General features: G+C 42.0%; 1 protein-coding gene across 2 annotated transcripts; it reads right to left on the reverse strand.

The window, feature by feature from the left end:
* Positions 1 to 12366: 12366 nt before the first annotated feature.
* Positions 12367 to 31175, reverse strand: MMADHC (metabolism of cobalamin associated D). Of its 2 annotated transcripts, none has more exons than XM_077829530.1 (8): positions 31038 to 31175; positions 30355 to 30400; positions 26381 to 26525; positions 25906 to 26123; positions 22553 to 22658; positions 20367 to 20497; positions 17413 to 17499; positions 12367 to 13873 (listed from the first exon to the last, which is right to left on the reverse strand). In XM_077829530.1, the coding sequence occupies exons 2-8, from the start codon at positions 30361 to 30363 to the stop codon at positions 13679 to 13681; spliced, it is 891 nt and encodes a 296-aa protein (XP_077685656.1). In that variant the 5' UTR covers positions 30364 to 30400; positions 31038 to 31175; the 3' UTR covers positions 12367 to 13678. The 2 variants fall into 2 exon arrangements, with proteins under 2 accessions (XP_077685656.1, XP_077685657.1); XM_077829531.1 differs by lacking the exon at positions 31038 to 31175 and adding an exon at positions 30484 to 31013.
* Between the last annotated feature and the right edge of the window lie 40914 nt (positions 31176 to 72089).

Here is a 72089-nt window from a genome sequence, read left to right on the forward strand (position 1 = left end):
CAATCTTACAACAGATCCTGCTAGCGTGTCAGAGAGGATGGCAGCACTTTGGGGCAGGGGCTGTCTTTTTGCTCTGTGTTTGTATAGCACCTAGCACAATGAGGAGGGCTCATAAACTCTACCACACTACAAATAAATACGAATAAAGGAGACTTCCTTTTGAGTGGTCTGGCAGAAGTACTGCCATTAAGGGTAAGTCTACACAGAGAGCAATAGCCTATGGTTGGCCTGGGTCAGCTGACTCAGGATCGCAGGGCCCAGGCTCTGGGTCTGAAAAATAGATGTGAAGATGTTCAGGCTTGGGCTGGAGCCTGAGCTCTGGGACCCTGTGAGGGTGGAGGTTACCAAAGCTTGGGCTCCAGCCCGAGTGCAAACATCTACACAGTGATTTTTTAGCCCCACAAGCCCCATTCAGCTGACCCAGGCCAGCTGCAGCCACTCCACAAGTTTTTCATCCCTGTGTAGACATACCCTAATTCATAATAGATGTTAGTTTCAGTCTTGGCTGATTTCAAAGTGCCATGTTCAGAAAAAAAAAATCTCTTGAGAAAAATCTGTTCTAGTAAATTGCAAACACCAAGTGTGGAGATGACTGATGGCCGTGTTGGATCTGTTGTGCTGGCCAAATCGGGGTGGGCAAAGGGAGAACTAAAGTGCCCCTTTCAACACTGACCTGTGCTGGAGTGAGAAAAGTGGCTCCATAAAGGATAAAGTGGCTCCACTTGCCCCCTCACATTGTAACCCGCAATATGGGTAGTCTGCAGAGAGGAGAAAGGAACACCTTATACCTTTGGGGGGAGGGAGGGATAACTCAGTGGTTTGAGCTATTGGCCTGCTAAACCCAGGGTTGTGAGCTCAATCCTTGAGGGGGGCCATTTCGGGATCTGGGGCAAAAACTGGGGATTGGTCCTGCTTTGAGCATGGAGTTGGACTAGATGACTTCCTGAGGTCCCTTCCAACCCTGATGTCCTATGATTCTATACCACCTTATGCTTCTGTACAGGCATGTCAATTCAGGCACAAGCTAGCCTAGGTGAGCCTAAAGGGTCTGTTGCGTTTACCCAGCCTTATACATCACCTCTGAATTTTGCCCATTACATTAATTCTTACGGCGAGGATTCTTCTCTAAACTGACAATCAAATGACCATCCTTATTTGGAAGCCTAGCACTGCTGGCTCAGCCACAGAATGCTAATTCCTTTTCTCACTTGCACTCAAATCGAACGAAAATGTTTCCAAAGATGGTGAATGGCTTCATCTGTTGCACAGTATGGAGAAATGTGTCAGGAAGTTTCACTTTGACCACACCCTATAGACAAGTGGAGGCCGAACCTGTCTTTCCTCACAAGCTTAATTTTACGATTTGAAAAAGAGCCACAAAACCCTAACTACAGTGTCTGTGTGTGGGTGAGTCTATGTAATAGTTACATTAATTGGAGCTCGTCACAAAACATATTAAAAATAATTTTAAAATTCCCAATATTCTTTTCTGTCCAAATTTTGAAATGTTCTGATACTCTTTTGCTCTCTCTCACATACACTTTCTTCTTCTATGGCTTTCCCCAATTCAGCTTCCTTTTACCTCTCTGCAGTGGTGCCAATGAGGGCATGCTCCCCCCCACCAAGGTTTTTCCACCTGCGCAAAGTTCCATAGGCTGTGGATCCGGGAGGTAGACGGGTGGTGGTGGTGGGGGGTGGGTGGGTGGGTGGGTGGGTGTGGGTGTGTGTGTGTGTGTGTGTGTGTGAGAGAGAGAGAGAGAGAGAGAGCCTGACACAATGGCCTCCTACTAATCAGTACAGCTGCCACTAGAATGGTCCATAGCATTGCACTGGGCGTTTGGTCACAATGCCATTGAACTTTGACCTGGCCGCCCCTCCATGTAGGCAGGTGGCTGGGCCAAATGGTGTTGTGAGTCTGTTCCCATATGGTAGAGGTCAGGGAGTTTGCTAAGAACTTGACTCCTGGTGGCACTGGCCCATGGGCTGTGTGGGTAGGAGAGAGGTAGAGCCAGGGTTCATGCAGGAGGAGGGAGCAGAGCCGGGGACAAGTGGGCACTTGAACAGAGTCCTTGATGGCAGCGCAGGGACTGGAATTTGTCCCTCCTCTAACGAAATATCTGAAATGGCACCATTGCTCTCTGCTTGTCTCATTTTACTACCTAGTGCCCTTTTTGCTCAGTTCAAGTTGCTCATTGCTCCCTCTCTTTATATGCAGAGTTGCTGTAGCCGTGTTGTTCCCCGTGGCGTAGCTAGAAGTGGCGATTTGGGTGGGCCCTGACTTTCGGGTGGATGGGCAATGACAGCCTGTGCTAGCTCAGCGTCTCCACCGACGCCACACCCTCTTCCTAGCCCTGGTGCCCCCAGGCACAGGGCTTCACCTGCTGAGCTGGGCACGTGCATGGGGTAGCTCAGAAAATGGCAAGGCAGAGCTGCTGGAGTGTAGCTTTTTGAAGGGTGAGTGCATCGCTTCAGCCTGGATTTCAGGTGCCCGCGTGATGCTCCGGGCTGCTGTGGCAGCACTCCTCCCCTGCTGAGATTTGGGAGGGCCTGTATGTTAAGTGGGTGGGTCGTGGCCTACCCATGTCTATGCCCCTCTTTGGTCCCAGGATGTTAGAGAGACAAAGTGAGTGAGGTAATATTTTTTTATTGGACTCACTTCTGTTGGTGAAAGAGCGAAGCTCTCAAGCTTAAACAGAGCTCTTTTTCTGGTCTGGGAAACATACTCAGAGTGTCACAGCTAAAATACAAGATGGAACCGGTTGTTTAGCCTGAGTAGTTAACACATATTTCAAGGGGCTATTCAAGATGAAGGGGCTTGTTAACCATCCTCCAGTCATAGGGAGGAAAGGAAGAGAGTGGAGGGCAAAATGCCGTTTTGGGTGTGTCTGTGTGTGTCTGGGGTGGGAAGGGGGGATGTTATTGGGTTATAGATTGTTGTGATAAGCCATAGATCCAGTTTCTCTATTCAGTCCCTGATTTTTAGTATCTAGCAAAATTATGAATTTTAAACTCTCAAGCTCATCTTTTGACAGTGTTATGCAGATTTCCTTAGAGAATGAGGTCTGAGAGTTCTGATACAGAGTGATCGTTTTGTGAAAAGTGTTTACCCTAGATCTGTGGTTCCCAAACTTGTTCCACCACTTGTGCAGGGAAAGCCCCTGCGGGCCGGTCTGATTGGTTTACCAGCTGCATCTGCAGGTTTGGCCTATTGCGGCTCCCAGTGGACGCGGTTCGCTGCTCCAGGCCAATGGGAGCTGCTGGAAGCGGCGCGGGCCGAGGGACGTACTGGCTGCCACTTCCAGCAGCTCCCATTGGCCTAGAGCAGTGAACCGCGGCCACTGGGAGCCACGACCGGCTGAACCTACAGACGCAGCAGTAAAGAAACCGGCCCAGCCCACCAGGGGCTTTCCCTGCACAAGTGGAGGAACAAGTTTGGGAACCACTGCCCTAGATGATATGCGGTACATCTACACAAGGATAAAAGACCCGCAGCATGGCAAAGGCTGGCTTGGGTCAGCTAACTCAGGCTTACAAGGCTTGGGCTGCAGGGCTAAAAATCACCATGTAGATGTTTGGGATTAGGCTGGAGCCCAAGCCCTGGGACTCTCCACTCTCACAGGATTCCAGAGCTCAGGCTCCAGCCCAAGCCTGAATTTCTACACAACAATTTTTCAGTCCTGGAGCCTGAGCCCCATGAGCCCAAGTCAGCAGACCTGGGCCAGAGGCGGGTTTTTAATCCCTGGATAGACATAGCCATTGGGAGGGGGGCATGAATCACTTCTTAGTTCAGTCGAGAGCGTAGTGATTGTCTGGTTTCACCCACATAGTTGTTTTGGGGGCATTTGATGCACTGGATGAGGTTACACCACATGTTGTGACAGGCATGTGTAGGACCCATGGATCTTTGTCTCTGTCCCATACTTACTTCCAAGCCTTCTTTCTTGTGATCCTGTACACCTAGAAGCCCCCTCCTGACAGCAACCAGAATCCCGACCCCTTCTCTTACTATGGTTGTACGTAAACTAAACTAAAACTAAAACTATGTAACCGTCAGAGACATGTTTATCTTGGGTCCATTATCTCCACCCTATCTTTTCCATCAGCTCATCTTAACTTACATTGTCAACTGTCCTGGGCAAGGACTCCATTTTTGTTTTGTAAGAAACCGTGAGGTCTGACTTGTCTTCAGCAAAGCAGTTTTTCATGGGCATGCAACTGTCAGCCTTCAGAAACTACAACTAGTATAAAACACAGCAGTGTGCCTCTTTAGCAACATGGGCTGCCATTGACTGCATCAAGCCTTTCCTTCACTCACTTCACTGGCTCCCCATTGAATAGTGTAATATACAAGATCTCAGTTTTTGTCTTCAAGACTCATAATGACCTGTGCCTGAGATAGTAAAAACTGTCTTAAAGCTCTGGGATGGGGACCATGATTGACAACTGTTGCAGAATGGAACTGCCCTCCATACAGGTAATGTCTATCTGTGCGGGGAACAATGCTTTTACAGGCGGGATGGGGAGGGGTAGTCTAAGAGTGGAACAAACCCCGGCAGGATCTAAGAACAAACACAAACCTCACTACCTTGCATTTCAAGGACAAGGCACATTTCATTGATCTGGCCTTCACTAAAAAACAAACAAACCATGCAGCATTATATATTTTTAAAATCCACATGGGGTTTGCCCCCTGGGGAGAGGAAGAGAGGCAACCACACATGCTATGTTGTTCACTGTGCTTAATGCACCTCTAGAAGGTGTTCAGACACCACATACTGGATACAATATCAGAATCTGAACAGCATTTATGGCACAATATATATATGACACTTTGATTCAATGGACCTGCATTTAAAAACAATAGCCGTGTACCTATGGTATAAAAGCATCTTAATGTCTACCTCACATATGGGTTGAAGCTTAATTCATGTTTTAAAATTGCTTTGACATCCTTGGTTCCTTGCTATGTAAGTGCAATATATTCTTATTATTCTTATGTTCCTAAAGACTATGAGCAATATTATATAGAGGAACACTTGAAAGTACAGTGATATATATCATGCCTCAATTGTAAAACATTGGATCTACTCCAAAGTCCATTAAAATCAACGGCCATCTTTCCCCAGACTGCAGTGGGCTTTGGAGCAGCCCCGCTATTCGCTTAGAACCCAGCACTTGTTTTTCAGCCACACAGACAGGAATTCTGCCTGCAGTGATACTGTCCCAAGCTGTACTCCTGAACATGTAATTGATGCCATGGGCTGAAGGAAATCTCCAGAGAAAGAGAAGGCGGTTCTTGCAGCACCACCGCTAGAGAATGTGTCACAGTTACGATCATTCTTAGGACTGTTTAATTACTATGGTAAATTTCTGCCTGAGCTGGTGAAGTATTGGCACCATTAGATGACATGTTACAAGCAAATTAAAAATGGACAGGGACTAAAGAGTGTGAATGTGCATTTAAAGAAGCAAAGAAACTGTTGATATCAGCTTCGCTGTTACCGGAATGGTTTGTGCTGCTTCACCGCAAGCTTCCATGCTTTCCTACATTTTTCCTAATGGCATGGAGAAACCAATTGCCTTTTTATCGTGAAAACTCACTACACCTGAGCAGAACTATGCACAAACAGAGTGAGAAGCTCTCAGCATTCTATTTGGAATTTGCAAGTACCATACCGAGCTGTATGGTAGACATTTTACTTCACTGATGGGTCATCACCCATTCATTTCAGTTTTTGAACTCAAACATGGAATTCCATCATTAGCTGCTGCGCATATAAAACGATGGGCATTTCTACATTAAGCTCATTCAATTCCATAAAGTGACTTAGCATTGACAATGCTGATGGGCTGTTGTGCCTGCCATGCCCAAGCTTTCGTTAACCCAAAGAAAGTTTAGACTAAGTGTTTGATCTCCATTTGATAGCTAGGTTACCCATCACTAGCACAGATACCGCTAAGGATTACGCGCTTTCCCTTATGAAGGCAATGGTACTACAGAGTACAGTGTTGGATCATAAGAATCCCCATTTACACAATTTGTGTAGCATGCCTTAAAAGCTAACAAATCTATTTTGCGTCATCCACAGAAATGGGACAATTTGTTGCTTGTCTACAGGAATATACCACATGCCACTACCCAGGAGTTACCTGCAACTCTTTTCTTGAAGCAATCTTTGCATAGCTCTTGGGACTTACTACATCCTGATATTGCCTCAAGTGTAGCCAAATCCCAAGCTATGCAAATTGATTGACAACATGAGACGCATTATCGTTCTTGTTAAGTCAGGGACTTTGTATGGACTCACAACTATGGTTGTGGAGTGAAGTAGGTACCTGGAGAACCTGTAAAATGCTTGGGACCTGTTTTATTTGTTACAACTATCTGACAGTATTTTGTGGAAACTGAATATGGACCATTACTGGAGTCAAGGGATGCTCCAGTTGGACTTTCTGTTCCTCCAGTCAAACTTCCTCCCATCACAACTCCTAATTTCAAAGACTTGTTGAGAGAAACTTTGGTACCAGATCCATTTGATTCCATACTAGATCCAGTTGATGCCTTGCCACTGATAGTTCCTGTTGTTCAGGATGTTGCTGCACTGCCATCACCATGTTATCCCAAGAGAGTGCAAAAACCAGTGGTGCACCTGAATTTATAAATTGTTTAGTTCATGAATTGTTATTCCAGAGCAGAATAATCCCTTGCAATTTAAGCATCCATAGTAGCCCACCTACAATTTTTGCTGGGTTATATAGTGTTTTATGTTAGCTATATAATAGAGAAGGAGAGAGAGCATGCAAGCGTGCTTTTTAAAGTAGGGAGGAGGAATGTGATACCCTCTCCCTTTAAATGGTTGAATACCTCCCCCTCCTCAGTGAAATGCTTTATTTTCATGTTGCTTTCAGGCTTGCTGGCTAAACAATAAAGCAAGCACAGAGGACAGCTGTGTTTCTATCAGCTCCCTCTGAATCTGTACCTCCTTTTCTGTTAGGTCCAAGTATAACAATGCCTCCTTCTGCATGGAACCCAAGGCCTTCTGCAAAGGAGGAGGACCCAAGAGTCCAAGCTACAGCCTGAGCCCAAATGTCTCTACACAGCAATTATACACCCCTACAGCCTGAGCCCCACAAACCTGAATCAGCTGACATGAGCCAGTCACGGGTGTTAACAGTAATGTAGACGTAGCTTGACAGGCCTCAGTTAGGTCAGGGTTCCATTGTGCTGCATGCTGTACAACCATATAATCAATGACAATCCTTGCGCCATATTGCTTAGTTTAATTTTACAATCTTGGAATGAATTAAAAAAATAAACATCCAACTCTGTGCTCACACAGATTTTGAATCACCAAAACTTTCATGTTTCTCTGGTGGACAAAACCCATGTGTACCAGCCCTATCATGGTCCATCTGTACTGCTGGGAAAAGGGAGTGGGGAAAACATATGCACTAAAATATTTTAATTGTCCATGTTGAAAATTTCTCCCAATAAAAACTCCCCATAAACTAGAGTACCAAAGTGGCTTCCTGACTTAAATCAATATAATTTGAATGTGAAACATATTTTACGGGATGCCATATTATTTGCATGACAATATGAATTAAAAATATATTGTTCAGCTAATTAACGCATACACTTTTCACTATAAATTGCAGCAATTAGTTTAGCTTGACTGACTAAAAACCTTTAGATAAGACATGTTCACAGTCCTAGTTTTACACAAGTTACAGGGAAAGTAGTTAATTTTAGAGAGGCTGCCTCTAAAGCCTTACCTGCTTCGGGTCAGCTACTTGGAGTAGTCTAAAATTACAAGCTTGCTTTCTTGCAGTTTTATTACCTACAATATCTGCTGTTGAGTGACACCGCAATTACCAGCGAAGGGCAACAGGCCTGAAATCAAGATGGCAGACACAGAAAAGGGCCTCTCTCTCCCTGTAGATGTATCTTTGACCTTTCAGATATTTTAAGGGTTTTTTTTACTCAGGTGTTGGGTGTGGAGAGAATAGAATTCTTTACCATTTACGCTCCTGTGAATGAGCGCTGTTTAACTGTTTGGGTTATTTTTCCTGCTTTCTTCAAGCATATGTATAGAAACACTAATTTGATTGACAATCTTCAGGATCCTGTGTAAAAGCAGATTGTGAAAGTGGGTCTTAATAAAAAAAAAAAACACTTTAACGGCTGAGCCCATGTGAAGCAGTTGGTGCAATTAATCTGATATTACATTTCAAAGCTTTACTACATTAATGGGTATTTTTATTCACTCCCTCTACATGATTTGTGAGTAAAATGAGTTAGTTATTCTATACTAGAGAAAGATTAAATTAAGTGAAAAGATTTATTTGCTATCTTACAAATTTTATGTCTGGTTAAATAAGGCTGTTATACCAGGGTAAACAATGGGTAATTCCACCAAAGCCCCTAGAATTAGTATAAAGGAGTGCAGGATCTGGCCTGAACTCTTTTTGGCATATCAATTATTAAAATACTGGCCATTTATCTAACCTATTATAGATGCTCACCTGAGTCCACTGCTAGTTAGAGGACTGAGTGAAGAAGTAAATCTTGCCCTGTACCCATCAAGCTCTGGCTCTGGGAGCTCCAGTTTCAATGGAGACACTGTGGACTGATACTGGTATAACTGAGAACAGACTATAGTGAGGAGGTAGCCCCTTTCTGCACCAACTTTGAAACGTCCACAACACCGAGAACTGAAAACAATACCATCAACTATGAATCATAGTAATGAGATATAAATCCCAAATGCTGTTCACAGGTTTTAAAAAGGATACACGACCACAAGATTAACTAGGATACGGGACATCTTTATGATTTTGAATCGACATCAACAAAAGGGTGTATTCTCCCTACAGTGCCTGCACAGCCACGACACTACACTGCAGCATTAGTGAAGGCTGTAATAGCTGGGAACCAAATTCCACCCTAAAATACACAAGCACCACTCCCAGCTCAATGGGAGCAGTGCCAAGGTATGCAATAACAGAAGATGGTACTGTGAGTACAGCAAATGCTAAAACCTGGCTTATTCTCATTATATATAATTATTGACCAAGCCATCTTTAAGTTGGACTATGAATCCTGTCTTAATTAATACCAGTTATTTCCCACGTTATAGCTCACTCCTGGCCTGATTCAGGATGGGCTCCTGTACTTCTGGTCACTTAACCCCCTTTGGTTTTCCTTCTACATTAGGCAGCTATTGTATATATTCCTTCCACAATCCCTTGTCATGACCTGGGCACTGAACACAGTTGAAGTTTCCAGTTCACTTGGCAGTGCTCAGAAATGGAAGTTAAAAGGTAACATTATTACCTGCTACTTACTATATCAGGGAATCTGACTTGAAATAGAAGTGAGATGAGAGGATAGCACCAATGTGCATCCATGTTAAAGTTGAAATCAATTCAATGCTGCCAAAATCTTGTGAGCTATTTTTGTCCCAGAATGTTACAAGAGATCATTGGTTTCCATAGAGTTTTGAGCTCACTATGCCTGTTCTTGTGAGATTCTGGCTGCATTGATTGTGAACTGGAAAATAGGGCTATAGTGCTGTGGGATCTGGCCCAACACCAAAAGCATCAGAACAAATTTGTATCTATAGATCCTTATAATCTAGACCCCTCAGAGATTTCATGTATAATTTGAACCAGTAAACAATGTAATTGCTAAAGGAACTGAAGTACCTTATTCAGTCTTGTAGATATACTGTGTGTTAAAAATGTGTTTACAGTTCCCACACAAAGTTTTGAAAATACTAAACCACATCCTTTGCTTTAAATACAAAGATTTATTTTCCCATCAAGATAAATAGTTTATCATGTCACGTTACAGAACGTATATTTTTCCTCTTGTTTGGAAGGAGCACACACATAGGTGAGCCTAGACTCTTACCAGGTATTGAATGGATATCAAACAGACTTGATATTCTGAAGAATGTATCTTTATTTTCACTTTTCTTAATTGTGATTGTGTATTCTAATACAGTAGCCTAGGGAGTGAGCTCTTCTGTTTCTTCTAAAGCAGAAGTAGTAGACATACACATTGTAAACACCACCTCACCACTGATTTAATACAACCAACAAGAGGGACCACTTCTAAGATCATGCTCCTCTCTCGGGGCTTATTTGTATTGGGAAGTGACACTGGGTTGTAACACATTAACTAATAAGATGCTGAACACCTTGTGCAGCCAGGGACGTGTGTGTAAAATGTCAGCTGGCCCTGGTTTAGCCAACCAACATGATTTTTAAAATATACCATCTAATATGCTAGTTAACATGTTATAACACAATGAAAGAAGGTCGGTGAGGTAATATCTTTTATTGGACCAACCTCTGCTGGTGGAAAAGACAAGCTTTCAAACTTCACAGAGCTCTTCTCTGTGAAGCTCCAATAAAAGATATTACCTCACCCACCTTGCTTTCTCTCATATCCTGGGACCAATACAGCTACAACAGTGCAAACAATCTCATTTCCCTGTGCTGACAAGTCCTCAGTATGGACTGTGTGTAGCCCACACTGAAGTGAAGAAGAGAGGTCTAGGTGCAGGGAAAAGATACAGAGATACTGCTTCTTCTTTCCCATTTCCTGCCACCAAATCTGAAGGCAACAGAGCGGGACAACAGCCAGGCATCCACCATGCCTCAAGCAGCAGCTGGAGGAGCGAGGCGTTCAACATCGGCTTTGCGGTAACTCCCTTGCTGAGCTCCTCAGGAATACTTCCACCAGACCCTCTGCCCACTTCTCTCACCTCTGATAGAGAAGGTTTGTTCTCCTGGGTCTACCTGTACAGCCTAATAGGGCCCTGATCTCATTTAGACATTACCACAATATCGGTAAGGTTCACGAGATGAGAATAGGTACATCTTTCTGTCCCCTGCCTCATCCAGATTTTCTTTGGGTAGTTGTTTGAAGCATTAGCAACCTCTTTGCTTTGCAAGATGCTACTTCTCCTGTGGTATCAAGTCAGCGGTTATGCTTATACACACACTAGTTGCTAAGACAAGAGCCTTGGAAGTATAGAGATGTCACCACTGAACTCTGGAGCAGTTCTTGCAGACTCCTGCAGCCAGCACCTTTTAGGAGAATCACAGCATTAACGTTAAAGATTTACAGAACAATTTAAACACAAGTAAAGTATTTGGCTCTAGAGAAAGACACACACACAACTGATAACCAGCTAATCAACAACTTTCTATTCCACATTGACCAAACTGGGCAGGTGGAGGTTTTTCCCAAACCTCTTGTCAATTACAATGAGGTAGGTGATAGTTATAAACAGTCCATCTAGCCCCATATCCTGCCTTTCAACACTAGCCAGTGCCAGATGCTTCAGAGGGAATGAACGTAAGGCAATTTACTGAGGGATTCATCCCATCATCCAGTCCCAGCTTCTGGCAGTCAGAGGCTTAGAGACATCCAGAGTATGGAGTGGCATCCCTGACCATCTTGGGTAATAGGTTCCTGGAGGATAGGTCCATCTTGGCTATCAAATTCTTTTTTGAACCCAGTTATAGTTTTGACCTTCACAACATCCCCTAACAATGAGTTTCACAGGTTGCCTGCACGTTGTTTTAAGAAGTACTTTATGTTTGTTTTAAACCTACTGCCTATTAATTTCATTGGGTGACCAATGGTTTTGTTAAGTGAAGGGTTAACAGTTCTTTATTCACTTTTTCCACACCATTCATGCCTTGACAGACCTCTCTCATATCCCTCCTTACTCATCTCTTTGCTAAACTGAACAGTCCCAGTCTTTTTAATTTCACCTCATATGGAAGTTTTTCCATACCTTTAGTCATTTTCATTGTGCTTGTCTGTCTCTTTTCCAATCCTAATTATATATGTATGTATTGGAGAAGATATTTTCAAAGAACTATCCACAACAACTCCAAGATCTTTCTTGAGTGGTAACACCTATTTTAGACCCCATCACTTTGTATGTGTAGTTGGAATTATATTTTCCAATGTGCATTTATCAATATTAAATTTCATCTGCCAGTCATCACTGTCAATATCGACTGTCAATATATACCAATGTGCAAGAGGGACAATATCTATTCCCCTGAATATCTTTGTTGTGGGCAGTCACCCAAGTCAACATTTCATTGTTTAATATCAGTTATAAATCCCATTTTCAGAATTTATCATGAAAATCCTGTGTCAATGTTATAAACACCAGCACAATCTTATGCAAGTCATCCATATACGACTACAGTGGCAGTGAGTTAAAGTTCCCTAAGATTAACAGATCATGCCAACCTTATTGGTCTTTAGCTATTTAGAAAATAGTAGGAAATAAAGACTTGTTATTTTATTGCTAAAATATATTGAACCAGGAATTAACCTTGCTCTTTTATTTTAAAAATGTATCAACCCCATTAACAGCAATTTTGATATTAAAACAAAAAAAGCAAAAACTGATGACAAATAATTTAGCTAATTAATTTTCTAGTTAATCTGTTGCAAACTGCTTTTCTTCAGCTTTGACAGGAATGGATGGTTTGCAATGTACAATGTTTAGCTGTGTAAATTAAGGGGTGAGCTATGCCTTCATTTGTCTTTATAACAATTCTCATGCTGTATAGTTTTAGACCGGGGTGGGCAAATTACAGCCCATGGGCCACATCCGGCCCCCAGCCAATTTAATCCAGTCCTCGAGCTCCCACCGGGGAGCAGGATCTGGGACTTGCCCCGCTCCTGCACTCCAGCTGGGCAGCGGGGTCGGGGGCTGCTCTGCAAAGCTTCCGGAAGCAGCGGCATGTCCCCCCCGCCCCGGCTCCTATGCTTAGGGTAAGGGGGCTCCACACACTGCTTCCTCCCCAAGCACCGCACCTGCAGCTCCCATTGGCCAGGTTAACTGCAGTTAATTATTAAAATTCAGATTAGGTTAGTCAGACTCTTCAAGGAGACAGTGGTCTACTTCCATAAATGAAAAAGAAAAAAAAATAATTTATTTTTGCAATAAGACGTTTGTGAAAATACACTGCTGTAGAGATCCTCATTGGAGGAGACAATCTGCAGTCTTACTGAGAGACCAAGCATTCTTTTAGCAAATTAATATTAAATTTGTGTCTACCAAGATTTTTTAAAAAATTTCTGTGCAATAATTCAGTTGGTTTTGCAAACAGCAGTGTTTACTAATCTTGCAAACATTTCCCTGGATTTTATTCACGGGGATAAGGCCCAAAACCTCAAAGTACATACATATATGGCATTGTTTTGGATAGCAGAGAGAATACCTGGACAGCACATCAAGACCCTCTGAACAGAGTAGGTCCCATCTCCACAGCGTGGAAAAGTTATGTGCTCAGAGTGATCTTGTTAACATGGATAGCTACAGGCATTTCAGTTAACAACCAGAAGGTGCCTGAATTATGCTTGGTTTTATACTTTCAATCAACTCAGGACAAGGGTAACTTGCGGCTTAAAAATCATATGGTATATCTGCATACCTATCAACTAAAATGTTGTCAATTAATAGTGTAAATCATGTGGTGAATATGTATTCCTCATAGACTAAAAACAAACAACAGTTATTTTATTATTTATAAGAGCATACTCTAAAACTTTGCATTTCCTAACAGTGTTTATAGACAATCATCCAGTAAAAATACACAGGTCCAGTATTAACTTGTAAGAACCTCACAGTTGCTATTTTCCACTTAATTTCTTTATGATAGGGCTATCAGGTTCAGCACTTGTGAAAATACTTCCTACAACCACATGAGTACCCCAGAGACTATGACGAATAACTTTGCAGCAGCCAAGGTCATCAACACAGAATCCTAAATGGCAGTAGCGTTCATCTGTTTCAAATAGTGTGTTGTTTGTGTATGGTCCAAAAAACTGGGGAAAGAGAGACAATTGTCATATTTTAAAGATATATTAGATTAATCAGTTCAGCATAATGACAATCTTACAAAACAGATGTTTTTAAGGTTTAAAATATTACAGATCTACCTGAGTTAAAAAAAAAATAACGCAAGCCTAACAATACTAGTAACAAAACTGCTTCCAAAAATCAGTAAGTGATTTCACTGTGAATAAGCTACATAGGGGAGTTTTTTTGGGTTTTGATTTTTTAAAAGAGAAACACACAATTAATTCCTAGCCCCAAAGGATTTTGACATAGGTTGTTTAAAACACATAAACAAACACCTTGTAAGCTTTATTTTGGCATAAGTACAGTGGTTGCCCTTAAAAATATGTTTTGTTTTGAAATATTTTACCATTTCTTGAAGCATTTCTTAGGATAAAGAATATCCTTAAAATTGTAAAATTAAAAAATAAAACAGTAGAACTTTTAAAAGGAGCCCACTATATTAAAGTTATTTCTGAAGAGTAGTTTAAGGACATGCTAACAAGCACACCTTTTTAGAGTTAACTGTCTAATTTGCTTTACTTTCTGAAATAAAAGGCACAGGCACCCACTCTCACAGAACAGCTTGCAGGACCAGGAATTTAGTTCTTAAATCCCTATATACTTTACAAATTTAACATTTTATTAAGCTCTCAGACTATTCCCTACCCCCCTTTGTTAGAAGTAAATGCAGCTTCTGAAACATGGTACATCAAATATCCAAAATTTTTGAATGGAAAAACTGTAAACTCCTGGAAAAGAAAAGGGGGACTCTAAATGCAATAGCTGATCCATCTTAACTACGATGATTCTAAAAGACATCATCATCCATAAAATGTCTGAGGTATACTCCAATAGTTTTTAGATTTTTCTTTGCATTTTGGAAATAAAAGTGAATGACAACTGCTATAGATTTATACATTTTAAAAGTATTTCCTCTTTAAAAAGATTTTGTATACCAATTTCAGAAAACATGTTGTTCATAGTAAAGGTCGTAATTAAAAACAACACTTAAGAGTGATTTACCCAAATAAATCTCAGTCTTTAAGGTGCCACTGGACCCTTCGTTGTTTTTGCATCTTCAAGGTGCTTTACATATATTAATTATTCCATACAATATTTCTTCCAGGTGGCTATTCATATTTTATATATGAGGAAACTGGGGCATAGACATTAAATGACTTGTGTAAAGTGATGCAGTGGGTGTTGGGACTGGGATTAGAATGTAGGAATTCCTGTTCCCAATCCTGTGCTCAAAGATCCTTATTTCAGTAATGATAATATACACATTATAAATCTAACATATTTCATATACTAAATAGTATTTAAAACCAAAATAAGGAAAAAAAACCTGAGGCATGCATACAGACACTTATTAGAACAGGATTTAATACGCCCAAGTCTTTTCACTTAAACTGCATATATGCAAATAGCACTTTCACATGGTCAGATCTTAAACTGAGGTATTTGTGATACATTATGAAGTTCCCCAGCACAAGAACTGATTTTGAAAACTTCACTGTAAGTAGATGTATGAGTAAATGCTTCCCATTGTGATTAAGATTTGCAGAATCAAGCCCAAAAGCAGACTCCCCACCTCTACCGAACTTTTAGTACAAGATAGAAGCAAGCCATCAAATTTCTCAATAAATGCATAAAAGTGTGAGAAACTTGTAAGTTTCAACAAAAACAGAGAAAGCTATTTATTTTGCCTTGAACTAAATTAAAAAGGTGGATGGACCTAGGGCATAGAGCATCATTTGCAGTAGCCCCATGACCAGCTTTAAAGAAAGCCCAGCTAAACATATTATTTTCCCTCCCCACCACAGTGATCACTGACTTTATTCAGTTAAAAAAAAATAAAAAAAAATCATCTTTATACACTAAAAATGCTTGGCTCTGCAGCTAGAATGTTCTAATGTGGAGGAATTTATAATATTTTTCTCATATAGCAATACAAACCTGCACCAGGCTTTGGTTAAAATTCACTTTGTAGTCTAGAATGGCATAGGCCAGGGATGGGCAACTGACCCCAAACTATGGGCATGTCAGGGTGCACCTCTGCCAATGGGGAGGCAGTAAGCAAAGGTAGGTGCTGGAACTCCTTCCTTGCTGGTAAGACAAAGGGGTGGCCAGGTCAAATTTGATTGGTGTTGCAATCTGCCACACAGGGTCCTGCTGCTCCCAGCCTCTGCTCTACTCCCCTTGGACAACAAGCTCTGCCACAAGGGAAGCCACAAGGGAAGCCCATTCGTCAGCTCTGGTTACTTCCTCTCCCCATGGCAGAGGTGTGCCTTGTCCCCACCTGCTGATGGAGGCAGGGTGGCTGGCCAGAATCTGATTGGCTCTCAGCTCACAATCAGCCAATGGTGAAGCAGTAACTGAAGCTAGGTGGTGTGGGACAGTTTGTGCCTACATTGATGGGGGAGTTGAGTGGTAATAGGCAGCAGCTTTGCTAGAAGACTACACCACTCAGCAACCTAGGTCAATCTTAAAAATAAAATAAAATAAAAAATCTATATGACCAGGCAAAAGGTTTTAGTGGTCCTCTACAACCTTGAAGTTGCTCATTCCTGGCACAGAAAAAGGGCTGGACTTGTATATTATGTGCTTAAAGAGGATTACTTATGTTTCCGCAAAAGAAGAGCTTAGTAAACTCCACTTAACTAGACTGCACTTAATAGGCATGGCAATTTTAATGACACATATTCCAGGTAACCAGTTTAACTTGATAATGAATGCCAATGACTGTTTAATAGGGATAATATTAGCATATATTCCACATACTGGGGACATAATTGACTAGTGCTAGGAGACTATTTTGTTGTTGTTACCCAGCTGGTAAATAGCTGTGAAATTCTGGTCAGTGTGTTAGAGGCGTACCTTTTTTTTTTTTTTTTTTTTTTTTAAAAGTATGCTATAAATAAGGATGAAGACATGCAATGCAGTCAGTCAATTTCAATTTTGTTCAGTATTCTATTTGTCTTAACTTTTTTCAAAAAGCTGACAGCCTCAGTCAGAATGGATGGCTATCTGAATTATTAGCCATCTACCAGTATACCTTAAAATAGAGCATTCGACTGTATTGCTACCGCAAAAGGGGATTTAAATACTGTAGTTTTACTGTATACTGAACAATATTAAGTTCAGTCTTAAAGAAAATTATTGTCATAAAAAAGGTGGCCAAGAACTCAAGTGCTATCGAATATTCCAGAGCAGGAATATGCACTAATGTACTTCCACCTCATTCTGCAGTGACTGTATACTTCTAAGGAGGAGAAGCTAGTTCATTTTCTATACTCCACTACTTAGCTTCTTTGCTACAACTGTTCTTCAGAGTAGCAACTGCACCATGATGTCACTTTAAGACACCAAGGAAGCTATCAGATGGTAAAAAGTTTTTGGTCAACACCTAAAAGAGCTGGATTTGAACCAGTAACTGACAGGTAAAAGGATCCACATACTATTACCAGTCTATTATATCAGTCTCCATTCTCCACCCATTCTTTTCAGCAGAGTAACTTACCGCCAATCCTGATGATGGATCAATAAAGTCAGCCCAATAGCCTTCAGACAACAGTACATAGCAAATTTCCTTGGCACCATTAACAAACTAAAAAAAAAAAAAAAAAAAAAAAAGTGGGAGGAAATAATTATATTAAAAAGGAGTGCTCCTTTTATATGTAAATACTGAATGTTTAGTTAAAACTAGTGCAGAGCCTCTCTCTAACCTGCACCAATAAATGTCAGATTTAACATCCTTTTAACGAAAAAGGCCAACAACAGTACTAAAAGGATTAAAATTAACAATATATATTAGGCTACTACAATCACATGAGATTTAAAAGAAATTCTTTGTGCCACTCAGTAGAGGATTAACAGTTTGTTCAAGGATCATCTAATTGCTTTGATTGCTTATGCAGTTTGCAGAATCATACCTGTTAAACCTCTGTAAAAGTCAAACATGGCTTCAGTTATTTCTCTACTTCATGAGTCATTTACAGATCAAAACTGAATTTCCTAGTTTGCTACAACAAGCCATTAAATATACAACTTTATTTAAGTATTTCCAAAAAGTTTTGTTAGAAGATATCATGGAGAACAGGACAGTAATGTGTGGTTGCTTTGAATTACGGAAGTCTAACTACAAGTCCTTTTAAATATAAGTCAGGACACCAAACTTTCTAGTTAAAAATATAGTTTTGTAAGTATCTGATACTTTGACTACTGAAACCAGCTGTCATGTTGTAGTTAACCATTGGGCAAGATTAGTGGGGAATTCAACTCCTCCGAACATTTCTGGCCATAAAAAGAAAGTTCTACTGTGTGTTTTTCAAATAAATGGGAGGAGGCTGGTTAACAACTTTTGAGGTTTTACAGCAGTATTTTTCAGAAACAAGCAAAGCACCCAGGGATGACAACATGTCATGCTAACATCTCACAAAAACATACAAAAAAAGGAGTTTATATTTTAGGAACAACTTTTAGTACAGCTGGGTGACGTGATAAGGCCAAAGTTTAATGTCTCTGATGGCATCTTGTATTCATTTGTGCAATAGATTTTATTTAAAAGAAACAAACCATAAACGGACACTATCAAAGTTGTGACACACACACCAGATTAGATACCATGTTAACCCAGCTAGTAAAACTATGCTGTTTTGCCTTGATACTGCAACAAAAAGGAACAAAAGAGGACATGATCTCATGAGGTCCTAGCCTAATCCACAGGTATATTACTGAGCAGTGGAAGACCATACTCCTTAATCTTACTTAAAATTTAGATTGTGTACTTATTTCCTTATTTTTTATTAAAAATAAAAAGATGCCTGATAAATGTAAAAGTTGAAATTTTTTCTAATGTTTGGACACAGCCCTATGTCTCAAAATTTTTGAAGAGTAATTCAGAATCTGATTAGTCAGTCCATGTCCCTTCCAGTGGTCCAAAATAGCAAGAGCTCTACCTTACTATTGATCTATTCTCCCATTTCTCTACTTTAAGGTTCAGTGGATCTGAAGACTAATTTAAACTTTAAAGTAAGTCACAGACATAAAAGTAAGAAATCTAAAGATGCATTTAATGCATACATTTTTGGTAAAACAGATATTTTGATCCAGTGTTGTAACGGTCTCAGTCACTTAAAGTGATGTGTTAATTTAAACTTGAGTCTTCCTACTGTAAACACCCAGATATGTCTATAAATAACCCCCATTACTTTAGCAAAAGCCTATCACATTAAATTAGTTCTTCTGAAGTTATTTCTAACCATCTACAAAGCAAACAAATAGGGTATTTTATTGTGAATTTGCTGTTAGTAACCTTCAGGCCAGGAGGTTACATCTACACCCTTACAATGATTATATTAGAGTTGACAAGGAGGTGCACAAGGAAGAAAGAAGACAATTAACATATAATTAGACCAGATTACAATGCTAAAGACCAACAGACCATAAATAATGTAAAGACAAGGACACACTAAAAGGAAGGGAGTTTTACTTTGTATGCAGTCTTCATGCTGATACTTTAGACTGCTTATTCCTTTTCTTGTAGTAACCCTTACATTGCCTCTACTGATAATTTATAAATGCAGTTTACAATTTTAAAGATAGCGAGTAGAACTGTTTTCATCTTAATTTCTACTGATGCTGTCTCCCATCCATAATTAGATGGATTGGTAGACAAAAATCATCATACAGGAAGGGAACCTATCCGTTAGAGAGATTTAAAAAACATAATCAAACATTTTAGAGGGATATATTTTAAGATAATGCAGTTAAGAAAATTAGTGTCAGCAGTAAACACTGACATCTGCTGGAATAAACAACAAATTAACAAGTTGCTTTTTCTAGAAAGAGACCTCTAGTGGCAATGCAACTAGATTCACTTGTATTAAGTTAATGTGGAAGATTAATTTGTAAAAGTCAATGACATTCAGGTTAAAAGCCTTAACTGAATACATTGTTAGAATATAAAAAAAGTGACCAATCATGGCTTTGTAGGTTATAAAACAGGCCTATTTAGCAAACACTATGGAAGGATGAGAATTAAATCATGCAAAGCGACAAAACAGCATGAAACGCATTGCTCTTGAACTACAGTGATAATAAAAGATAGCCGTTACTCCTTTTATAATCTTGACAGATTATAAAATCAAGTATCTTGGGTAATATATGAAAAGGCTTTAATGCATTGCCACATAACAAGATGACTCCTTAAATCATTCCCCCAAATAAGATTAATATTTAGCATTTTCATCAAAAGATATCAAAGAGAGTTTTGTAAAACTGGTGAAGTTCATTATCCCCATTTTACCAATAGAAAAAATTATACTGTCTAGGTCAAGGGATTGGTCTAAGAAAATTAGACAGTAAGTCAGTTCCAGAACTAAATTAGGTCTAAACAAACAAAAAAGGGCCCCATCTACAAAAGATATGTCCACAAATAAGAATATGCTGACACTAAATACAAATAATACTTACATTTTCTAACAACAATTCTCTCTCGTCTTCCACTTCTTCACTCCATACAGTCATATCATTTTTAGTTTTCTGGGTTATGGTTAGTACTGTTAGATTATTGGCAGTCACCTCTGGAAACATTGATTCAAAGTCTAGAGAAATGGAATCAGCATGTTAAGAGTGAAATGGGTTGGTTTTGTATATTTTATGCTTTTTTCTACTTCAGACAGAATGCCTCAAATGTCAGGAGCTTTTCATTCAGTGTGCTACATTTCACTTAAACTGTTGTAATAATGAAACTTCACCAATCTGTACATTTTAAAACGTGCATGTAAATAAGTATCTTACTACTCAGCAAAGACTTAGTAGCTAAGTTAGGTACCCAGGTATTATGCTAATGAGATGTTATTCTTTTAAAACATACTATAGTACAGCAAGAAGTAATTACAATTAAACTACAGGTGTTAATTATCCTTGTATTAACTGTGTGTTTACACTGTAGGCCAAGGGCTAGATTCACAAATGGACTCAGGTGTGGTGACACAATGTCATAACACCTATCTTTTAGAGAAGTACAAAATTACTAGGATTCACAAAGCCTGGGTTAGGTGCTCAGACTCCCTATGTAATGATGGGGAGAGACAGGCACCTAAGAATGGGATTCACAAAAGGCATTATGTTGACTGAAGAACTGCCTAAGCTAGCTAAGGGGAGATGCTGAGGAAAGGAGTGTATTCTAAACCCTGTCCCTCTTACATAATTAGACATTGGCAAAACAGCTTACTTTAAGCAAATTTGGGCTTACCTTTTTCAAAATTGGTGGGGTTTTTTGCTCAGTTGTGGCCTGTGGGTTTTTCTGCTGCACTCCAAGAGCCGCTTTTTCTTTGGGTTTCTTTTTTTTTGGACCATGACCTGTCTCCCTACTCAGCATTATGACACCACAAGCCCCACCCCCACAACTTTTGGGACCTTTGGACTGCTTTTTAAGACCATTTCATACTTGTGGTCTTGAAATTTTCGGCCTGGGTATGACATGCCTAAGTCCACAGGAAGGTGCCTCTTTCTAGTTGGGATTCACAGCTGGGAGCCTTTTCCTAGAGCCTAATGCGTGGAGGAGGAGGAGAAGTCATTGGTCCAGAAACAGCAGGAATAAATCTATAATCTGATGGATAGGGCACTCTCCTGGGAGGTGGGAGACCAAGGATACAGTCCCCCATCTCCAGTGCCTCTATTTATCCACAGTGGAACAGCTTCAACAGGAGAAACTAAGGGAGACCCACATCACAATATCCCATAGCCTAGTGGTCAGGGCACTCACCTGAGTGGCAGATCCCTCTTCAAATTGCTTCTCATCAGAAAACTGGTGTCTCCCACATTCCAGGGGAGCACTCTAAGCACTGATCTAAAAGTTGAGGGAGGTGTGTTCCTCACCATGCATGTGGAGTTAGGCAGCCTCTGAGCATGCCTACTGGATTGAGCTCTGCAGGTGAGACAGGTGCTCCTCTGTCTAACTTCCCCCAGTTTGTGGATTGCACTGGGGCTTCAGCTGCTGACAGCGATGTAGCAGAAACAGGTATCTAGGAAACTTTTACTGCAAAAACATAGGCACCTAAGACCCTTTGTTAACCTAACCCCAAGAGTCTTGCAGTCATGCAATACCCCAAGTCCATCCAAAACTGTTTCTGCGGAGGACTAGAAAGAGGAGAAGCCAGATAATGGGATTCAGTACTTCCATGGCAATTCTCCCCATGTGAACACAGGGCAGAGGAGTGGTTCAGATATGGCAAGCATCCCTACACAATCCATTGGATCATAAGCTGATACGGGTGCACACACAGCAGCTACAGAGGTAGTTCGGGTCAGACTATGAGTGTATCATGCCTTTAAAAAAAAGACTTCAGCTGACCTTTTAATTTTACTAAGTCATTACTTTTAAAATTAATTACTTTATAAATATTGCTGTTACTTGTACAACAATTTTGTATGGATTTTCATATAGAGTTAAGGATTTTCATTATGTAAAATGTAAACCTTTTAGTAATCATCCAGGAATTTGGATTATTATTGCATTTTTTAATAATGTGAAGCTGTAGGAACAATAATTCACATATTCCGCAACCTTGGTCTGATGGTGAGAAACTCTATTTATATATTTTTACTTCATAAAACCTTAAAAATTAAATTGTTCAAAAATGTGAAAGATGTACCTTTTCGTAACAGTTCTGGACAAGTTTGTATTGCACATTCTATCTTAGCATTTTCAAAGTATGTTTCAGCATTACTTATTTGCTGTTTAGGAGGGACATCAGTGCCCTGAGGAAAATCAAGGAAATACAAACGGTAACTTTCAGGTTTATATAATGTGTGACATGATTAACAATTAAAATAGTATTTCCGACTAGAGTTGTGTAATCCTCAGATCCTGCAGATGTTTATTCATAGTAGTTCCACTGAGTAAAGGCTGCTCACGAAGTTTGCAACAACCCTAAACCTCATTACTCCATTTTATAGGCAGAGAAACTGAGGCTTTTTTGAACAACATCAGAATTAGGTCGCCTGACTCCCAAGCCTATGATTTATCAAGATAATCCTTCTCCTAAAATCTAATCCTATAACCACTGAAGTCAATTGTAATTACTTGTGTAAGGGAAGCTGCAATATCAGTCCTATGTATCATTATTTAAAAAAAAAAAGTTCTTAAATGTGTAACAAATGAGTTTTGAACTTTTATCACAGCATTTACCTATCCTATTTTCATATATCAGATGGGTCTAAATACACTACTTTTTATTTAGTTGTACTTACATTACACCTACAGCATTCAAATAAATGGATAAAACAAGTTGCTAAACGTATCACTTTATGAATGCATGAAAATGGCTTTATAAATCTTTAATGTGTGCTGCAATGAAAACAACTAAACAGATGTAGATATACCACTACAGGAGTCAAAACAAAAATTTACATAGAATTATGCAGTGCTCCTAAGCTTGATATTTTGCAAGCAAATTTTGCAACTGTTGTAGCCTCACAGCTAAAACTATCTACTACTACTGCCATATAAGCTCTTTAATAACTAAAGCTACTAATCTAGGGCTCTAGTTGTTAAAATTTGGGTTCTGTAGCTGCCTTTCATGTGAAAGCTCTGCAAGTTAGTTACAGGAGTAAACTGCAGTTCTTAAGAGGACAGTGAAAAGAGCCATCTGCTATGGGAGAGTGAAATGTTACATCAGGCTTTCCACATCTGTTCTATACCTCAACGTGGATTTCTTGGCTCTTTAATCCACATATAATATGAAAGTTATTTTACCATTAATATGGGATTCCAGCGAGCTAATAATGTTGAACTAGTAAATACGTTTTTTCGAAGAGGACTGTATGTACAGTATGTTTGTAGAGCATCTTCAGCTGCAGCGAAAGCAGAGGCACATGGTCAGTCTATAAAACTATTCCTCTTAAAAAGACGCAACATGTTAGGTTAGCATTTTGCTATAAAATGTTACTCATCAAGCAGGTTTCTTCTGTTTTCCTCTCAGTGTGGAAAATAACCTAGTGGATCTTCTGATCTTGCCAAAGAATTCACAAAAACTAACTGCAGTCCGGGTGCACGTGTTTTCATACTCAGATAACACTGCCATTTTCTGACTGCGTCTCTCATGGCTCTTCCTCTCTCTTTTGTCCCACATCCAACCAGTCCTTCCACTTACAAGGTTTACAAATTTACAGGACACCCAATAGCCAGAGGATTAAACCTAGTTGCCAAAAACCAATACCCACTCTTCCTCTCCACAACTGCTGGGAAAGGAAGTGAGCTGGTATTTTTACCAGAGTGCTGTCTATTCACCCTATTCAGAGGCTCTATCTTTTGTATCAACCTCCGGCACATCAGAGTCAGATAACTTTGAAATCCACCCCAGTACACTCTGGCCACTGAAAGGTAGTTGGGCCTTGGCTACTTAAACATCTCTTTTGGCTCCTCTGATGGGGGAGCTGGATATCTCTGCTATTCTAACCTCCTGCTGCTTTCTAGTTGCTATGGGACTGGGTGTGGGGGGGAGTGAAGGGATCTCTGCTACTCTACCCTTCCCTTGCCTCCGTTTCCTGTTCCCAAGAGAAAAGCTTCAGTGTTTGCCTTTACTAATACTCAGAACTTTTCCAAACAGCAGCAGCGTGAAATTGACCCGATTCTTGTGTACAGCCTCCTGAACAGCAGCAGTGGAAACTGACAGTGCTCTTATCAGTCTTCTCTCTACAACAGCTTGGCAAAGCTATAAGCAGCAGTAGAGGCACTGGAGCTTTCAGTCTACAGCGTTACTTGCAGCCAGACAGAACCTGTGTCAATTACACTTGGTTCACTTTTTTTTTTTTTTTTTAAAAACTAAAGCTTTGATTCCACAGAAGTTCAAGGCGCTGAGCCAGAAAAGCTCACTATGGGCAAATGGATTGTTCAAACTCAGGTTATATGTACACAAGAAATACTGTACAGCATTTTTACATAAAAATAGTTTATCATAATTTTTAAACTGATTTCCTATGTTTGAGGATGCCACAAAATTCATGTGGGCTGTGAAAAGCTAATATACTAGCTCAGCGATACTCAGACTGAGGCTTGGGAGCAGAAAGTAGCTCTTTAATGCATCTCCTGAAGCTCTTTGTAGTGATATTAAGACACTGTGATTTAATTATTTAACCTAAGCTATTAGCCAATCAGGCTGCTTTTACTATGTTATTATAACCAATTGGAGTTGATAAATAATAATACTTGGCCAGTCATTTTGCTGTGAGAATATATTACTTACTTACTTACACACACAGAGTAAAGAAAATAATGAATTCACACTACTGCGGCTTTTTTGGGTAATACTGATCGCTAATTTGGCTCCAAAACCAGTGAGGTCTCAGTATCACTGATGACATTATACAGGAGCTAAAAATTTCTTAATATGCAAGGCCAGCAAATATAATAGTCAAACTGCCTACTGTTAATAAGGCATCTCTGAATCATTGTGAGCTTTGCTATTCCCCAAAGGGAGTAACTTCAATTACAATCAAGTTTAGTTAGTACACTTCTCATGTTGGCTTTCATGAGCATACAAGAACCACAAGCACAAATAAGGGAGACTTTGTCCTAATGAATTAGACCCATCCAATCTAAAGGAAATCATTAAAATTTAACGATGAACAGTCTTATTGATCTTTTTGCAAAAAACAGATCAATAAGACTAAGTCAACAATTTGTTTTAAAGTTAAATTGACGTAATCTTGTCTTCATATAGCTAATACAAATAAGCAGCTATTTAAAATACTATTTCATTAGACATTTTGCAAAAAAAATTCGCATTACTCATAGTGTCAGGGGTTTTAAAGGAGACAGTTGATGATTTTCTTGGGAAATAAATGTTCTATATGATCCCTCCCCCCCCATCTCTGTTCATTTTCATCTTACATCACTTTCAGAGCACTATCAATATTCTAATTTTGGGAGATTACTCTCGGGCATATAAGAAAATCAAAACGCTACTACAATTTTCAGCTTCATGTATTAAATTACTGTTCTTACCTGAAACTTGTTTATGTATTGTGCCATCACAAATTCATGTCTCTCACTTGATAAGGGCTCCATTAATATATCAGGCAAACTTTTATGAACTTGTGTTTTCTTCTGAGAAGCTGTACCATTTAGGTGACAATCAAAACCTATATTACCAGGGAGCTGGAATCTCTGGTCCTGAGGACCAAATGGTCCCATTACTTCATCTGGCCACACAGTTCTTGGACCTGTTAAAAATTGAGTGCTTACATTATTCTTCACATTGAAAAAATATACACTTATTTTTAACTCCTAAATAAAAAACATTTGAGTGCAATCACGTAAAACAGAAAAAAAAACCAGAAAAAATTTACACAAAGAGTAAGTGAAAAAACTAAATGATTCACCATATCAAAAACAAAAGTAATTTTATCTCTATTTATTTGAGACAGATAGTTACTCTGGCAGGCAGTATATGTAACAAAATTTGTTTATTTTTTCTTACATATATCAGGAGGTGTAGCAGCAACGTGAGGCTCATCTGAGCCAGAAGATCCTGCTGTGGAAAAAGCCTTGGGATTTACAACCCTTCTGACCAAGGAGTAAAATCCTGGTAGATAGGTCACCAGTCTTGCTCTGTTACAGAGCACCTAAAGAGGACAAAAGCAGAACTGAGTGTCATAGCTGCAAGTAAAAGTGATCAATGAATTTATATTTAACTTTTTAAAATACAAAACTACATGTAACTCCATAAAGAAAAACTTATAGCAATGAAGTGTCATTAATTGTATTTTTTAACTGTAGGAATATTTTACACTTTATTAGTACTGTAAGTTTCCTATTCAATTTTGATAAAAGAAAACTGCATAATGCAAACAAAAATGCACAATGAAATACCTCCACATTTGAGCTACAGTTAGAAAGGGGTTAAGAGCCGGGGTATCATTGTGACAACACATGAATGTAAATATGTTTATGAATCGGGTCATGATACACTAGGTATCATTTCCCCTGCTGTTACATTTGAAAAAAAAAAACTCAACCCCCCAAAAATACAAAACAATCAGGAAAGTTGATCTTAGGATCCATCAAAATATTTTAGATAAGTAAATACTGATATCTAATCTCCATGCTTTGCCCTACAGACTAGCACTGTTTTTAGTCCATCCCCTTGTGCAAAGTATTACAGGATACTCAGAATAATAAAAAAATGTAAAAAGAATGCCAAAGCGCACACAGAGTGTGCATACAAATTTATTTTAAAACCAAATGATCAGAATGGGCAGGAGTAGGAATTCAGTCACTATACCATCTACCTGCAATATTACAACTTGAGGGACACAGTCAAGCCAGGGAAGCCTAAAATTAGTACTGACAACATTATTTTGCTCTGCAGACACAAAACATATTTTCAGCTGCAAAAAGCCAGCAATATGGGTTTATAATCAGAATGTCACACAGCTCTTGTGTATTATGCAGAGGCAGAATCTGCAACAGAATTGTGTTTCCAAGTCTAAGTGTTCAGTTACAAAAATACAAAAACAAAGAGACAACACCTACTTCTATAACAAAAAAGAAAACCTTAAAAAACAAACCGAGTGTAAATGGATGCAATGTTGTCTTTCCGAGTCTGCAAACAGCCTGAAACAGCAGCACTCGGAAGCGTGACCAACTCCAATTCATCTCAATGTTGTTGACTCTGAATCCTAATGATGATAAATTTAAATGTCAACATTGTTCACTATTTTACTGTTGATTGGTTTAGCAAAAATATCCAGCTAATGTGCTTAAGCCCACAAATTTAATCTTCTCCCCAAGTTTCAAGAACTCCAACTACTATCTAACTGCTATAACTTCAAGCTTCCAACAACTTCTAGTTTCTCAACTTCAACGATCCAATTATGCACTCAAAAAACAAATCTGTAGCCAATTCAAATGTTTAGGAACAGTAAAATACATTGAATCTGAATACCAAAATAATAATACCATTATATTTAACTAAATAAACCACTTCATTTTTAACATACTTAGAGCTACCACAAGATGTTCAACATGCTGAACTGTAGTGCCCTAAAAACCCAGTCTTGCTGCACAATTTGGGTTCATCTTGTGAGAGACTTTTTGGGCCTTTGTTCTACTTTCCTAGAACTGGGGGGAAATTTTCGAAAAGATTTTCAGGATAGGACTAAATCTTAAGGCTCCAGTGCTATACACATGTCTGTACACACTTAACTTTAAGCATGTGAGTAGTTCTATTGACTTTAATGGAACGGCTCACATGCTCAAGTCAGACACGTGCATGTATGCAGGATTGGGACCTAAGCCAGCCAACCTGAACACAAAGCCTTTACATAGTAAAGGCTAGTATGGCTTATACATTAACAAAAAAAGGATGTCTATTATCTACAATACATATTAAACAGACAATATCTGACCAAAACCAAACACTTCTTGTATGCAGTGTTGTTGTAACTGTGGTGGTCTAATATCTTTTATTTGACCAACAGGAGTGGCCAACCTGAGCCTGAGAAGGAGACAGATTTTACCAATGTGCGTTGCCAAAGAGCCACAATAATATGTCAGCAGCCCCCCATCCGCTCCATCCCCCACTTCCCAGCACCTCCTGCCCACTGGCAGCCCCGCCATCAGCACCTCCCCGTCCCTCCTGATCAGCTGTTTCATGACATGCAGGAGGCTGGGGGGGGGAGGAGACGGAGTGGGGAAGAGAGGAGTGAGGGCATGGCAGGCTCAGGGGAGGGGGTGGAGTGGGGGCAGGGCTTGTGGCAGAGCCAGGGGTTGAGCAGTGAGCACCCCCCAGAACACTGGAAAGCTGGTGCCTGTAGCTCCAGCCCCGGAGTCGGTGCCTAGACAAGGAGCCGCATAAGGAGCCGCATATTAACTTCTGAAGAGCTGCATGTGGCTCCGGAGCCACAGGTTGCCCACTCCTGGACCAACTTCTATTGGTGAGAGAAAGACGCTTTTGAGCTTACACCGAGCTCTTCTGTTGATGAGATAGACAAGCTTTTAAGCTTCTGACCTAAAGAAGTTGGCCCAATAAAATACATTACCTCAACCACCTTATCTTGCTAAAGACAAACACCACAATCCTGCAGACACTTATACATGTTCATTTAAGCACTTGACATGCACCAGCATTTGCAGGAATCTAGACTTTAAGTTGGAATTTTGGGCCCAAAATTCCACTAAATTCAAAAGCCACATCACAGCATAGTGCAATCTGATTCCACTCTAATGCTTTACTTGAAATGGGGCACTGTTGCAAATGGGGCACCATCCAGGAATATCAAAATAATAAAACTTAACACGTAAGGCCCAATTCTACAAACACACACCCACAAAGAATGTCACTGACATAAATCAGATTATCTATGTTCATACTTCCAGGATCAGGGCCTTACAGCATTTGTTATCCTTAGATCTCAAAGTGCTTAAAATCAGTACACAATTACTTGAAATCAGCCTTAAGTAACAGCTTTCACAGCCTTGTATTTCACACTATTCAATCAAATAATTTTTCCAGTTAATATCAGCACAATCAGAACTCACTTTTTAAAATTACAATTTGTGCTGCCAAAGCATCCTCTGAAATATCAAAATTTGCTATTTAATGTGAAAGATTTACACAAGATAAATGATTTAGATTGCTGGACAATTTTAAAAAACAATTTTATTTTTTAAACTCTGTAATAAACATTAAAATATATTCAAGACACAGAACAGACCTATATTCTTACTTTATTGTACACACAGTACAACCACTTAATCTTTACCCTTACAGTTTACATTATCACCAGAAATCTTGTGTAAAAGAATACCCTATATCAGGGGTTCTCAAACTTCATTGTGACATGACCCCAACAAAAATTCTAACAATAAAAATTACCACACGACCCCAGGAGTGGAGGGACCGAAGCATGTGCATAAAGTGTTTGGCGTGCATAAGGATTGGGGACAAACATAAATTTATAAATCAGCCTGAAAAATTCAGCCAACCAAATTTTTCTATCAGTCAAGAATCCAACAGTTTTTACATAAAAAAAAAAAAAAAAGCTGTGTGCAACAGAACCGTTTATGAACAACCTAACATTATATAGGAAAACTGCACAGAATTTCACTCATGCCATGAAAAAATAAAAGAGAATCTGGTGCCATATAAAATATTAACAAAATTTTTTATAGTTTGCATGTTGTCTTATCTTAGAAACACAAGGCAGGTAAGGTAATATCTTTCACTGGACCAACTTCTGCTGATGAGAGAGACAAGATTTTGAGCTTACACAGAGCTCTCCTTCAGGTCTAATGTTGTCAGATTAGAGGGGCACGAGGAGTCTTTCATGGCATCCAACGGAAGCCACAATACAAATGAAAACGAAGTTTCCTGCTTAATACTGTTCAGCTTAATGATACAGCTAACATTATAAGCTATTGGTAGCAGAGCTCAATGACTAAATTACTCACATTGGCCATTTCTGAGGGTTGTTTCTCTATTTAAATAAAATTCTTTCTGAAACAGAAGAAAGACATATCACACACCAGCGATCGGTTACACAGCCCCAGACACTATGCTTATGAGGATGGCATACAAACCTCTCTAGAACAGGCAACTGCTCCCGTGCTGCTCGGGCGCCCCACCGCACTGAGCCCTCCCTCACCGCTTCCAGACGGGACCGCACCATCGCCCACACTCTGCCGACAGCGTGCAGGGAGCCTGGGGCCATCGCACCAAGACGAAACGGGCCAGGCTGCAGACACCCCCACCCTGAACAGGCCGCCGCGGCCCGCGGACGTGCCAGGCCCCTGCCGGCCACGCCGCCCTTTGGCTAACCCGAGCCGAGGCTGCTCAGCGGGAAGTTGAAACTCCTGCGCCCTGCGCTGGGAGACGCCAGCAGGGCGGCGATTTACTGCAGCCTCAACCTAGTACCGGCCAGCAGCCCCCGCCTCGCAGCGCAGGCTCAGCGCCTTTAACCAGCAGCCCCCCGAGGGCAGAGGCGGCTTGTCCCGGCACGACAGCCCCTGCGGGTCCAGCTCGCACCCGGCGGCTGCGCGGCGCCCGCCGGGGCTTGGGCCAGCCCGACCCACGGCCGCGCGCTTGTGCAGCCCCGCGGAGGAACAGGGGCTGGGGCCCGCGGCCAGGCTCCTACCTCTCTCCCCGCTCTTCCTGCAAAATGGCGCCGCAGCCAAGGCATCGACTCCGGGAGAGCATCGATGAGGAGAGCGCCGAGCTCAGCCAGGCCGCGGAGCGGGCAGCGCGAATCGGTGCGCTCGCGGCACAGGCCCGCCTTCGGGCTCGCGAGAGCGGGGATTCCGTCTCCGCGCAACAGGCGGAGCAAATCGACCCACGCTGCATCGAGGCGGCGGGGGAGATCGCCGAGTCCATCGATGAGGCCGGCGGCGGAAAGGGACTCGCTGGGGCTGGCGGTAGCCGTGCGCGTGCGGCACGAGCGGTCAGCGGCCCGCGCCGGGATCTCCGCCCGCAGGGGGCACGACCCCGGGCCCCTGCGGGCAGCCGCCGGCCGGGGAGCCCTTGGCACAGCTCAAGGCAGAGCACCGAGTCCTTGAGCTGCACCGGTGCCAGGATTCACTAGCGAGACAAGCCAGGTCACGTCTGTTGGACCCACTTCTGGAGAGGAGAGAGACAAGCTTTCCAGCTACTCGCACTCTCCTTCGGGGGCCCACACAGGAGATTACCTCACCCACCCGGTCTCCAGCATCCTGGGGCCAGCACAGCTGCAGCAACCCTGCAAACACCTTCACTTGGGCCTTGTCTACGCCACAAGGTTTTGTCAGCAAAAGTTGTGCCGCTTTAATTAGAATCAGGGTTGCATGTCCACACTAGTGCCTCTGTCAGCAGAGGGCATCCATACTAGCAGCTCTTGCATTGACACAGAGAGCAGCGCCCTGTGGTAGCTACCTCACTATGCAACTGGCCGTAGGGTGCTTTGGGATGGGTTTGCAGTACCTCATGGGGCAGGTATAGTGCCACGATGCAGGTTTCTCAATCCCATAGTTCTGGAGCATCCTAGTAGATTGTCAGCTGCTTTTTCATCTGAAGGGTGTGTGGGGAGGGAGAGGAGTGGGGTGTCTGGGGCAGGGGAGACAACAGGCTGACTGACCTATCCTGAAGAAGGGGGAGGGGATGCTGCCACCCCACGTCAGCCCCTGGCTCTGCTCCGCACAGCAGACTCTCCCCAAGCAGCCCGCTCGCTCTGCCTGCCTACGATTCTGCGATTCCCTCCGAGTTCTCCCACAGCCTCCTCAGCTGCTTGGAGCAGTTCTAGGAGCTCTCCATGCTGAGGAATGTCAAAAAACAACACAGCCGTCTTTCTCCCCCTCCAGCAGCAGCCTGCCTGGTGCGGTGTTCCTAGTGCAGGGCAGAACCAGGGGTCAGCAACATGTCCGTGGTAAAAATTTTGAGGTCCCTGGTAATTTTTCAAGAAACACTGAATGACATTCCTCCCCCCACTAAGTAGGGTAATTTTGTCAAGTGTCTATCACACAACATAGTGGTGCCGACCCTGGGGAACATTCCACACAAATGATTTGCTCTTTGTTCCCCAAAAGGAGCAGCACACTGAGCTGTCAGATACTTCCCAGAGCTTTGAAAGGGGTGGAGCGCATCCTGCAGGGCAGCAGAAATCAAAACAATGAGCAGAGCGGTCAAGGCATGCATTGTGGGATATTGGCGGAAGCTAGTTCTGTCAACAAAACAAACTGCAGTGTCTACGCTGATGCTTTGTTGCTTTAACTTTGCTGCAAAAGGCTTTATGCCTCTCACTGAGGTGGTTTTATTTTGTTAGCAAAACAGCAGAGTTTTGCTGTCAAAAGTAGCTTTGTTCTGTAAACACCTCCCCTGTTTTGTTAGCAAAAGGCAGATTTTGCTGACAAAACTTTGTCGTGTAGACAAGACCTTAGACTTAGGTAGATTGATTTAAAACAATATACTGTAGAAATAGATTTCTTTAAGAATAGGAGAGAAAAACTAGTGTGTGTATTTGGAATGGAGTCTGAGGGGCAGCCGAGAAGACTATCTCAGCCATTTCCCACTATAGTGTAGACAGGTAGTGGCCAAGATTGTTAGTCAGTGTCACAGCCAGGACTAGAAATGTAAATGGAGGATTTCCCAGCTCCTCCTGCTCATTCCTTTGGGCCATACCACGAGTATTATGGTATATGTACTCTTGGAAGATTTGGAAAGATTAAGGAATGGGTTGCTTATAATATTACAAAACTATTGTCATACAAAACATTAAAATTAAGAGATAAATTTATTGGATAGAAGATTGATTTGGAAGTTATTGAAGTAAATGTTTCATTAATGTTCAGTATTTTTGCTTTATCTAATTACACTTTAAATGGGACAAAAGCAGGTCAGATAGGAACAGATATGAAAACCAAACAAAATTATACCTTTTCACAGTATAAACAAAGAAGAAACCTCTTGGACCCTATATGTCACACAGTATATTTCTAAACATGGGATTATGATACAGTGTTAGGCATTTATCCTGCAATGAAATCCATGCAGGTGCAAGGGTCTGTCCTTGAGATTCTGATTGCAGGATTCGGGCCTTATTTCATACGTTCATAACAAAGGAATTGAAACAGAAGAGTCATGGGGAGGAAGCAGTGAGTAATGAAGTTATGTGGTTACTTAGTAAATGCATACACAATTTTAAATAGCTTTAAATAAACCAGCTGCTTTCATAACAAAGCCTGGGTGAAATCCTTGGTCCATTGGAGTCAGTAGCAAAACTCTCATTGACTTCAGTGGGGTCTGGATTTCATCCCAAAATTCCAATGCAGACAAAAGGGAAATGTTCTCCAACTAAAATCAAAATAAAGTTTTCTAAAGTAACATTTAACTCTGATCTCCCAGTACATCTTGTTTGTCTTTGTCTCATAGATTGTAAACACTTTGGGGGCAGATATGATCTTTTTCTTGCACAATGCCAAATATGTCAGCACTTAAAAAAATAGCAAGAAAAAACAGTGAGTATTTGAATACACTAACCTCAATGCAATGGAGGAAAAACATCTGCTGTCTTCCAAGTCTTAGTATATCAAGGAGATGTGTGAAATCTTACCTGCTTGCATTAGGGATATGCACTATGGCCCTATCCAGCACAGCATTTAAACTTAAAATTAAGCACTTTAAGGGCTTTACTGGATCAGGGGTGAAAGAGAATAGCAAAAAACAAAGTGATATCTGAATAGATAATGGAGAGAGAGAGAAAGATAAAGAGGTCAGTGGAAGTTCTCCCACACCACAATCAATATCCACAGGACTTTCTCACCTCTGCAGGTGGTCACTGAGATGCCTATCCACAGTTTGACGGTGTTTTTGTACCTGTATGTAGAGGCACCGTTGGTGTCAAAGAGCTACATTTTGCCTCCCTCTCCTATGATGTATATACCTGGGTATCAAGATGCTAACAGATCTCCACCCCCAAAATACACTTGTTCCAAATGACCAGACTTCTCTACACTAAATGGCCCTATAACAATTATGTAGTTCGCAGAAAGAAAAGGAGTACTAGTGGCACCTTAGAGACTAACCAATTGGAGACTAACCAATGCAAAGTCTCTAAGGTGCGACTAGTACTCCTTTTCTTTTTGTGAATACAGACTAACACGGCTGCTACTCTGAAACCTGTAATTATGTAGTTGAAACCAGACAATCGCTACATTCTCGAATGAACTCATACAGGAAAATGATAAGACAAAAAACACCACATCACAAGTGGGTGAACACTTTTCACAAAGTGATCACTCTAAATCTGACCCATCAGTCCTCCTCTTCAAAGGAAACCTGCACAACACTTTCAAAGATGAGCCTGGAATCTTAAATTCATAACTTTGTTAGACACTAAAAATCATGTTCTTAATAAAGGCACTGGATTTACAGCTTATTACAACAGCTAACCCCCCTTTTTGTCCTATAACTACAGGGGTGTTAATGGGACACTTCACCTTGAATAGTCCCATAGAATATGTGGTAACTACTGATGCTAAATTATCTGTTTGACCTTGTATTTAGCTGTGACACTCTGAGTACCTTTCCCAGACCTGAAGAAGAGCTCGGTGCAACTCTCAAAAGCTTGTCTCTTTCATAAACAGAAGTTGGTCCAACAAAAGATATTACCTCACCCATCTTGTCTCTCTGATATCCTGGATATGCTTACAACAACTCTGCAAACAGACTTTCCTCTGTAAGGAGATATTGACCTGCTGAAAGAGCCTGGAAACTAATTAAGTGCAGTCCCTTCTGTCTATTTAAAGGACTTTTATTTATGGTCATTATTGTATTGGCACATTTAAGATGCTCAACATGATATTTGTAGGGCTAGGCTCAGGATTTGGGTACAAGAGTATCGATCTTTTATTGTAGCATGGTGCAGTACTGCTTATGTCCACCAGGTAGCAGTAGCTGATAACAGACAGTCTGCCTGAAGTGCAGAAGAAAACTAAAGCTATGGTTATTTTAGGATTAGGGAACAGAATGAAGAAAAATGAATAAAAGTGTGTATTATTATTGAGCAAACCAAAGGGGGAGATGTTCAAAGGCACAAAGGGCAGTTAGATACCTACCTTCCATTTAAAGTCAATGGGAACTGGGAGCCTAACTGCCATTTCTGCCTTTGAAAAATTTCCCTTAGAAGTGATGTGTGTTTTCCCAAAGCACACTCTGCAAAATAATAAAAAGACTTGTCTTTATTGTGTTAACAAAACCTACCAATTCTCCTTTTTTGGGGAACCGGTGTCAGATCTGCTTGGGAGGCATGAAGTTTTTCATAAACAACCACATTGGGCTAAATGATGTAATTCCATTGGCTCAGTTTTAAAATTGTGTTTATTCATTTACTTGCTAATTCATAACAGTTTGTTTCCCAGTTAGTGCAGACTGCTGAGGCTACTATGTACATGCACATACATTAACACACTCACTGTCTGAACATGAATCTCTATTGTGTTCTGGGCCCATTATACTGCTCTAGCATATCAAGGGAGCTGAAAATCCAGTAGTCTAGCCCCCAGGAAATTCTGCCATCATAGGAGGAATCCCCAGAGGGTGTAATGGCTCTACACTGCTCTCTACACAACCCACTGATGTAGTGGGTGAGGGTACTCAAGCTTGTACAAAGAGGGCCTAGCTGGCCCAAGAAAGGGGGAAATGCAAAGATGGCTTACAGCCACTTCTCTCTTCACTCCCTGCAATCCTGCACTGAGCATAGCTCAGCTAGAACAGAGGATTAGAATCTTTACACCTGTAGCTTCCAAAAGGTTCCGGCAGGTTCACTCCTTTCTCCGTATTCAATGACGATTACGCTATTCTCCGTTTCAAACAACACTTTGTTAAAGCATGCTAAAAAACCAACAAACTTTAGGGCGCACCAGCAGGGTCTACATGCTAATGCTCATGCTCAACACATTACAGCATTTTTAGAAAGCACACCTCCATTACTCCACTATGTAGATGAGCCCTTGGTCACTCAAGTTAATAAATTTAGGATCATTTAGGGATACTCTCCATTACCATACTACATTGGCACAGCTGCACCGATGTGGCTGTACCGCTGTAGCGTGTCTGGTGAAGACACTTCTATGCTGATGGGAGAGCGCTCTCACACTTCTGAGTGATTGTCAAAGTTCCTCCCCCACTCTGAACGCTAGGGTACAGATGTGGGGACCTGCATGAAAACCTAAGCTTATCTTTACCAGCTTAGGTCAAAACTTCCCCAAGGTACAAAATATTCCACCCTTTGTCCTTGGATTGGCCGCTACCACCGCCAAACAAATACTGGTTACTGGGGAAGAGCTGTTTGGAAACGTCTTTCCCCCCAAATACTTCCCAAAACCTTGCACCCCACTTCCTGGACAAGGTTTGGTAAAAAGCCTCACCAATTTGCCTAGGTGACTACAGACCCAGACCCTTGGATCTTAAGAACAATGAACAATCCTCCCAACACTTGCACCCGCCCTTTCCTGGGAAATGTTGGATAAAAAGCCTCACCAATTTGCATAGGTGACCACACACCCAAACCCTTGGATCTGAGAACAATGAAAAAGCATTCAGTTTTCTTACAAGAAGACTTTTAATAAAAATAGAAGTAAATAGAAATAAAGAAATCCCCCCTGTAAAATCAGGATGGTAGATATCTTACAGGGTAATTAGATTCAAAAACATAGAGAACCCCTCTAGGCAAAACCTTAAGTTACAAAAAAGATACACAGACAGAAATAGTTATTCTATTCAGCACAATTCTTTTCTCAGCCATTTAAAGAAATCATAATCTAACACATACCTAGCTAGATTACTTACTAAAAGTTCTAAGACTCCATTCCTGGTCTATCCCTGGCAAAGACCAGCATACAGACAGACACAGACCCTTTGTTTCTCTCCCTCCTCCCAGCTTTTGAAAGTATCTTGTCTCCTCATTGGTCATTTTGGTCAGGTGCCAGCGAGGTTACCTTTAGCTTCTTAACCCTTTACAGGTGAGAGGAGTTTTCCTCTGGCCAGGAGGGATTTCAAAGGGGTTTACCCTTCCCTTTATATTTATGACAGTGATGTAAGTTACATCGACTTAAGTGGTAGTCGAGACAAGCCCTATGATTCCTCCCTTTCCTTCTCTCAAGTCCTGTTGCTTTTCCTTTTAGAACTTCAAAATTTGTCTCTTCATCTCTGTACCCACTTTTGAATCTCTGGTCCATTCCCTTGTTATTTTTCACTTGGACTGTGATAAAGGTCTCCTCTCTGGCTTGAGGTTATGCAGCTAATCTTTTAGGTTTGCCCTTGCTTGCAGCATGATCTTTGGGGTAGTGATATCCGTGGTATATATGAAAAGCACTATGCAAACTAATGGCACTATTTAAACACTGAAATAATAATACAAAGGGAAAGATGCTTAATGTCACAAAACTTATGTACTTTGAGGCTTGAGGGTATGTCTATGCTACACAAACTATGTCACCCTAGCGCTGTAATGTAGATGCAGCATACACCGACACAAGGGATTTTTCTATTAGTGTAGGAACACTTCACCCCCGCCCCATCCAACAATACTAGTTATCTTGACAGAAGTCCTTTTCCATCAACATAGCTGAATCCATGCTGGGTGTTACATTGGCATGATTATGTCTGTCAGGGATGTGTTATTTCTAAACGTGTAAGAGCTGAATGCTGCTTCCCTCTAGAGTACAGAGGGAAACCACACATAAAACATGTTAGAAGTAACAGGATTAAGAAACTTTTCTATTATTTTTGCTGTTTCATTGCTGTCTGTTCAAGGCAGTAATGTTAGTTAAGTAATGGATAAATTTAAACTCTTCAAAATAAAAAGGATTAGATGTCCATATCCCTTAGTGAATGAACACTTGACATGACTTTCAGTTTGTTTCAGTTATAAAACAGCTCTTCTGAGACGATTGCTTTATTTTGTTGATACGTTATTAGCATAAAATAAACCTATTTGGTGCATAGCTCAAAATCTAAAAAAAAAAAAAAAAAAAAATCAGAAAAAAGGAGTATAGTATAGAAGATCAGGGTTGGAAGGGACCTCAGGAGGTCATCTAGTCCAATCCCCTGCTCAAAGCAGGACCAATCCCCAACTAAATCATCCCAGCCAGGGCTTTGTCAAGCCTGACCATAAAAACTTCTAAGGAAGGAGATTCCACCACCTCCCTAGGTAACGCATTCCAGTGTTTCACCACCCTCCTAGTGAAAAAGTTTTTCCTAATATCCAACCTAAAACTCCCCCACTGCAACTTGAGACCATTACTCCTCGTTCTGTCATCTGGTACCACTGAGAACAGTCTAGATCCATCCTCTTTGGAACCCCCTTTCAGGCAGTTGAAAGCAGCTATCAAATCCCCCCTCATTCTTCTCTTCCGCAGACTAAACAATCCCAGTTCCCTCAGCCTCTCCTCATAAGTCATGTGTTCCAGTCCCCTAATCATTTTTGTTTCCCTCCGCTGGATGTTTTCCAATTTTTCCACATCCTTCTTGTAGTGTGGGGCCCAAAACTGGACACAGTACTCCTGATGAGGCCTCACCAATGTTGAATAGAGGGGAATAATCACGTCCCTCGATCTGCTGGCAATGCCCCTAATTATACATCCCAAAATGCCATTGGCCTTCTTGGCAACAAGGGCACACTGTTGACTCATATCCAGCTTCTCGTCCACTGTAACCCCTAGGTCCTTTTCTACAGAACTGCTGCCGAGCCATTCGGTCCCTAGTCTGTAGCGGTGCATGGGTTCTTCCGTCCTAAGTGCAGGACTCTGCACTTGTCCTTGTTGAACCTCATCAGAGTTCTTTTGGCCCAATCCTCTAATTTGTCTAGGGCCCTCTGTATCCTATCCCTACCCTCCAGTGTATCTACCTCTCCTCCCAGTTTAGTGTCATCTGCAAACTTGCTGAGGGTGCAATCCACACCATCCTCCAGATCATTAATGAAGTTATTGAACAAAACTGGCCTGAGGACCGACCCTTTGGGCACTCCACTTGATACCGGCTGCCAACTAGACATGGAGCCATTGATCACTACCCGTTGAGCCCGACAATCTAGCCAACTTTCTATCCACCTTATAGTTCATTCATTCAGCCCATACTTCTTTAACTTGCTGGCAAGAATACTGTGGGAGACAGTGTCAACAGCTTTGCTAAAGTCAAGGAACAACACGTCCACCGCTTTCCCCTCATCCACAGAGCCACTTATCTCGTCACAGAAGGCAATTAGATTAGTCAGGCATGACTTGCCCTTGGTGGATCCATGCTGACTGGTCCTGATCACTTTCCTCTCCTCTAAGTGCTTCAGAATTGATTCCTTAAGGACCTGCTCCTTGATTTTTCCAGGGACTGAGGTGAGGGTGACTGGCCTGTAGTTCCCAGGATCCTCCTTCTTCCCTTTTTTAAAGATGGCACTACATTAGCCTTTTTCCAGTTGTCCGGGACCTCCCCCGATCGCCATGAGTTTTCAAAGATAATGGCCAATGGCTCTGCAATCACATCCGCCAACTCCTTTAGCACTCTCAGATGCAGTGCATCCAGGCCCATGGACTTGTGCTCGTCCAGCTTTTCTAAATAGTCCCAAACCACTTCTTTTTCACAGAGGGTTGGTCACCTCCTCCCCATGCTGTGCTGCCCAGTGCAGCAGTCTGGGAGCTGACCTTGTTTGTGAAGACAGAGGCAAAAAAAAAGCATTCAGTACATTAGCTTTTTCCACATCCTCTGTCACTAGGTTGCCTCCCTCATTCAGTAAGGGGCCCACACTTTCCTTGACTTTCTTTTTGTTGCTAACATACCTGAAGAAACCCTTCTTGTTACTCTTAACATCTCTTGCTAGCTGCAACTCCAGGTGTGATTTGGCCTTCCTGATATCACTCCTGCATGCTCGAACAATATTTTTATACTCATCCCTGGTCATTTGTCCAATCTTCCACTTCTTGTAAGCTTCTTTTTTGTGTTTAAGATCAGCAAGGATTTCACTGTTAAGCCAAGCTGGTCGCCTGCCATATTTACTATTCTTTCTGCACATCGGGATGGTTTGTCCCTGTAACCTCAATAAGGATTCTTTAAGATACAGCCAGCTCTCCTGCACTCCTTTCCCCCTAGCTTCATTATCCATAGAAGTCACATCCATCCAGTTACAATCAGAGGTCTCCTGCTCCCACTGAATTCAATGACAGCTTTGCTACTAATTTCAGTGGAAGCAGGAGTAGATCTTTTATATTAAATTTTAAACAATGACGATTTATAATTTCAGTATTTTCATTCATTCTTTTTTTTTTCCCCACAAAACAATTGCACACAGTTGCTTGGTGCACTTGACAATTGGATTATTTCTATGTTATCACATACAAATCTCATTTGCTTGCAAATTAATAATTGTGGTGGAACTCTGAACTTAGGTATAGAAGGATTGAAGAAATGCAATTTTAACTCTTTATATAAAGTTAATTTGTTTTCTTCTCACACAGAAAACTTTTCTAGATTCTGGTTAGCCTATATTGGCTTGGACTCAGGAATCTGAGTTTTCACAATACCATAAGGTTAACACTTCAGGTTTCTCAAATCAGTCAATGGTTTGTCCTACTCCCCCTGAAATTTATGGCATGAATTCATAAACATCAATTGCAAAGAAGTTGCTACCGTAATTCAAAGGAGACAGCACAAAGCAAATGATCCAATTACAGATTTGTCAAATATTAATCATGAAAATCTTCCAGTCCTTTATAGTGCCAACATTTCTCTCCCAGGGTGTCAGGAAAGTAATTAGTACCTGGTTTTGATTAAATTCTTACCATGGAGAGGACATTTTTCAATTGGAAGAGGAATGCACACAAACAGAAGATTTTAACTGATTCTTCATTTTAACATGTTTTGAGGAATATCTATAAATTGAGTTTGCTGAATATTTATTCATTTGCAATTGAGGAAACTTCATAACACTGAGCAGAGGCACACAGAATCCACCCCAGGGCCTGTTCTGAAATATATGGGTTTTACACAATACTGTAATCCAGCAATTAAAATGTTAATCATCTCACACCGTAAATACATGGGCTAACCTGGAGTACTGCGTTCCTACAGACTACAAGTTCTACTCCATTTAGTATAGCTGCATTAAGCAACATGACTCCACATCTGTCATATGTTGTTTGTTTTCTCATCCCCTTCCCAGAGGGAGAAGTGTGTGGAATGGAGTGTCTTGTTTTGGTAGGGTTGTTTTGGTAGGGTTGGTTTTGTAGTTAATTATACCTGTTGCTATGTGTTTGTATTAGAGAAGCATCAAAGAAATGCACCTTGCTCTTGGAATCGAAAGCGGTGAGGTTTGTGATACAAGTGCCTGGGAAGAGGGATACAAGTTGACATATTGTTGCAAATATTCAGTATTGTATCTGTTTAAAACGAACAAAAGCCCATACCATGGACCCAACTCCTTTGCCACCTGCATGCACCAGAGGTTCTAAATACAGTACAGTGGAACCACTGTGAGATGCACCACGGAAAGCTGTCTCTATAGCATCGTGCAGGCAGGAAAGATGGAGATGGAAATGAACTATAGAAGGGAACAGTATTGTGGTTGGCAGGTCCATGACTGGACAATCTCCCCTTTCTAGGGGAGTGCCAGGCAACAGTTGTATTTGTACTTAAAGAGGTGGGGCTGGGAATATTTTTGCCCTTCCTCTATCTCTGTGATTCCTATGTTCAAATCTTATTTATTTGGTTTATGGACAAGGGACCAGGATCTGGTCCAAGGTGTGCAGAAATTCATAGTTTTAAGCCAGAATGGACCATTAGTTCATCTAGTCCAGTGTTTCTCAACCAGGGACCCGGGGCCCTCTGGGGCGCCGCAGACAAGTTTAAGGGGGTCCGTCAAGCATGGCCAGTATTAGACTCGCTAGTGCCTAGGGCAGAAAGCCAAAGCCCCGCTCTGCAGGACTGCAGCCCGGGGCACCGAGTGCCACTAGCCAGGGCTGAAGCCAAAGTCTGAGCAATTTAGCTTTGTGGTACTCCCTGTGGCATGGGGCCCTGGGCAATTACCCTGCTTGCTATCCCTTAATGCTGGCTCTGGCTTTTATCTGCAGAAAAACAGTTGTGGCATAGCTGGGCTGTGGAGTTTTTATACCATGTTGGGGGGAGGGGGGGAGGCTCAGAAAGAAAACTGTTGAGAACCCCGAATCTAGTCTGATCTCCTGTATAACATAGGCCATTAATTTTAACCCGGATACCCCTATACCTATAATAAAACCAAAGACTTTAGTTGGATTAAAGCATTAAAGTTTGTGACCTCCTACTGAAAAGAGTTTCCTGAGATTATGTAGCCCAAGATCCAATGTGCTTCAGCAGCAGTGGTGAGAACTAGAAACTGTGGACTACGAACTGCTGTATGGAGGGAGTACTTCCTGGTTCCTTCCAGCAAGTACCCTCTGCCCTCTCAGCAGGAAGTTTTAGTGCTGAGTGGAGCCGGGAGCATGAGATAAGCAGGAAAGAGGCCGCTTTCTATTCTATGTTTCCTTACAGGTAGGACCAAAATGCAGCACCAGGTTTACAATGGCACCGGTGTCACCATGGAGCCGGGCTCATGCTCAAAAGGGATCCCGGCCTGCTCCACTTGTACTACACCCGAGAGCTCACCAGCTCACTGGCTCCCCCTCGCTCACCACTTGCTCCTCTCCGCCTCCCGGCCGAGGGTTGTTCTCCACCCCCTGGCCGGACCCCAGTGCACCTCTGGCTCTGGGCAGTCTCTGCTTCCCACCACTTGTGGGCCCTCACCTGTCTCCCCGGAGCTGAGCCGCCTGGGACTGGGGCAGAAGCCTGGCCAGTCTCAGCCAGTTGGGCGGGGGAGAGACAGTGGTGGGGGGGCTTGCCACTTGTGAGGGGCCGGAGCGATTCCCCGCCCCGGGATCAGCCCTGGCTGTGCTGCCAGCTCAGCCTGGCAGACACAGTTACCTCCCAGCAGGGCTGGTGAGTGCAGCTGGGAGGCAGGAAGTGGGTCTCTGGGGGGTGCAAGGCTGTAAGGGGGCAAGGAAGATCTGTGTGTGTTGGGGCACTAGGGAGTGGAGGTTCTGTGTGAGGTGATGGGTTGTTGTAGTGAGGCTGTGGGCAGGGGGGTGCTGGACAGGGGTGGTGTTGTGCAGGGCACTGTGCATTTGTATGGGGGGTGGGGTCTGGGAAGGCACTGGGCATAGTGGGTCCGGGGGCAGGGGGGCTCTGGCCATAGGGAGTCAGGGAGATGTTACAGAGATGCCAACTTTCTGATTTACCTGGGAGTGCTTGACCCCCACTTTACCCCAGGCCCTACTCCCGTTCTGCCTCTTCCCACCCCTGCTCCACACCCACCCCACCTCTTCCTACCCCTCGGAGGCAGGATGGCCAAGTGGCCAGTGCCTGGGGGCCATCAGCAGGGGGGTGGTGGCCCCAGTAGGGGGGCCCAGGCCACCCGACTCCACCAGGCCTCAACCCAGGGCCCTAACAGCAGTGGAGCAGTCCACCACTGGGTCAACAGGGAATCCCACCAAAACAGTGACCTCATGAGGGTGGGGGGTACCACTCCCTCACTCACCCTGGGTCACTTCCTACCAGCTTTCCTGCAGCAGCAGTCCGTAGGGTATCGGGGCCTCCAGGCTCCTCAGCGCTAGACACTCCCTGGGGTTCCAATAGCGGCAGGCTTCTGGTGCAGGTCCCGGGCTCTTTCGCTCCTGTAGGTAAGGGCTGTAACAGCTCCTAGGCTGGAACCTCTACTAAGCATCCTTCCTCCTCAGCAGACCACCTAAACTGAGCTATGCTGCTCCCTTTTATACTGCAGCAGCAGTTGGAGCATGCCCCACAGGGTCACAGGGGCATGGCTCTGGCTGCTAAGAGCACTGCTTTAACCCATTCCGCTCCAGTGCAGGGTCAGTCACAGATGCTAAATTTAGTATGGCAGAGGTAAGTTAAATAGCTAAATAAATAATAAGAAATATTAAAAAAATATATTTGTAAAACGATTAGTACAAGCGAAGGTCACCGTACCAGTCTTTCCACAATAGTGAAGAGTGCTGTTGCTGGCCACTTATGCAAGAGTCTCAATTAAATTTCATTAAGACTTAAACTAAGAGTTAAACTAAGATGAATTGATCTGTGGTCTCCAAGAGGCAAGGCAGATGCAGAGTAGAGCCTGGAGGGTCAAGCACTCCAGCAAGCAAATAAAGTCCACCCACTTCCCTTACTGGGAATTGAACCCAGGCTGTGGCGGTGAGAACACCAAATCCTGACCACTAGACCATCAGGAAGAGGAAATGTAGGGACTTGCTTGACCCACATACGTGTGTATCTTCTCCAGACGCCACTGGCACAGGGGAAGCCTGGACTCCAGCAACCACGGGTGAGGGAGAGCTACAAGTGGTCAGGGCTATCGCAGGAGGCAAAAAGCTCCCTTCTCTGAGGCTCGAGCTCAGGACCTTCAGATTATGAGACTGACGCGCTACCGACAGCGCTCAGAAGGCTTTCCTGCAGCGCCTGGCCACTGCTGGGTGAGTGGCATTTGAGAGCACAGCACAGCTGAGTTTGTCTGCAGGACAGATGGTGGTGCAGGCGGTGACGTCAGCCTCCTGTAGGCAGACGCAGTTCACCTGACTACCCCTGCAGCTGGACCCTCCCCCAGTTCTTCCTGGAAGTCCAGACTGCACCCCATCCCTCAGCAGACCAGCCAAGAAAAAGCCTTCCTTGAATGGCGGTGGAAGTTGTGCCACGGCACTGAGCACCTACCATCCTCACCACTTGAGGAGAGGAAGGGGAAAAATGCCCTCTCAGACTAATGAAGAGAGGAGCTGTGGGAAGGCAGGAGAGGGCAAGAGCTGAAGAAAGGGGAAAGGCCCCTCCCAAGCAGGCCCTAAAAGTTGGAGTGCGAAAGGGCGGATGTGTTAGGGAAGGCAGAAGAGAAAGAAGAGCTTCTTGAAAGACAGGTATTAGCAAAGGGGTTTCAAAGGCTGCGTGTGAGCGAGAAAATCAGGCAGCCCAGATGAGAGCGAGCAATGTCCACCTGCTTCATTGCGTTCGTCAGGAGTGACTTCTTCTGGCTGCTGTCTGCACATAGAGAGGCAGTATGCTGACTCACTTTTCTCTCCCAACACACACACACTCCCCCAACATGTACTCTGTCTCTGTCCCATACATGGTGTCCTCTACTCTCTCAGACACTTCCCGACGCATATTCTCTCTGTGTTTTCTGCCCCCTGTCACACAGTCTCCCCCTCCCTTCACACTTCAGTTGAAAAGTGGCTGGCAATCTAGTAGGATGCCCATGGAACCATGGGGTTGAGTAAACTGCATCATGTGACGGTGTACTTGCCCATAACTTTTTGTCTACAGAACTCTGTTGTGTAGACATCATCGAAGAGTTTTCTCCTTCAGTGAGTCAACAAGACTGTTAGCCAGGGGACTGGGTGCCACCTAGAGGGTGGTATGGAGAACAGAAGTGTTGCCTTCAGCATGTTTTTCTCAGATGATCACTTACATGTTCGGTCTATCAACCAATGCTGGCTCCCTATAGCTCAAATTGGGCATAGAAGCAGTTTGTCCACTGAGGATGTGACAGGATTCCCAGGGTACAACGTGGAAGTGGGGTACTACTGCACACTCTTAACTTTCCAGACAATGCTTTGATATTGAAAAGCAGCAACCCCCTCCAGGTGCTGTTATCACTCGATATAGCAGCCTGTGGAGCCCCATAGCCAGTTAGATTGCATGAATGCTCCCTGAGCCACTCATAAATCACACGGAGACAGGCACCAGCAAATCTCCCAACCCCCCAGCCTTGCACTCTAGAACTGTACTGTCTTGCCCTGGTAGGAAATCTGACCAGTGTAAGTTCATTGTGTATTCTGCCTCTCCCTCGATATGTGGAGAGGACATATGCTAGCTTTCGTGTCCTGAGGTGAGATTTCCCAAGCAGTTCAACCAAGACACTCTGTTTTAGATAAAGTATAAAACAGATTTATTAACTACAGAAGGATAGATTTTAAGTGATTATGAGTGGTAGGCATAAAAGGTCAGAGATAGGTACCAAAGGACAGGCAAACAGAGGGAGTTTGCCTGGGAATCCTCTGAGAGGAGCTAAAGTGAGCGCTGTGTTGTGAGCTGCTGGAGTGAAGATTCGAGTGTCTGTCTCCTGTGACCATTTGTTTGATCGTGTGCTTATTTGTTTGCATAGTGTGAATTGGTAGTGCTTTGTTCCAGGTGGGCCTTGAGTGGTTGATTGGAGGGAAGGCTTTGAGCTGAGTCACCCGCTTTGAGCCAGCAGTTCTAGAAAAAGGCTGGCGGTTGCGAACTGAGGACGAGCAAACAGAGGGAGTTTACCTGGGAGTTTGCACACAGCATTTCTGGCTTTCAGGCTCCTGTGAGCAGTACACACAACATCTGAGGAGCCTCTTAAGGAAGAAATGGCTAGTGTGTGATCAGCTGTTATGGCCTGCTCAGAATGTGCCATGTTTGTCTTTCTCCCAGAGGACAGAAGCGTCTTCGTCTGTACAAAGTGCAAGCTGGTCTGCATATTGGAAGGGAAGGTTAAAGGACTAGAGAACCAAGTATCAACCCTGCGTTGCATTAGAGAACATGAGGATTTTCTGGATAGAAGTCAGTGGAAGCACAACATGCTGAAGATTTAGAGAGTGCAGTGCAGAATGGGGAAAAATATTAGCAGCATGTGACCTCCAGAAGAAGAAAGAGGAGAACCTATTCCCTCCCCACTCTGAACTTTAGGGTACAGATGTGGGGACCCACATGAAAGACCCCCTAAGCTTATTTCTACCAGCTTAGGTTAAAACTTTCCCAAGGCACAAATTCTCCCTTGTACCTTGGATTAGGTAAATGCTGCCACCACCAAGTGATTTAACAAATAATTAGGGAAAGGACCACTTGGAGTCCTATTCCACCCAAATATCCCCCCAAGCTCTACACTCCCCTTTTCTGGGGAGGCTTGAGAATAAACAAGATGAGCACAGACTAGCCTTGTTTTTTTAGGACACTAAAAAAACCAATCAGATTCTTAAAAAAACCCAGAACTTTATTAGAAAGAAAAAAGGTAAAAATTAGAAATTCTCTGTGAAATTAGAATGGGAGATAATCTCAAAGGGCAATTAGATTCAAAACACAGAGAATTTCCCTCAAGGCAAAACCTTAAAATTACAAAATGAAAAACCAGGAATACATCTTCCTCTCTGCACAGAGAAAATCACAAGCCAAAACAAAAGATAATCTAATGCATTTCCTTGCTAAATACTTACTAAGGAGTCGAAGTGTTTGCTTTCTTGTTTTGTCTCCCGCAAAAGCCCCGTGGAAAAGACAAAGCCCCCCCACTCCCCGGATTTGAAAGTATATTGTCCCCTTATTGGTCCTTTTGGTCAGGTGCCAGTCAGGTTACTTGAGCTTCTTAACCCTTTACAGGTAAGAGGTTTTTGTCCCTTTGGCCATGACGGATTTTACAGTACTGTACACAGACAGGTGGTTACCCTTCCTTTTATTTTTACGACTACCCCCAATGCAGATAGAGGTGTGAAACTATTTTCAGGCTCTCTGCACAGGTGCTGCTGTGGAGAAGGATTTGGAAGAGCCCTCTGAGGGAAGGGATCAGAAGGAGACCCCATCAGCCAGAAGGCATGGGATGCATTGTCCTGGGGATGCGGGTTCCATGACCACCACTCCCAAGAGGAGGAGACGGGTGAAGAGTGGTCGGGGACTCCCTCCTAAAGGGGACGGAGTCATCCATCTGCTGCCCATACTGGAAGACTCGAGAAGTATGCTGCTTGCGTGGAGCTAGAATCCAGGATGTGACAGAGTGTTTGCCAAGACTGATCAAGACCTCGGACTGCTACCCCTTCCTACTTCTCCACATGGGCACCAATGATACTGCCAAGAATGACCTTGAGCGGATCACTGCAGACTACGTGGCTCTGGGAAGAAGAATAAAGGAGTTTGAGGCGCAAGTCGTGTTCTCGTCTATCCTCCCTGTTGAAGGAAAAGGCCCAGGTAGGGACCGTCGAATTGTGGAGGTGAATGCATGGTTACGCAGGTGGTGTCGGAGAAAGGGCTTTGGATTCTTTGACCATGGGATGTTGTTCCGGGAAGAAGAATTGCTAGGAAGAGATGGGATCCACCTAATGAAGAGAGGGAAGAGCATCTTCACAGGCAGGCTTGTTAACCTAGTGAGGAGGGTTTTAAACTAGGTTCGCCAGGGGATGGTGACCTAAGCCCAGAGGTAAGTGGGGAAGAAGGATACCGGGAGGAAACACAAAGAGGAGAGTACAAAAGGGGAAGCCTCCTGATTCATACTTACAAAGTAGGGCAATTGGCTAGCTATCTTAGGTGCATGTACACGAATGCAAGAAGCCTGGGAAACAAGCAGGAAGAATTGGAAGTCCTGTCACAATCAAGGAATTATGATGAGATTGGAATAACAGAAACTTGGTGGGGCAGTTCGCATGACTGGAGCACTGTCATGGATGGATATAAACTGTTCAGGAAGGACAGGTACAGGAGGAAAGGTGGAGGAGTTGCATTGTATGTAAGAGAGCAGTATGATTGCTCAGAGCTCCAGTATGAAACTGGAGAAAAGCCTGTTGAGAGTCTTTGGGTTAAGTTTAGAGGTGAGAGGAACAAGGGTGATATCATGGTGGGTGTGTGCTATAGACCACTGGATCAGAAGGATGAGGTAGACAGGCTTTCTTTGGACAACTAACTGAAGTTTCCAGATTGCAAGCTCTGGTTCTAATGGGGTACTTCAATCACTCTGACATCTGCTGGGAGAGCAATACAGCAATGCACAGACAATCCAGGAAGTTTTTGGAGAGTGTTGGTGACAACTTCCTGGTACAACTGCTGGAGGAACTGACTGGGGGCTGTGCTCCCCTTGAACTGCTGGTTACAAACAGGGAAGAATTGGTAGGGGAAGTAGAAGTGGGTGATAACCAAGGCAGTAGTGACCATGAAATGGTTGAATTCAGGATCCTCACAAAAGGAAGAAAGGAGAGTAGCAAAATACAGACCCTGGACTTCAGAAAAGCAGACTTTGACTCCCTCAGGGAACTGATGGGCAGGATCCCCTGGGAGGCTAATATGAGGGGGAAAGGAGTCCAGGAGACCTGGCTGTATTTTAAAGACGCCTTATGGAGGGCGCAGGAACAAACCATCCCGATGTGTGGAAAGAATAGCAAATATGGCAGGTGACCAGCTTGGCTTAACAGTGAAATCTTCAGTGAGCTTATACTAAAAAAAGGAAGCTTACAAGAAGTGGAAATGACAGATGTCTAGGGAGGAGTATAAAAATATTGCTCAAGCATGCAGGGGTGTAATCAGGAAGGCCAAGGCACAAGTGGAGTTGCAGCTAGCAAGGAATGTGAAGGGTAACAAGAAGGGTTTTTACAGGTATGTTAGCAACAAGAAGAAGGTCAGGGAAAGTAAGGGACCCTTACTGAGTGGGGAAGGCAACCTACTGACAGATAATGTGGAAAAACCTGAAGTACTCAATGCTTTTTTTGCCTCGGTTTTCACAGACAAGGTCAGCTCCCAGACTGCTGCACTGGGCAACATAGTATAGGGAGGAGGTGATTCCTGATATCATTCCAAAGATCCCTGATCTGTCATTATGTTTGTAACCATGCCTACCTCGAATGGGTTCAGTCACCTCCTCAGGTGATCACACAACAGTGCTGATGTTTGTACACTAAGCCAATTGTGTGACAAAATAGAGCAAAATGCCTGTCACTGGAACTCCACCAGTTTCATCAGCTGAAGATCTGGCCCTTAGGCTGCAAAGTCTTTGGGGATGGGACTTGTCTGCTACATGTTCTTTGTGAAGTGCCTTCTACATTTACTGGAAGATAAATAAATAATTCTACATAGATTGTAAGCCCTCTGGGACAGAGACCATACTTGTATTATAGATTTATACAGTGCCTAGCATAATGGGGTCTTGGTCCACAACTGGGGCCCCTTCACACTATGGAAATACAAATAAATAACAAAAAGGAGGTTCTAGTTATGAAATACTATACCTTGGGGGAGTGTCTTGTGACCACCATATTTCTCATTTTTATATAATCGTGATCTTAAAGCATGCCTTGTACGGTATCAGGGGAAAGGTTATGATCTGCTGAAAGTCATTTCTCTATCCATATATGTATATCACTAATGCATATGAAGTTATGAGAATTGTGTGGTATGGTTGTCACTAAAACATACTGTAAGTTGGGGAATCAGCCAGATATTAGCTCAACACCAAGGAAAGTAACCAGTACGGGTGGTGTATCAATCAGCCCATCAACAACCATTGTCCACAAGGGAGCTACAATGCAATGACTCACCCACATGAGGCCATGCCAGGGGAATTGCTCAACCTTGCCTGGAGACTCAGCAATGCATCCAGACATGCCTGGGCTTGTGTTTTCCAAGCACATGGACTGAGGGTACAAAACAGACACCTGCCCCCATCTATGCTGAAAGTAACTAAGACACTGAGAAGAAGACAAGATTCCAACAGAGGAGATTGGTCCAGGTTTAAGGAACAAACCTGTATATTAAGGACTGTGATATCCAGTGGGGTGAGAAAAACTGCTTAATCTAGATGTTGCCCAGTCTAATAGGGTTGAGAGTTTAGATTGCATGCTTATATTTTATTTCTTTTGGTAACTAACTCTGACTTTTTGCCTAGCACTTAATATCATTTAAAATCTATCTTTTATAGTGAATAAATTTGTTTTACTGTTTTTCAGTGAGTTTGTTTGAATTGTGTGGCAAATCTGCTCAGGTTTGACAAAGGTTGGTGTATGTCCACTTTCCATTGAGAAGTGGTGAACGAGTTAATAAATTTGCACTGCTCGTCTTGAGCAGTGCAAAATGGTATATTCCTGAGGTACAGTGCTAGGAGATGTGGGGCTTTGGCTCTGGTGCCTTTCTCTGCAAGATTCATGAGTGGCTCTGGGAGCATTTATGCAATCTAGCTGGGTGTGTGGGGCTCCACATGCTGTTGTGCTGAGTGATCACAGTGCCTGGAAGGGCTTGCTGCAGGTCACTAGCAAGGCATCATGAGAGATAGCCCAGGCTGGAGAGAGTTAAGGGGGCACAGCAGTCCCACAATCCCAGGCTGCACCCTGGGGATCCCGGCACACTAGTTTCATACCCTTAGTGTTCACACATGGGACACAAAGTAAGCAAGAGAATGGTGGTGAAAATTGGTGTGAGTTACAATGAAATCAATGGAGTTGCAATAAATATATATCAAGTAACTGTCCAGAATGAGGATCTGGCCCAGGATGGTTTGGTAAAAGCAAGAAAACATGTAACCTGCTACAAATGCATGAGGTCTTCAGAATTTTTTCTCACCCACTTAAGATAAAACAAATTCAGAGGGAAGTTCCTTTAGGTTGATTCACTTGAGGTAAATTTCTTTAATCCAACATTTCACATTCCACATGGAGCTACACAGATGTAGAGAAACATAGGATCTGGACCATGATATTCAAAATGAGTCTTCTAATTCAAAGGTGAAGACAGATTATTAACTCCTAGATACTTTGTGACCAGACTAATGATCACACAGATACAGAAAGCAATATGGGTTAGATCAACTCTTCAGACTGTTTTGTCTTTGTCTTCGGTATTTCAAATGCAGAGCCTATGGGTGAGAGGATGAGAATGAAAGGTTAAGACACTTTTCTTAAAGAAGTTAGGAGATAACATTTAAAATGTTTTATTTCCCAAGTATTTCCAACAAATATTAAAGCTCAAGGTCTGCTGAGAGGTAATAAAACTGAGTAGCAGAGATGGTTATAAGGAAGATTAGGAATAGGATAATCAAAAGTTTACCTTTGATGCTTTCAATTTTATATAACTATTTTATCCCATCATTCTCTTTTAATGTTTTTTGCTATGATTTTTATTGTGTGTTTATGGAACAGCTATGGAGGTGAACAGTAGTAAAGAAAAGGTTGTAGTTTAGTAGAATTTTTGTAACTTTCTTTATTAGAACGTAAGAATGGCCATACTGGGTCAGACCGATGGTCCAACTAGCTCAGTCTTTCAGCAGTGGCCAATGCCAGGTGCTTCAGAGGGAGTGAACAGAACAGGGCAATTAATGACCATCACTGTCATCCACTCCCAGCTTCTAGCATTCCTGACCATCTTGGCTAATAGCTGTTGATGGACCTGTCTTCCATGAATTTATCTAATTCTTTTTTAAACCCAGTTATGGTTTTGTCCTTCACAACATCCCCTGGCAACAAGTTCCACAGGCTGACTGTGCATTGTGTGAAGAAGTACTTCCATTTGTTTGTTTTAAATCAGCTGCTTATTATTTTAATTGGGAGATCCCTAGTTCTTGTATTATGTGAAGGATTAAATAACATTTCCTTATTCTCTTTCTCCACACCATTCATGATTTTATAGACCTCTATCACAGCCCATCTTAGTTCTCTCTTTCCAAGCTGAACAGTCCAAGACTTTTTAATCTCTCACCATATGGAAACTCATTCAAACTCCTAAGCATTTTTGTTGTCCTTCTCTGTCTCTTTTCCAATTCAAATGTGTCCTTTTTGAGATGGGGAGATCAGAACTGCACTTACTATTCAAAGGATTGGTGTACTATGGATTTATATAATGGCATTGTGATATTTTCATTTTTATTATCTATCCCTTTCCTAATGGTTCCTAACACTGTTAACTTTTTTGACTGCCACTGCACATTAAGTGGATGATTTCAGAGAACTATCCACTAGGATTCCAAGGTCTCTTTCTTGAGCGGTGTCAAGGTTCCTTCCCCACTCTGAACTCTAGGGTACAGATGTGGGGACCTGCATGAAAAACCCCCTAAGCTTATTTTTACCAGCTTAGGTTAAAACTTCCCCAAGGTACAAACTATTTTACCTTTTGTCCCTGGACCTTATTGCTGCCACCACCAAGCATCTAACAAAAATAACAGGGAAAGAACCCACTTAGAAAGTCTTTCCCCCCAAAATCCCCCCAAGCCCTACACTCCCTTTCCTGGGGAAGGCTTGATAAAAATCCCAACCAATTTGCATAGGTGAACACAGACCCAAACCCTTGGATCTTAAGAACAAGGAAAAAGCAATCAGGTTCTTAAAAGAAGAATTTTAATTGAAGAAAAAGTAAAAGAATCACCTCTGTAAAATCAGGATGGTAAATACCTTACAGGGTAATCAGATTCAAAACATAGAGAATCCCTCTAGGCAAAATCTTAAGTCACAAAAAGACACAAAACCAGGAATATACATTCCATTCAGCACAACTTATTTTATCAGCCATTTAAACAAACCAGAATCTAACGCATATCTAACTAGATTGCTTATTAACCCTTTACAGGAGTTCTGACCTGCATTCCTGCTCTGGTCCTGGCAAAAGACAAAACAGACCAAGAGAACCCTTCCCCCCCCCCTCCAGCTTTGAAAGTATCTTGTTTCCTCATTGGTCATTTTGGTCAGGTGCCAGCAAGTTTGTCTTAGCTTCTTAACTCTTTACAGGTGAAAGGGTTTTTCCTCTGGCCAGGAGGGATTTAAAGGTGTTTACCCTTCTCTTTATATTTATGACAAGTGGTAACAGCTAATCGAGACCCATCATTTTGTATGTACAGGTGGGATTATGTTTTCCAATGTGCATTACTTTGAATTAACCAGCACTGAATTTCATCTGCAATTTTGGTGCCCACTCATCCAGATCTCTTTATAACTCCTCACAGTCTGCTTTAGACTTAACTATCCTGTGTAGTTTTGTATTATCTGCACATTTTGCTATCTCACTGTTTACCCCTTTTTCCAGATAATTTATAATTTATTACATGTTCATGTTATAAAACAAAGCTATAATGGAACAAGAAGTAGCATCCAATTTTCATTTCTTCTTAGCAGCATTTATTGGCATGCATGTCTCATTTTGAAATGTCCACATAAGATCATTTTATGGAGAGAATGTGTAGTGGTCCTTCATGCTTGAGTAGGGAGGGAGACCACTCTGCCTCACTACTGGCAGGCCACAACTAACAGACTTTTAGGGGAAAGCTCCAGCCCCCTGGGCAGGGCAAAGCACAACAGTCTTTACCTCACAGCCATCTGGCTGGGGCAGGTGCTACAAATAACACACGGGGCCACCACCCCAGGGGTGAGGGTTGGCAGCAAGGCGTAGGAGGACCCAGGCCCATCTGACTCCACCGGGTCCCAGCCCAGGGCCCTAACAGCGGCAGAATGTTCCACTTCTGGGTCATTGGGGAATCCAGATGCAAAATGCTGACTCTCACTCTGCCAGGAGAACCAGACTAGAGTCTGGTTCCCCTGGGCTACTTCCTACCACTGTCTGGGTGTAGGGTCCAGTGGTCCAAAGACCCTCTGTCTCGTTGGGGTATTCGGCCGCTGGTAACTCTGGTAGCTCCTCGGGGTCCTCGTCTGCCTCCCTTGACGGTAAGGTATCGGTCCACGCCGGGGCTTGGCTGGGTTCTTGCGGAGGAATCCTCTCTCTCCTGTGGCTCAGCAGCAACTGAGCTCCAGGTCTCTCCTTTTCTACTTCCTTTCCCGCCCTGGTACTTCCGGTGAGGGGGGCGGGGTGGGTTTGGCTCCACCCACCCAGGGGAGTGTAGTGGTCCACTCCAGTTCCGAGGGAGGCCACTCCACCTCATTACAGAATGTCAAGGGAGGAGATTTCCCAGATTCTAACCATCAGTGTAACACACATTTCTTGCCATGATCACTTGGAATCCCTAGACCCCAACATCAAATAGCAAGATCAGTGTCCATTAAAGATTTGGTGCCTTTTTACTTCGCCGTCATCTTAAAACTAACAGGAATAGGAGATATTATGATGGGTATGTTAGGCCAAAATGGCCAAATAGTGATTTAAACTGATTGTTGCAATATGGCTCACTGCCTGGATTCATCTGCTCTAAGTAATGATATTCTTATTCCTGGAAGACTTGTATGTTCCATCTGGATATTGTGAACATGTTAATACTTGCTGAATAACTCCCACCAGTGTCAATGTGCACATGATCCCCTAGCCAAGGAGCTGAGTGTGTGGGTGTCTCATGCATGTCACTGTGTAATTGTGCCCTGAAAAAACATGCCTAGTAAATGATGTCTGATTCCTATTATTACACATGGTGTTTACACAATGATTAGGTTACAAAAGGTTACAATGAGGTGTCATTAGAGGAGGTTTTGGAACAAATTGATATACTAAATAGAAATAGTAATAAGTCACCAGGACAAGATGGGATTCACCCAAGAGTTCTGAAGGAACTCAAATGTGAAATTGCATAACTATTAACTGTAATCAGCTTCTGTGCCAAATGACTGGAGGATAACTAATGTGACGCCAATTTTTAAAAAGGGCTCCAGAAGTGATCCGGCAATTACAGGCCAGTAAACCTGACTTCAATACGAGGCAAACTGGTTGAAACTATAGTAAAGAATAAAATTGTCAGATGCATAGATAAACATAATTTGTTTGGGAAGAGTCAACATGCTTTTTTGTAAAGGGATATCATGCCTCACCAATCTGCTAGAATTCTTTGAGGGGGTCAACAAGATGTGGACAAGCGGGATCCAGGGGATATAGTGTACTTAGATTTTCATAAAGCCTTTGACAAAGTCCCCCACCAAAGGCTCTTAAGCAAAGTAAGCTACCATAGGATAAGAGGGAAGGTCCTCTCATGGATTGGCAACTGGTTAAAAGATAGGAAACATAGGGTAGGAATAAATGGTCAGTTTTCAGAATGGAGAGAGGTAAATAGTGGTGTCCCCCAGGGGTCTGTACTAGGACCAGTCCTATTCAACATATTTATAAATGATCTGGAAAAAGGGGTAAACAGTGAGGTGGCAAAATTTGCAGATGATACAAAACTACTCAAGATAGTCAACTACTCCCAGGCAGACTGTGAAGAGCTACAAAAGGATCTCTCAAAACTGGGTGACTGGGCAACAAAATGACAGATGAAATTCCATGTTGATAAACGCAAAGTAATGCACATTGGAAAACATATTCCCAACTATACGTATAAAATGATAGGGTCTAAATTAGCTGTTACCACTCAAGAAAGAGATCTTGGAGTCATTGTGGATAGTTCTCTGAAAACATCCACTCAATGTGCAGCGGAGGTCAAAAAAGCGACCTGAATGTTGGGACTCATTAAGAAAGGGATAGATAATAAGACAAAAAATATCTTATTGCCCCTATATAAATCCATGGTACACCCACATCTTGAATACTGTATTCATATGTGGTTGCCCCATCTCAAAAAGATATATTAGAATTGGAAAAGGTTCAGAAAAGGGAAACAAAAATGATTAGGGGTATGGAATGGCTTTCATATGAGGAGAGATTAATAAGACTGGGACTTTTCAGATTGGAAAACAGACGACTAAGGGGGGGATATGCTAGAGGTCTATAAAATCATGACTGGTATGGAGAAAGTAAATAAGGAAGTGCTATTTATAAAATTAGAAATTTAATTTGGTACTGTTGAGCATGGAAGGAGTGTCTTCAATCTTCTAGCCAGCCATTAGAATATACAACTGTTGAATATACTGTGTGAATACAGAACTGGAACTAATGGAGTACAAATATATAATCTCTTTAATTCTTAGTAGTCTCATGGTTGAGGTTAAAGATTTGTATACAAAGCTTCCTGATGATGAAATACCAGGAACTAATAGAAGTGCATTGATGCACTTCTAATTTGTATAAGCATCTGTGAATTTTAAAAAAGAGATACACAAGCTGTATAAAACAGATTTAATTTTGCCTCCTTGTATGCAGGCATGGATTTTACAATGTCATGAGCCATGATTTAACTGGATGAAATAAATGACCACTCTAGATGTGAGAGGAAGACAAAGCTGTGGCCTTGTGGGCTTTGAAATGCAGGCTAACTACACCTCAAATGGGAAAGAGGCACTGTATGAAACTCCAGGATCGTTGTTATATGACACTAACTGCTGCCCTGGCAGTTGGATGGGCTATGTCAAAGGTCTTTTCCATCTTTTAATTTGTATGTTTCTATGGAAACAGCTACTGAATGTGAATTGTTCTTCCTGTCCTTTTCTCTTCCTAAAGACACCTTGATTGGTGTGAACGAAGTGACACTTGAGATAAAAATCCAGTGCATTGTATCACAGCTCAGCTCTGTTAAAAGTATTTTAATAAGAACATGCTTCACCAATCAAAACCTTACAGCCAAATCCTGATGTCGTTCCTCAGTTAAAATGCTCATTAAGGGGATGAAATTTCAAGGAGTTTTGCATAAAAATGGATTAGGGGTTTAGGAATTTGTCTTATAATTGTTGGAGATATGAAAGAAAGCTGTTTTGTCAAGTATCCTGACTGGTGTAGAAGTTGCTACAGTATTTTATCCCTACCCGTGCAAAGGGCATTCAAGTATGAGCTGGAGGTAAGAAGGGGAGTATCAGGGGAGAGGCTGGAGAGAATAATGCTCTTGGATCTTGGCTAGTGGAGCAGCTCCTTAGGATTTATTATATACTAGTACAATTTAGATCATCCTCACGGCCACTCTAAGTTGTGCTGGGTGCTGATTTGTCCCCCAGCCATCACTTGGATTGGTGAGAGAGACAAAAAGGAGAGAGAAGGCCCTTTCCCCATGTCACACTGTAGGATAGGGCTAATTATTTTCAAAGTTTAACACTGTCAAGGTTCCTCCCCCACTCTGAACTCTAGGGTACAGGTGTGGGGACCTGCATGAAAAACCTCCTAAGCTTATCTTTACCAGCTTAGGTCAAAACTTCCCCAAGGTACAAAATATTCCACCCGTTGTCCTTGGACTGGCCGCTACCACCACCAAACTAATACTGGTTACTGGGGAAGAGCTGTTTGGACGCGTCCTTCCCCCCAAAATACTTCCCAAAACCTTGCACCCCACTTCCTGGACAAGGTTTGGTAAAAAGCCTCACCAATTTGCCTCGGTGACTACAGACCCAGACCCTTGGATCTTAAGAACAATGAACAATCCTCCCAACACTTGCACCCCCCCTTTCCTGGGAAATGTTGGATAAAAAGCCTCACCAATTTGCATAGGTGACCACAGACCCAAACCCTTGGATCTGAGAACAATGAAAAAGCATTCAGTTTCTTACAAGAAGACTTTTAATAAAAATAGAAGTAAATAGAAATGAAGAAATCCCCCCTGTAAAATCAGGATGGTAGATATCTTACAGGGTAATTAGATTAAAAAAACATAGAGAACCCCTCTAGGCACAACCTTAAGTTACAAAAAAGATACACAGACAGAAATAGTTATTCTATTCAGCACAATCCTTTTCTCAGCCATTTAAAGAAATCATAATCTAACACATACCTAGCTAGATTACTTACTAAAAGTTCTAAGACTCCATTCCTGGTCTATCCCCGGTAGAAACCAGCATATAGACAGACACAGACCCTTTGTTTCTCTCCCTCCTCCCAGCTTTTGAAAGTATCTTGTCTCCTCATTGGTCATTTTGGTCAGGTGCCAGCGAGGTTACCTTTAGCTTCTTAACCCTTTACAGGTGAGAGGAGCTTTCCCCTGGCCAGGAGGGATTTCAGAGGGGTTTACCCTTCCCTTTATATTTATGACAAACACATTCTGAAGTGTCACTTTCTCTTGGTCACTTCCCCACTTCCGGAGTCCAGGAAGTAAATTGTCATATACAGTTCTTTATATTTATCTCAAACACAGTGACAAAGCTTTCAGAGTCAAATAATAAATCTGGTCTTAACATAGGAACATCATTATCCTCTACACAGGCTCCTCTATTATATGGGCCTAACTGTCTCCAGAGATTCCAGCAGAATTGATTGGCCAAGAGAAAGCTGATTTCCATGACAGTGATTTTAATTCAGTGGACTTTAGCCTTAAGTGCTGTCACTAAGCACCACAGAAGGATGACAAGTTCCGTGGTGGTCTCAGTGCCCTTATATTTATTCAAACATATCTAACCTAGCTGATGAAACTCACTTTCTGTATGACTCTCTTGTCATGAAAGGCAGCTACTGCTTCAAGATAAACTCTCATAGCACCTGCCTGAAATGCAGGGTGTAATAAAATGGATCATTTAGGATTGTTGCTAACCAGACTATTGTGACTTCCTGACATCAGGGTTAGAGAGATGAGTCAGAAAATAGGGATATAAAGAATGGATATGACATCTAGCCTGTGGATTAGCCTGATCCAGGCAGATCAACTGGAGATTTTATGCTGAATAAATCTGAGTAGTGGTGATCTATTTAAGTTTTAACAAGATTGCCCATCACTGTGGCCTCTGAGAAGCCACAAGGAAATAATGGATTTCAAGAGGGATAGTCTAGTCATGATGTGTGTGGGGAAGGGAAAAGCTCTCCTTGGTCCCTAAGGGCCAACGTATGAAAGGAAGGGAAAATCATTCCAAACTGTTGAGGTCTTTTCCATATCGGCTCACTCACAATTACATGTACTACCTATGATGGGCCAGACTCTCAGCTGATATAAACAGGCATAACTCCATTGACTTCAGTGGGGTCACACCAGCCCTACAGGATGAAACACCATAGCCACTCATGTCATGTGTGTTTGCTTTTATAGACTGCAATCTCTGTTGCAATAACTTTGCATGAAAGACACTACTGAAAAATATATGAGTGTTTATCTCCCTTTTGTCATTCTGTTCAGGCATTCTGACATCTTATTACTCTTATGTAGTGATAAATGAGTTTTTTTTTCTTTTTGTACTTGTTTTTGTCTTGTTGCTGTATTTAAAATTTGAGAAAGAACATACATAAAAAAGTGGGTCTAATTATTCTTACTTTTCAGCAGTTCTGCTTTTCCTCTAGCTGGCAATGTTCTTCCCTATGCAATGCTGGAAAGTTTTAAGTATTGGCAGCTCTGACTATGCTCCAGTTAACTCCTTTGCAGGAATTAGTAGACAGATGGCTATTTAACCCTAGCTGTTAATGTTTGGGCATTATTGCGTAAACTTTGAATTCTTTGCCCCTCACAGCCTGTGGATCAATTGAAGCAGAGAATTAAATGGCCATTCTGTAGTGTTTTCAGATGAATCATAAAATAATGAACACTGAGTTAACATCTACTTACGATATATGCTCCATCTTACTTTGCCTTCACTTGTGAAGTATAAGGAATGACCATATGTCTATTTCAGCTTCTAAATGCTGAAAGATTTACAGATTAATCCCTTGTGTAACTCCGTCGATGTTGTTAAGATTTTAAACAGTAATGTGAGAATGGCAAGTTGGCTACAGTGGGTTAGAAATAGTCTGACAAATGACTGCTGGAGAGCTATGCTTTCCTTGAAAGAAAGGGCCTTTTCTACACTTGGGTTTTCGTCAATGGGTGTAGCTTCACTAGAGCCAACCTCTAGTGTAGATTCACTGTACCAGTGTGAACTGTGACTTGCAACAGTGGAGTGCCTTGGTTCTTTTTACACCAGTGCAGCGTATCTGCATTATGAGTTTGCATCTGCGTGGCTATATCATTGCAGCTACCCCCGTGTAGTCGAGGCCTAAGTCAGTAACCCTTTTCCTTGTGGAAATGGGCTGCCAGTTGTAAATCAATCACTAGAGAGAGTTGGTCAAACAAGCCATTTTTAAATTAAAATACATTTTAAAAAGTAGAAGTTGTTAGGAAACTCTTCTGACACTTTGTTTTCGCTGATCTAGTGTAGGAACAGAAAGTACATTACAATTAAAAGTAAGGTTATTGGAGTCATCCAGATCATGAGGAAATGCCTCCATGCTGTGCTGCCACGCACAAGCCCACTACTAGCTCCAGTATCTCCTTCTCTTGTAGACTTTCTCAAGTCTTCCTTTTTATAGGGCAGAGGTCTGTGTGTGTGTGGGGGGGTGGGGTGGCAGTGGCATTATTGTGGGCTGAGGAGAGCATGAAGGGACAGTGGAAATGGGGCTATGGCAGTAGCAGAGAAGGGGGTATGAAGAAGGGGAACCTGAAGCGCAGCAGGGTGGGGAAGGATTCCACTCATCCCTCAGATCAGGGGTTCTCCACCTTTTTCTTTCTGAGGCACCCCCCAACATGCTCTAAAAACTCCACAGCCCACCTGTGCCACAACAACTGTTTTTCTGCATATCCAGTAGATTAAAAGCTGTAGTAAATTGAGAGTTATACAGTTAAACACACACTCACACATGTAATATAAAAAAAGAAAAGGATAATGTAGGTACAAAAATAAAAAAACCTGAATGTTATTTTTGTTTTACTTACTCAGTGTGAAACTTGTTGCTGGTGCTGATCCATAGGCTGGGTGGCCCGCTGAGGTGAGTCGGGGGTGGGGGAGGAGGTGGTACTCCATCCCCAAGCCCCTCCATGTGAGGCTGAAGCCCAAGCTCGAGTCCTACCATCTGCGGCTGAAGCCAAAGTCCTGTTGCCCATGGCTAAAGCTTGAGCCCTGCCGCCCGGGGCTGCTCACGACCCCCAGAGGGCCATGGACCCGCAGTTGAGAACTGCTGCCTTAGATATTAAGAATCCTTGGGGATTTATGTACACACGAATGCATGCACATGTTGCGTACACATATACACTCTAAACCTTAGGAATCCAACCCTTTATAATCCTTAGTAGCTGTGCTGGGCATGCTCACAATGACCTCTTCCTTGGCAGGAGCCTTAGTAAACGCTGCAGATCCAGATGATCCCAAATAAATTTGGCTCATCTGGTAGAAACAAGCCTCCAATGGCTCGCAGAGAGAAGGGGACTGGTTGTCCCATGACTCTCCTAAGGCTTGTGCAGCCCCTGAAGAGCTTCCCCAGGGGGATGGTGGGCTACTAGTCTTCTAAGGTGGGTGCATAAGGCTCTTATGGCCTACAGAGGTGTTGGGAGGCCCTGGACACAGCTCATGTGGGCTGGGGCTCATGATGAGCCTCATAAGCATTGTCAGGGTGTTGAAGCATGTACCTAGGCATTACCATATTCCTGCCCATCTCAAGAAGTCAGCAAGAAGCATGGGCAATGCCTGCTCTCCTTTTCACACTAGTTCCATATTAGGACTATTGTAAAAAACTGTGGAAATTCCCAGGTAAAAAGCTGTTAAATTGAAGTAAAGGTTGAGAGCATACAGCAGTAACTTAAGGGTCAAAATCCTGACGAGAATGTCTAGAAAAACACCCAATTCCCATCCCCGAGCTCCTCTGAATCCCCTCCCCCTGCCTCAAATAGCTAAATAACTGTATTAAATACAAAACAAATCAGGATATTTAGAATTACAGTTAAACTTACGACTGCCCCCACCCCCCTGCCAAATACTGGAAATCCTGGGAATTCAATAAAAGTACCTATATCTCATGGCAATCTCTTGAGATAATCTTTCCCACAGGGTTTTATCTTTAATGTAGATTACTTTCTCTCTCCATATTTGACTGGCTACAATGTTTCCATTTGAAGATATGCTGCTGCTGACTCAGTTGAGGAGGATTGAATGGGACAAACTGGATGACAATTCAAAACCTTGTGTGGTTTAGCATACTGAGTCTCACACCCAGCTTTAAAGATTAAAACACAGGTTCTGAATTACATTTCACTTCGTCCCACTGGATCCTCTGCACTGTAAGTGGCAGCACCACTAATCTCAAAGGCAAATGCAGGGTGTTGGCAGAAAAGGCAGCACTTCAGAAGAACACTAGTGTTCTACTACCCTCTCCGACCAACCAATCTTTCAGAAGGGACAAGTTTGAAGACTTCCGTCTGATGTTTTCCTCTTCCATTTTCTCCCCTCTTCAACACTTACTCATAACAGTGCAGGGAAAAGAGTTAAAAATCCTGATTGGCCTGCAAGAATGCTTCAGAATTCAAGTATCAGAGGGGTAGCCACCATTGCATCTGACGAAGTGGGTATTCACCCATGAAAGCTTATGCTCCAAGACATCTGTTAGTCTATAAGGTGCCACAGGACTCTGTCACAATTCAAGATATTTTTACATTCACTTTCAATGGGGCTGCTCTTAAAATGAAAAGCAGAGTAAATGAAACAATGAGAATGAGGGGATGAGAAAGATCAAGGGAGGGAATACACAAACAAACAAGTTGAAATGGGGGGGTGGTTGGGATAGAGAAACACAACTACATGTGTGAATGTGTAGATGTGTGAATGAATGTGTGTGCAAATCCACAAAGCTCTATATTGATTTCCTTTCAAGTGTGTAAATCATTTTTCCAGGATATATATTTGAATTATGGTCAATCATGTTCAGGTTTGAAAATACAGGGCTGGATTTTCTTTGAGAAACAATGAACATAAAAATGCTTTCCATGTTCATCATGAATATAGGAGGGTTTACAGTGAAAGGTATTGAATTGATAGGGGGAAAATTCTGGGAGTCTGGAGACCATGGATGGCTTCTGAGAACCCCCTTATAAACCCTGGCCGTGGTGTATGGAATATACTGGAAGTGGGTCTAGGGGAAGGAGGAGTATGAAGGGGCAGAGTCACAGCACACAGTGCTGTGGAGATTCTGGAAAGCATTGCAGCCCATATGGCAGCTGTAGGAGCCTACCATAACTTAGACTTAAATAGGTCCCCAGGACTGTTTAATCACATCAGGGCCCTGAAGCAGACCAGGATCAGGAGGGAGCAAAGGTGGCTAAAGGATTCCATAGTCACTCCTGCCCTCGGGCTGTTAGTTCTGTGAGTTCTAGAGGCTCAGCACAAAATCTCACCCCTGGATTCATAGATTTCAAGACCGTAAGAGACTATTGTGATCATTAACCAATCTGACCTCCTAACAGGACTTCCTTGAATTACTTCCTGTTTGAACTAGAGCATATCTTTTAGAAAAACATCTAATCTTAATTACAAAAATTCCAGTGATGAAGAAATCACCACAGCTCTTGGTAAAGTGTTCCAAAGGTTAATTACCCTCACTGTTAAAAATATGTCTTATTTCTATTCTAAATTTCTCTAACTTCAACTTCCAGCCATTGGATATTTTTATGCCTCCCTGCTAGACTGAAGAGCCCTCTACTATCAGATTTCTGTTCCCCATATAGGCATTCTTACAGACTGTGGTCAAGTCACTCCTTAGCCTTCTCTTTGATAAGCTAAATAGTTTGAGCTCCGTGAGTTTATCACAATAAGGCAGATTTTCCAATCTCTTAATCATTTTTGTGGCTCTTCTCTGAACCTCCTTCAGTTTTTCAAGATCCTTGAACTGTGGGCACCAGAACTGGACACAGTATTCCAGTAGCTGTTGTACCAAGTGGCAAATATAGAGGTAATATAACCTCCCTAATCCTGCTTGATATTCCCCCATGTATACATCCGAGGATTGTATTAGTCTTTTTGACCACAGCATCCTACTGGGAGTTTATGTTCAGCGGATTATCTACCACAACCCTAAGAACTTTTTAACCAATCGTCCATCTTTAACCAATCTCTCTGATCAGTGATCTTTCCTCCCAATCTTTGTGTCATCTGCCAACTTGATCACTGATGATTTTATATTTTCTTCTATTCCTGGCTCTGCCACTGAAATGTTGTGCGATGTTGGTTAATCTCTAAGGGCCTATCAAGGTTCCTTCCCCACTCTGAACTCTAGGGTACAGATGAGGGGACCTGCATGAAAACCCCCCTAAGCTTATTTTTACCAGTTTAGGTTAAAACTTCCCCAAGGTACAAACTATTTTACCTTTTGTCCCTGGACTTCATTGCTGCCATCACCAAGCATCTAACAAAATATAACTGGGAAAGAGCCCACTTGGAAATGTCTTTCCCCCCAAAATCCCCCCAAGCCCTACACCCCCTTTCCTGGGGAAGGCTTGATTAAAATTTGCATTGGTGAATACAGACCCAGACCCTTGGATCATAAGAACAAGGAAAAAGCAATCAGGTTCTTAAAAGAAGAATTTTAATTGAAGAAAAAGTAAAAGAATCACCTCTGTAAAATCAGGATGGTAAATACCTTACAGGGTAATCAGATTCAAAACATAGAGAATCCCTCTAGGCAAAACCTTAAGTTACAAAAAGACACAAAACCAGGAATATACATTCCATTCAGCACAACTTATTTTATCAGCCATTTAAACAAACCAGAATCTAACGCATATCTAACTAGATTGCTGATTAACCCTTTACAGGAGTTCTGACCTGCATTCCTGCTCTGGTCCCAGCAAAGGCAAAAACACACAGACCAAGAGAACCCTTTGTTCCCCACCCCCCCAGCTTTGAAAGTATCTTGTCTCCCCATTGGTCATTTGGTCAGTTGCCAGCGAGGTTATCTTTAGCTTCTTAACTCTTTACAGGTGAAAGGGTTTTTTCCTCTGGCCAGGAGGGATTTAAAGGTGGTTAGCCTTCCCTTTATATTTATGACAGGGCCAGATTCTTCCACCCTTACTCAGGTGGGTAGGACTTACTCCACTGTTAGCCTCACTGAGTTCAATGTGGCTATTTGTGGAGTAATGTACTACCATTAGTAGGGCTTGTTGAAAATTTTCCATCTAAACTGTTTCTTGACAGAAAATTGGGTTTTTGTGAGTGAAGTGAGAGTTTTTGAGAGTGAAGAGATGTCATCTTTCCACTGAAAGTTTTGTTTTTTCATCTAAATATTTTGGCTTAAAGCATTCAGTTTTTGAGGTTTTACTGAAAACGTTAAAGTTTCCATGAGAAATTGTGAGAAAAATGAAGATTTTTTCATTTTTATCAAACATTTCTGCAGAAATTTTGTTTTTTGGGACCAGCTCTACCATGAAAAATGAGAAAGTGTGTCCAAATCTGGCCCTTCATTGCTCTGTAACCTATAAACAGGGGATATTAAAATTTGCCGTCTTGTGAAGCACTTTTAGCTGTACAAATACAAAGTACCATATAAAACCCTGATGCTGCAAACATATATGCCTAAGTGCTAAATATTATTACTGTATTTGGTAAACAAAGTTTGAAAGTAAATCACTAAATTTTTTACATTTAAAAAAATATTATGCCATTGACAGATACCATATGGGAAAGAAACAGGGCTGATAAAAATAGACTAAACACAGCATCTAATTTTAATGTGTTGCAAAACTTTTAAGATTTCAAATTTGAAAAAAATATACAAAATTACCAACTTCCACTTCTTTTAACTGGATAGTTACCGCTTTGGGCATTTTGCAGATAATGACTAACAATTTTTATATTCCAACTTTCTCATTTTCATTTTTAGCTCCATGGAGCAACTGTGATAGATGCACATCACTACTAGACAGATTACATCTCTAATGGCTGTAAAAATGCACCATAAAATAATATTTTTTTAGGTATAGCATAATCCTCAAAAATGAATTTGAACAATAATGAAATATTGGAGAGTGGAAATAGGTTCAAAGCAGTTTAAATAATGGTATTAACATTGAATATAATACTGTAATGATATACGGAACTATAATCCCTCTCAGACTCTGTTTGTATCACTGAAAGGAAATCAATTTCCTGTGCATGGTATCTTTCTACTACCACTTAACATAGGCGGATGGAAATAAGTTATTGTTAGTGTCTCCCATGAATTTCTTTCTGAAGGACAAGTCTTTTAAAAAATTAAGAGGTCATGTGACTGAAGGTTGAATGCATGTTGCTACTTTACTGTATAATTACTTTCCCAATCCTCTGCTAAGTCAGCCTGTAGAAAAGATCTGTTACTTCCCTGATGTTAAATATGGATGTGCTCTAAAGATTTAATAGACCAAACTGTGATATCTAATTTGAACTGCTATTTGCAGCCCACTAGCTCGGTGGTGGAAATTGAATGGGTTTCATTCTAGTTTGTTTTAGGCTTTTATGTATTATTATTTTTAATGGAGAAAAGAGACAATCTTATGTTCTGAGGATCAGCATGTCAAAGCAAAATGGAAGGACACCTGAATCCTTAAGATAACACAGAAAAAATTATGTAAAAATTACCATTGCTGTTTAATTCATTGGGCTTTTGTTTATCATGCAGAAAATATTAGACATAGTGTGAATAAAGAAATGTGGCCATGAGATAATATGTTGTAGAGGTGAGCACAATATGACCAAGGAAACCTTGATAATAAACAGTGTTATCTCTCTAGGAGGTAAACAGTCTGAAGTGCCAATAAAAACTGTAATTACACTCACAACAGGAAGCTGTATTTAGAGTGACAGCAAGACACTCTCTTAACCCCTGTTATGGTAGGCTAAGACTTGCAGGTCTTAATTATATGTATGAGGAGTTTGTGTTCACATCTCTCTTAAAATAGTAAGAAGAAGCCTAATTATAACCAGGGCCAGAGTAAATTGGAGTATATTTACACAATTGGGCATCTTTTTATTTTAGCCATGATTGCCTTGCTCATTGAAACTCAAGCCAAGCATATTGTTTCTATTGCTTTTGAGACAAAACAAAATAACAGATAAATATTAAAATTATATCTTCCTCAAGTTCTAAATCTGTTGGGAAGTCTGCTCTATAATACGGACTCTCTCATGGCTAGAATTACAACCTGTCTGCTATCTGTGGCATTTAAGTGGAAACGAGAAATAGTTTCTCATTTCTGTGGAACTAGTATGATATTTTTCTTTTCTAATCACATTGGGCTAGAACCACAGTTGGCATAGATAGGCAAAGATCAACTAGCCCCTTTACGGTGCATTTAGTGTTTGTTAAAGGGGTATGTTTGGCTCCCCTAGAGAATGAAGCTTTCTAATTAGCCACAGAACAGATACAGCCAGTGAAATTCCTCCCTGCCCTGCCCCCTGACACTGCTGGATGTTGTACAAACACAAAAAAGAAGACAATCCCTGCTTAGAAGAGCTTACTGACCAAAGGTACAGACACACAAAGGGATGCGGATATAACATACAAACAACTGAGTATAGAATTGGCACGGCTTTGTCAGTTACATGGATTCTAGTTTCTTTTTTATCTTCTAGATTTAATTGGGGCTGGACAAAAGGAGGAAGGTTTGTTTGCTGAAGTGCATGATTCATGCTCTGCCTTGGTCCCTGTACTTGAGCGTTAGGCTCTGCAGTAATAGAAGATGTGACCACAGAAGGCAACAGGAGTGGCTTTATCAAGAACAAAAGCAAACTGTGTCACAACACTCTTCCTACTCACTACTCCAAGCCTCTGAATTCTTTGCACGTATGTTGCTGGAGGCTTCCTTTGTTACAAAACAGGAGAGTGCACAGCTGGACTTATATTGTCACCTAACCTTACATGTGCAGAAAAAGGGAAATCTTCATTGATATGTTTGAAAGATGTATGCAGTCCTTGACTAGTTCTGATCCTGTACACAACAATCTTTTTAAATGGTACATAGACGAGAGAGAATTTATTCAGTAAGGTAACACTGATCTACATTAGTAGAGTATATAGGGAATCAGAAGTGGAATAAAAGGGGGTGCTGCAGGTCAAGATTCAACTGCATTAGCAGAGCTATGTGGGGAACCCAGGACAGCCAAAGCAGAGAGTGACGCAGATCAGGACTGAGGTGTATTAGTAATGCTGTATGGGGACCCCAGCAATGAAACAGTAGGGGGTAGGTCAGTGTCAAGATACAGGTGCATTAGCAGAGCTGTGTGAGGAGCTCAGGACAGCAAAGGCAGAAGGTGAAAAGGTCAGGACAAAAGTGCATAGCAGAAAAGTGCAGGGGGGGCTTGTGCAGCGCCTACCAGCACTATATCTGACTCAGTCTTCTACTGTCATGAGCACAAGTTTTTATTTCATTTTTATTTTAAAATAAATAAATAATTACAAGTACACAGCTGAATCATGCATTTCCAGTGTAAACACATATTCAAACTAAGAGATTTCTCCTCGGTTGTAAAAGGCAATTGGCTTTTATTTTTTCCCCAAATGACAAAGTGTTCATTAGAAATCTTGGGTGTCACTGCAAGAATCAAGCATTTTAACAGTTCCCAATTTTATGGGATTCTATTTATTTCAGTCTTCTTGGGAGGGGATGGGAGCAACCCTTTAAACTATAGTTTACTGGGATTGTCTGTCTGCCATTGCTGCTCAAAAATGATCCCAAAAGGCAAACTCTTTATTGGATTGTTTTCATTGGAGTAGCTCCAGGGAGCAGTGAGGTTTCAAAATAAACATTGTTCAAGATGGAAAAAAAAGGCACAGAGAATTTTCTGAGATTGTGTGTTCTGAGTGACTTACCTTTTACCATTCACTAAATATTCATGCATAGACATTCTATTTTATACCTACAACTTAAAATATTGAATGCATTAATTGTACAGGAAGTATTGAACCTGGGGGCCTGAAGTTAGGCATCTAAATAACTCTAGTCTGATTTTTAGAGTGCTGAGCACCTACAGCGAAAGCCTTACTGTACCATGGTAAAAGATGGATCAGTCAGTGCACACACAACTTGAGAAAATCCTCTGTGCCATTGTGTTTGAACAATGTTTTCTGCTTCATGCCAATGACCTCATTGAGAACTATAGGGGCTCAGCACTTCTGAAAGCCAGGGCCTTGTCACTTAAATGTCTAAGTACAGAGGTAGGTACCGAATTTAGGCACCCAATATTGAAGGCTCTCTACTCCCATTGCAACCTATTCCCTCTAAGAGTTTTCTTTTTTCTCTCACTAACATATAGCCTGAATTTTTCCCTTTTGTGTCCCCCCATCCAAACTCTGAATAAGGGTTCTTATGGGGGGGCCAAAGTGAGGGATGAGTGAATACAATCCCCAATGCAACCTGCTCAGCAAATCCACAGCTGCTACTATACAAGTTGGACAGGCTACAACCTCCACATGAGGTTTGTGGCCTGTGGATCTGAGCAGTTTTCTGATCACATCCCTGTCTCATCCACATGTGTTCCCATGGAAACCTGCTCTGTGGTGCTCAGGGACTGTGGTGTTCCCCTGCACAGCTTCTCCTCTTCTTGGCTCCCCTAACATGACCTAACATGGTAGTTCAGCTGTGTTTGGGCTCTTCTGAATGTCACCAACCACAAATAATTCCTTGAAGTTATAGCCCCCTTTGTTTTCTTTTTACAATTCCCTATATATATAGTTCCCTTTACATGAGCTATACTCCAGTCCTTGCCTCAGCCAGCCAAAGCACAGAATGACTGTGTTCACTAAAATAGTGCTCTGCTGGAGAAAAGAAAGAGAAGGGCATGGGTCACTTGTTGGAGGATTCTCTGCACCTTGAAGTCTTTAAACCACGATTAGAAGACTTCAATAGCTCAGACATAGGTTAGGGGTTTGTGACAGGAGTGGGTGGGTGAGATTCTGTGGCCTGCGTTGTGCAGGAGGTCAGACTAGATGATCATAATGGTCCCTTCTGACCTTAAAGTCTATGATTCTATGATTCCAGATTCTCATATTAAAATTCTTTCAAGATTTAAAAAGTGTTAACTATAAACTTTCCCTCTTCCCTGTGTAATGAACGTGTGTGACAGAAGACCTAGAACCATAGTGTCCTAAACAAGCTTCTACATCCTGAGCTAGATAGAAAGCTTCATTTAGCTGACAATAGACTTAGGTTCTGATCCAACCCCAATCGAAGTTACTAGGAGTCTCTTTGTGGGCCAGCAAAGAGAAGGCAATATGACCACACATATTGTCTGTGAAGAGGTCTGACATTTCTTCCAGCACAGAGCAGCAATATACATATACATGCCCTCATTTCCCATAAGTTCAGTACTCCCATTCCAACAGTACAAGTTTAGTGCCTTCCTTTTTCACCTTATTTTACAATCCAAACCCCAACTCTCCATGAAAATTTCTTAATCTAGTTGGGCCCTCCATCCCTTTAGCACTCCACATGACTTTACTGGTATATTTAAAACATAATGTATAACAAATAACTAACTGGTTTCAGAGTAGCAGCTGTGTTAGTCTGTATCTGCAAAAAGAAAAGGAGGACTTGTGGCACCTTAGAGACTAACAAATTTATTTGAGCGTAAGCTTTCGTGAGCTACAGCTCACTTCATCGAATGCATTCAGTGGAAAATACAGTGGGGAGATTTATATACACAGAGAACATGAAACAATGTGTGTTACCATACACACTGTAATGAGAGTGGTCAGGTAAGGTGAGCTATTAACAGCAGGAGAGTGGGGGGGGGAAAGGGGGAAACCTTTTGTAGTGATAATCAAGGTTGGCCATTTCCAGCAGTTGACAAGAACATCTGAGGAACAGCGGCCGGGGGGGGGGGGAGGAAATAAACATGGGGAAATAGTTTTACTTTGTGTAATGACCCATCCACTCCCAGTCTTTATTCAAGCCTAAGTTAATTGTATCCAGTTTGCAAATTAATTCCAATTCAGCAGTCTCTCGTTGGAGTCCGTTTTTGAAGTTTTTTTGTTGAAGAATTGCCACTTTTAGGTCTGTAATCAAGTGACCAAAGAGACTGAAGTGTTCTCCGACTGGTTTTTGAATGTTATAATTCTTGATGTCTGATTTGTGTCCATTTATTCTTTTATGTAGAGACTGTCCAGTTTGGCCAATGTACATGGCGGAGGGGCATTTCTGGCACACGATGGCATATATATATCACATTGGTAGATGTGCAGGTGAACGAGCCTCTGATAGTGTGGCTGATGTGATTAGGCCCTATGATGGTGTCCCCTGAATAGATATGTGGACACAGTTGGCAGTGGGCTTTGTTGCAAGGATAAGTTCCTGGGTTAGCATCATCAAGGATCTACAACCTGTCCTGAAGGACGACCCATCACTCTCACAGATCTTGGGAGACAGGCAGTC

Source organism: Eretmochelys imbricata, chromosome 11 (genome assembly GCF_965152235.1).
Source record: "Eretmochelys imbricata isolate rEreImb1 chromosome 11, rEreImb1.hap1, whole genome shotgun sequence".
Lineage (NCBI taxonomy): Eukaryota > Metazoa > Chordata > Testudines > Cheloniidae > Eretmochelys > Eretmochelys imbricata.

What these genes read in the sequence shown, in the direction of transcription:
- MMADHC (XM_077829530.1), bottom strand. An exon ending in TGCTACACCTCCTGATATAT is followed by an intron (nt 26,124 to 26,380) that starts GTAAGAAAAAAT and finishes AATTTTTAACAG; the next exon opens with GTCCAAGAACTGTGTGGCCA. An exon ending in AATACATAAACAAGTTTCAG is followed by an intron (nt 22,659 to 25,905) that starts GTAAGAACAGTA and finishes GATTTTCCTCAG; the next exon opens with GGCACTGATGTCCCTCCTAA.